The sequence below is a fragment of the Pongo abelii genome, chromosome 11 (genome assembly GCF_028885655.2).
Source record: "Pongo abelii isolate AG06213 chromosome 11, NHGRI_mPonAbe1-v2.0_pri, whole genome shotgun sequence".
Classification (NCBI taxonomy): Eukaryota; Metazoa; Chordata; class Mammalia; order Primates; family Hominidae; genus Pongo; species Pongo abelii.
In genome coordinates this window covers 112,403,310-112,475,398 of record NC_071996.2, presented here as the reverse complement: position 1 = coordinate 112,475,398, position 72,089 = coordinate 112,403,310, and the positions used below count along the sequence as shown (strand labels likewise).

At 36.8% G+C, this 72,089-nt stretch overlaps 1 pseudogene; it reads left to right on the top strand.

Annotated features, from left to right (window-relative positions):
• Positions 1-49,895: 49,895 nt before the first annotated feature.
• LOC100436402 (heat shock cognate 71 kDa protein-like) lies at positions 49,896-51,463 on the top strand (annotated as a pseudogene).
• The last annotated feature ends 20,626 nt before the right edge of the window (positions 51,464-72,089 follow it).

Below are 72,089 nucleotides of genomic sequence, written 5' to 3'. Positions count from 1 at the left end.
CATTTAATCATGATAATTCCCCATAATTTCCATCTCGATTGAGCTTGTGTGCTGTGTAACCAGTCTGTGTTCAAATCCCAGCTTCTATGCTTTCTAGCCATGGAACCTGGGACAGGTTACTTAACTTATCTGCAAGATGAAAATAATAATTTTTAACTCACAAAGTGGTTGATTATAAGGATTAAATGAGGTAAAATACATTTAATGCTTGGAAAACCTAGTACATAGTAAAAGTTAAAAGAGTTTTGTTATTTAAAGATAATATTATAATAGTATATATTATTATAACTAATAATAATATATAATATATATTATTGTATTAGTCTTTTTGTTGCATTCAGTGTTCTCATATCAGCTGATGGCACAGTTTTATGCCAATTGTTTTTTCAATGATGGCTCTCCTGTTTCTATGCTTCTTCTGACTTTGTTGTTGAGAAACCCTGCCAAAGTACAGTAAACTCCCAACTCCATATGCTTTCTTAAATGGCAGCAGAATGGAAAGATCAGGTTAAGTCAAAAGAGATTTGGATTCAAATTTCGGCTCTGTTGCTTACTAGCTTTATGTCCTTGAATAAGTTCCTTATCTTCTTAAGTGTCTCAGTTTCCTCACATACAAAATAGGGCTAATAATGCCTACTGCAAGGATTGCTGGAGTCGTTGGATGTGGCAGGTATTCAATACATGAGAGTTAGAATGGGCTATTTTTGCCTAAACCTTCTGGTGCTTTGTTTGTCATCTAAAATAGGCTCCCTTTCCCAGGTCCCCAGCTGGGCTCATTTCATCTGGGATTCACATATTCACCTTCCCTAATATGTCTTCTTAAATTCAAAAGTAAATGATTGTTCTAAACTCCCTGATTTCTATCCATTCCAGATCCACATGATCTTGCGTCTAAGAAAGTCTTTCTAAAACATCTTTTCATTTTATCAGTACACTATTCATTAACAAAACAACTCTGTTGCCTAGATACAGAAAAAAAGATTTTGAACTGTGTCTATTACAACATTTCACAAAAATGATTAGACAGATTTTCAGAAAATTTGGAAGGTGTATTGGGAATGATCTGATTTAAAATTTGTACATGTGGTTATACCCAAAATTCAATCAGGACACTTTAAGACAGCCAATTTTAGGACATCTATCACTGAGGACAGAGTGTCCTAAAAATAGGAGGATATGCTTGGTGTGATATGACTGAACAACTGAAATTGGGGAACAGTTAAATATCATTCAGAATTTACATTCTGTTGAGTGAAACCACACCCAACCCAAGCAAATAACAGTTTTTAAAAAAATGACCCACAATCAAAAGTCACAAGGACAGACTTGTGTTTATTCCTAATTAAACAGCTTCATGTGGTACACTCCAAAATGAATAAAAGCAGGAGTGACTTTTGCATGTCAGTCTGGTTAATGACTTTTCCAAGTGTTGCTAGATAAGGCAGTTGGTTGCATTATGAAACAATGATCTTCCTGAAAGAATGCTAAAACCAGAATTTAAGTTCCTAAAGTAGTTCTTAACCAGGAATGCCCAGAAAAATCACATGTGGGTGTTTTGAAATAAAGAACCCAACATAAAAAATATTGATTTGGCAAATCAGGGATGACACCTGTAATAGAACTTTTCAAGAAACAAAGAAAGTAAGACATTTGGAAAAGATCTAATTACCAACCTCCTCAAAATGATCAAGACTGCTGCTACATTTGAACTCATTCTTGGCTGAGGCAGTATTTGAGGGAATTCATCCCTCTGCCTCAGAGTAAGTTTGAACAGGCAACACTAAAATAATTCTGGCATTTATTCCTTTTAAACGCAAGAATGTCTTTTAAAAATAAATAGTTCATGTTAGAATTTTTAAAAATCAAGTGTGTTAAGATATATTTTTAAAAAGAAAAATATCAGGAGAGAAAAAGAGCCTATAACATCATACAAACTTTAGCAGAAACTCTAAAGACTGAGTAAGGAAGAAAAGGTTAGTTTTACTTTGAATTGGGTTGACTGGCTACATTCCCTAAGTTTAAACAAAGCCTCAGCCACTGGATAGGTAAAATCCTAAGGAACGTAACCTGCTGGACGATGGGAAGAAAAGCCAGGCTCAACTCCTAGGTAGATGCCAACAGAAGCCTAGCGATCGGTTTTCAGAAAAATTTATGTTAATAACTTAGCCAGAGGTTTGTTTCATTTGTTTGTTTATTTTTTTTTCTAGATTTAGCTTTCCCTTTTAGAGAAAAATACATAAGTTTCAGGACAGGTTTTTTTTTTTCTAAAAATTCAGATCCAGCAAATAAGTCTTAAGAAATAAAAATGACAAGGCCACAGGGTGCACCTGTTATTTGGGCTACAGGCTGAGATTTCTCAAGTTGAAAAGTTGTCAACCTGCCTTTCTGTGAGCCAGTCCAGAGAAACACATAAACATCTCAATGTCCAAATGCTGAGGGGGTTTTCTATCTTACAACCTTTTGATTCCTAGTATGCTTTCACAGATCATCCAAAGATCTACAAAAGGACAATGGTCTTTTAATCCAACTAGCAAATCGGTTAGCTCTTTGAAGGAATATTTCAATACGAATGAGCAAATCATACTTTTTTGGTATAAATCAAATATAATTTCAAGCCACTTTCATCTTTTACTTTATTAAACCTGTTTGGATGATATCTCACTAGATATTTTTATTTGGCATTAGCCATCAATGGAAACAAAATGCATTCCAGTAAATATTTGTTCTCTATCGCCAGTGGAATAAAGAATCAGTCTAAGCAATTTTGACTTTGGTATCTGGCTTGTATTCACATAAGGCCATTTGCTGCCTTTGTGGCTTATGCTGGTCTATGGTTCTGCAACAAATAGAAATTATTTATCCTCACATGTAAATAGACCTAATTATTCCAGACATGTCTTCACATGTAGAATGCTAGTTTTAAAACATGTCCATCAAAGTTTAGCATCAAAAGGTTAATTCAGAAAACATTCTTATTATTTAACTCATGTTAAAAAAATCAGAAGACAGTAAGATTTTTTTTTAAAGGGGAGAAAAGAGGAAGTAAACTTGAAAATGTGAAACAACAGTCCGTCACTTTAGTTACCAATTTTTTTTTCTCTCTCTGTCTTCCTAGAGGCTCAATCAGTTTTTTATTCTCGCAGTCTCTTGACATAAAATTGAACATATTTTCTGTTCAGAAGCCTCCTTAAAAATTCAATGATAGGAAAACATTTATCAAAGAATCATTTTTTTTCTTTTCTTATCAAACCCCTTCTCACCTCATCACTGATGGGTGATGAAAAAGGTGAGTAAAGGTCATGACAGCATCCATTGCTGGAGCATAGGCGCCTGATTTATGGGAGTAGAGTTCATCTGAGGTTATCTGAGGCCCACATATTCTTCTCAAATATCAGTATGATCATGAAACCCCAGTCTTGTTACTAGCCTAAAAGAAACTTTAATACCCTGAGTGGATATGATATGTTTTCTGAAATTCATGGATTGCCTGAAAAGAAATAATTTATTGCTTCTACTTTGCTCTTAAAGTATAACAGGCACAAAATAAAATGATGCAGAGAATAAAGTGACGCAGAGAGAAAAGCATTGGTCACTGTTTATTTTCAGCACTGTTTCGTGAACTGTGATTTCAAAAGCTGTGCCCTGGAAATCATGTTGTCTCAAGGCCCCTTTTTCAACTTTCTTTCCATCCTGCCCTCTCTCTAACACACTAACCTCACAGGTCGATAATGGCTGCCTTAAGGTTCTGTGATTTCCTAGAAGTGGGTTCTCTTTTGTTCTTTCAGCCTCTTAGTTATTCTCTGCTGGTCAGTCACTCATTTAAGAGATCATTTTATTTCTGTTTTCACAATTATAATATCTGTCTTCCTGATCAGTGGAAAAGAAGTCTTGTGGGTAAAAAAAGATTGATACAGTAAATGTTTTAAAACATGTTTTGCTTATTTCAAGAATATATGGATCTATAATACTAAGGCCCTCATAGGTCTATAATGTTAAGCTCTCCAAGGTAACTCACAGCCTTAATTCTCATCAACATAGGCTATGGCTTGACTATTAAAATATCAATATAAGTATTTTGCCAAATCACTAATCTGTGTTCTAGATCCTTTGCCTACTTTGAAATAAACATGGTGTGAACTCCTTTTAAAGTGATGTAAATCATATCAAATCTCTAAAAAAGAGAAACAGAATCACAGACACATATAACAGTTATACAGCTATTTCTTTGATTTATGTATTTGATAAGCCATTCTAAAAATGTGTCTAAAGTTCTGAATAATATTGCTTTAAGCTCATGGAAGATATATGTATTAAAGATTTTCACTTTTTCTACTTGAATGTAGGAACAAAGGTCAACAATTGAATTAAGATGCCACTGCCTAAGTTATGGCATCACAGAGTAAGGTCATTTTTCAGCATGAAAGAGGCAGTTCTAAAAAATTACTTAGTGTATCCCTTGACTGTTTTAGTTTTAGAAAGCCAAATATTTCTCTATTTATTTTATCAGAATAAAATAAATGTTTATAAGTTCCCTTAAGGAAAACATATGGTTTTGTTTGTTAAAATTACAGTACTTGGGGGTTATTACAACCAGAAGTACTGGGTGGCTACTCACAGCCAAGCTCACACTCCCCTTGTTCATCACCTTTATTTCTTTCCATACATATTTTCCCTGAAATAGAAAAAAGAGTGATCACAGTTTTTTCAAGTCGGCTGGATCTGAGAAACTCAGACAAACAGATCAATGGACAACAGCAGACGCAACCACAGCAGCTCATGCTGCAAGGCTGCTGTTATACATAGTCTTGCCTGGGCAGCTGCAGTAGACTCCCAACAGTTCTCTATGATCCTCTCTTGATTCCCCTCATGGCTATTCCCAGCACAGCAGCTTAGAGGAGCTCATCAAAATGTAAAGCTGTTCACAGCAGTGCCTAATGTAAAGCTCTCCAATAGTGTCTCAGTGCCTAAAGGATGAAAGTCAAGTTATTTTACAGAAGCTTGAGGTCTCTGCAGAGTAAGCCCTCTCCCTTCTCCACTTTCGCAGCCCTTCTCAACCCTTCGGTTTCTGGGTTCCAGTCACATGCCCGTTTTAACAGGTAGATATCACAGTCCCTCCACCACAGGACTATTGTACATGCATCTGTACAGGCCTTTGACATCCTCTATCTAGAATATTCCCCAATAAACTCTGTTTTTCGCTCTTCCTTTGTCCATCTTCCTGACCTACTTGGACACTTTCAGGAAAGCCCTCTGTGACATGCCAGTCTAGGTCAGAGTCTTCTGCAAAATGCTGTCAGAGACTGACAGTTCTCTCCTTTACAGCACTAACTTCAGGTTTTATAAACCTATTCTTTGGCACTGTTTGATAAATTCTCTCTTCCCTATGAGACGTATGAGTTCCATGAATTCTCATTATATAAGAGAGCGAATGACACATAAGTGGTACTAAATAAATATTTGCTAAAAGAAGATAGAAATTAATAATTGTCAAATACCATAGCAAGAGGGAGTTTTCTACATTTATTCTGAATTAACCAGTGCTGGTATTCCCTCCTGGTACAAAAGGCCTCTTGTCTGGGGGGAAGAAGACTTTCCTCAGGAAGTTTCCAGCAAGATCTCAGTTAGAAGAATAATGGAACTAACAGTTAAATGTCATACAGTCGTTAAATTATTAGCCCAGGCATCAGAGAAACTAAAAGAAAGATGAAACCTCTTATAATTTATTCATACTCACTATATGGGTAATATAAGTTCAAAAATTTTACACTTTCTCTACCCACAGAAGTTAACATTGCTTTTTAGATTATCTAGTTTAGAGTTAACCTAAACCAGATTTAGAAAGGTGTTAGTATGTTTGGGCTGCTGACAATTCTCTTTCTGAGTATTCTATTTTTTTAGTTTCCTGGGAAATTGTATAAGTGGATTTCAATCTCAACTATAAAATATCAAATGTCCTATACGTATTAACTGACACAGCCTAGTCAAATTTAGAAGTCTTGTTGGTTCCCATGAATTGATGGCAGAAGATGTACATAAAACTGACAGGAAACTTCCTTAGAATTCATGCAACATTCAGTATAGCATTTATAAAGCCTCATGTTTTACCTTAGATGAGAGAGAAATATAAGACAATCATCTTTTCTGCAAGTATGCAAATATTTTATACTGAATGAATCTTTGAATTTCCATTTCAGTGGTGGCTATGATGCTGTTCAAGACTGTTGCTTCTACAAATAAGTACTGATGTTTACCTTAATGCTAGCTATTGTGTTGAAACATAACACAACTTGTAATTAAAATGGATGCAAATTGAAATGTTTACTACTGTGCTCAAGGGTACAAAGACTACCAGTCTGTAAAAAAGAATACCATTTTCACGATTTTTGATCCAACTATTTGAACTGAGTTTCATTTAGAGGACACATTTTTAATATTAATATTGCACTCAGTGGGGTTTGCATGCTGATGCTGAATCACCATGTGAATCTTTTTTTTCGATATTTATTTATTTATTTATTTATTATTTTTTCTTTTATTATTATTATTATTATTATTATATTTTAGGTTTTATGGTACATGTGCGCAATGTGCAGGTAAGTTACATATGTATACATGTGCCATGCTGGTGCGCTGCACCCACTAACTCATCATCTAGCATTAGGTATATCACCCAATGCTATCCCTCCCCCCTCCCCCCACCCCACAACAGTCCCCAAAGTGTGATGTTCCCCTTCCTGTGTCCATGTGTTCTCATTGTTCAATTCCCACCTATGAGTGAGAATATGCGGTGTTTGGTTTTTTGTTCTTGCGACAGTTTACTGAGAATGATGATTTCCAATTTCATCCATGTCCCTACAAAGGACATGAACTCATCATTTTTTATGGCCGCATAGTATTCCACGGTGTATATGTGCCACATTTTCTTAATCCAGTCTATCATTGTTGGACATTTGGGTTGGTTCCAACTCTTTGCTATTGTGAATAATGCTGCAATAAACATACGTGTGCATGTGTCTTCATAGCAGCATGATTTATAGTCCTTTGGGTATATACCCAGTAATGGGATGGCTGGGTCGAATGGAATTTCTAGTTCTAGATCCCTGAGGAATCGCCACACTGACTTCCACAAGGGTTGAACTAGTTTACAGTCCCACCAACAGTGTAAAAGTGTTCCTATTTCTCCACATCCTCTCCAGCACCTGTTGTTTCCTGACTTTTTAATGATTGCCATTCTAACTGGTGTGAGATGGTATCTCATTGTGGTTTTGATTTGCATTTCTCTGATGGCCAGTGATGGTGAGCATTTTTTCATGTGTTTTTTGGCTGCATAAATGTCTTCTTTTGAGAAGTGTCTGTTCATGTCCTTCGCCCACTTTTTGATGGGGTTGTTTGTTTTTTTCTTGTAAATTTGTTGGAGTTCATTGTAGATTCTGGATATTAGCCCTTTGTCAGATGAGTAGGTTGCGAAAATTTTCTCCCATTTTGTAGGTTGCCTGTTCACTCTGATGGTAGTTTCCTTTGTTGTGCAGAAGCTCTTTAGTTTAATTAGATCCCATTTGTCAATTTTGGCTTTCGTTGCCATTGCTTTTGGTGTTTTAGACATGAAGTCCTTGCCCATGCCTATGTCCTGAATGGTAATGCCTAGGTTTTCTTCTAGGGTTTTTATGGTTTTAGGTCTAACATTTAAGTCTTTAATCCATCTTGAATTAATTTTTGTATAAGGTGTAAGGAAGGGATCCAGTTTCAGCTTTCTACATATGGCTAGCCAGTTTTCCCAGCACCATTTATTAAATAGGGAATCCTTTCCCCATTTCTTGTTTTTGTCAGGTTTGTCAAAGATCAGATACTTGTAGATATGTGGCATTATTTCTGATGGCTCTGTTCTGTTCCATTGATCTATATCTCTGTTTTGGTACCAGTACCATGCTGTTTTGGTTACTGTAGCCTTGTAGTATAGTTTGAAGTCAGGTAGTGTGATGCCTCCAGCTTTGTTCTTTTGGCTTAGGATTGACTTGGCGATGCGGGCTCTTTTTTGGTTCCATATGAACTTTAAAGTAGTTTTTTCCAATTCTGTGAAGAAAGTCATTGGTAGCTTGATGGGGATGGCATTGAATCTGTAAATTACCTTGGGAAGGATGGCCATTTTCATGATATTGATTCTTCCTACCCATGAGCATGGAATGTTCTTCCATTTGTTTGTATCCTCTTTTATTTCCTTGAGCAGTGGTTTGTAGTTCTCCTTGAAGAGGTCCTTCACATCCCTTGTAAGTTGGATTCCTAGGTATTTTATTCTCTTTGAAGCAATTGTGAATGGGAGTTCACTCATGATTTGGCTCTCTGTTTGTCTGTTATTGATGTATAAGAATGCTTGTGATTTTTGTACATTGATTTTGTATCCTGAGACTTTGCTGAAGTTGCTTATCAGCTTAAGGAGATTTTGGGCTGAGACAATGGGGTTTTCTAGATATACTATCATGTCATCTGCAAACAGGGACTATTTGACTTCCTCTTTTCCTAATTGAATACCCTTGATTTCCTTCTCCTGCCTAATTGCCCTGGCCAGAACTTCCAACACTATGTTGAATAGAAGTGGTGAGAGAGGGCATCCCTGTCTTGTGCCAGTTTTCAAAGGGAATGCTTCCAGTTTTTGCCCATTCAGTATGATATTGGCTGTGGGTTTGTCATAAATAGCTCTTATTATTTTGAGATACGTCCCATCAATACCTAATTTATTGAGAGTTTTTAGCATGAAGTGTTGTTGAATTTTGTCAAAGACCTTTTCTGCATCTATTGAGATAATCATGTGGTTTTTGTCTTTGGTTCTGTTTATATGCTGGATTACATTTATTGATTTGCGTATATTGAACCAGCCTTGCATCCCAGGGATGAAGCCCACTTGATCATGGTGGATAAGCTTTTTGATGTGCTGCTGGATTCTGTTGGCCAGTATTTTATTGAGGATTTTTGCATCAATGTTCATCAAGGATATTGGTCTAAAATTCTCTTTTTTTGTTGTGTCTCTGCCAGGCTTTGGTATCAGGATGATGCTGGCCTCATAAAATGAGTTGGGGAGGATTCTCTCTTTTTCTATTGATTGGAATAGTTTCAGAAGGAATGGTACCAGCTCCTCCTTGTACCTCTGGTAGAATTCGGCTGTGAACCCATCTGGTCCTGGACTTTTTTTAGTTGGTAAGCTATTGATTATTGCCACAATTTCAGCTCCTGTTATTGGTCTATTCAGAGACTCAACTTCTTCCTGGTTTAGTCTTGGGAGGGTGTATGTGTTGAGGAATTTATCCATTTCTTCTAGATTTTCTAGTTTATTTGTGTAGAGGTGTTTGTAATATTCTCTGATGGTAGTTTGTATTTCTCTGGGATCTGTGGTGATATCCCCTCTATCATTTTTTATGGCATCTATTTGATTCTTCTCTTTTTTTCTTTATTAATCTTGCTAGCGGTCTATCAATTTTGTTGATCCTTTCAAAAAACCAGCTCCTGGATTGATTTATTTTTTGAAGGGTTTTTTGTGTCTCTATTTCCTTCAGTTCTGCTCTGATTTTAGTTATTTCTTGCCTTCTGCTAGCTTTTGAATGTGTTTGCTCTTGCTTTTCTAGTTCTTTTAATTGTGACGTTAGGGTGTCAGTTTTGGATCTTTCCTGCTTTCTCTTGTGGGCATTTAGTGCTATAAATTTCCCTCTACACACTGCTTTGAATGCATCCCAGAGATTCTGGTATGTTGTGTCTTGGTTCTCGTTGGTTTCAAAGAACATCTTTATTTCTGCCTTCATTTCGTTATGTACCCAGTAGTCATTCAGGAGCAGGTTGTTCAGTTGCCACGTAGTTGAGCGGTTTTGAGTGAGATTCTTAATCCTGAGTTCTAGCTTGATTGCACTGTGATCTGAGAGATAGTTTGTTATAATTTCTGTTCTTTTACATTTATTAAGGAGAGCTTTACTTCCAAGAATATGGTCAATTTTGGAATAGGTGTGGTGTGGTGCTGAAAAAAATGTATATTCTGTTGATTTGGGGTGGAGAGTTCTGTAGATGTCTATTAGGTCTGCTTGGTGCAGAGCTGAGTTCAATTCCTGGGTATCCTTGTTGACTTTCTGTCTCGTTGAGCTGTCTAATGTTGACAGTGGGGTGTTAAAGTCTCACATTATTAATGTGTGGGAGTCTAAGTCTCTTTGTAGGTCACTCAGGACTTGCTTTATGAATCTGGGTGCTTCCGTATTGGGTGCATATATATTTAGGATAGTTAGCTCTTCTTGTTGAATTAATCCCTTTACCATTATGTAATGGCCTTCTTTGTCTCTTTTGATCTTTGTTGGTTTAAAGTCTGTTTTATCAGAGACTAGGATTGCAACCTCTGCCTTTTTTTGTTTTCCATTTGCTTGGTAGATCTTCCTCCATCCTTTTATTTTGAGCCTATGTGTGTCTCTGCACGTGAGATGGGTTTCCTGAATACAGCACACTGATGGGTCTTGAGTCTTTATCCAATTTGCCAGTCTGTGTCTTTTAATTGGAGCATTTAGTCCATTTACATTTAAAGTTAATATTGTTATGTGTGAATTTGATCCTGTCATTATGATGTTAGCTGGTTATTTTGCGTGTTAGTTGATGCAGTCTCTTCCTAGTCTCGATGGTCTTTACATTTCGGTATGATTTTGCAGTGGCTGGTACCGGTTGTGCCTTTCCATGTTTAGCGCTTCCTTCAGGAGCTCTTTTAGGGCAGGCCTGGTGGTGACAAAATCTCACAGCATTTGCTTGTCTGTAAAGTATTTTATTTCTCCTTCACTTATGAAGCTTAGTTTGGCAGGATATGAAATTCTGGGTTGAAAATTCTTTTCTTTAAGAATGTTGAATATTGGCCCCCACTCTCTTCTGGCTTGTAGGGTTTCTGCCGAGAGATCTGCTGTTAGTCTGATGGGCTTCCCTTTGATGGTAACCCGACCTTTCTCTCTGGCTGCCCTTAACATTTTTTCCTTCATTTCAACTTTGGTGAATCTGACAATTATGTGTCTTGGAGTTGCTCTTCTCGAGGAGTATCTTTGTGGCGTTCTCTGTATTTCCTGAATCTGAATGTTGGCCTGCCTTGCTAGATTGGGGAAGTTCTCCTGGATAATATCCTGCAGAGTGTTTTCCAACTTGTTTCCATTCTCCCCGTCACTTTCAGGTACACCAATCAGACACAGATTTGGTCTTTTCACATAGTCCCACATTTCTTGGAGGCTTTGCTCGTTTCTTTTTATTCTTTTTTCTCTAAATTTCCCTTCTCGCTTCATTTCATTCATTTCATCTTCCAGGGCTGATACCCTTTCTTCCATTTGATCGCATCGGCTCCTGAGGCTTCTGCATTCTTCACGTAGTTCTCGAGCTTTGGTTTTCAGCTCCATCAGCTCCTTTAAGCACTTCTCTGTATTGGTTATTCTAGTTATACATTCTTCTAAATTTTTTTCAAAGTTTTCAACTTCTTTGCCTTTGGTTTGAATATCCTCCCGTAGCTCGGAGTAGTTTGATCGTCTGAAGCCTTCTTCTCTCAGCTCGTCAAAGTCATTCTCCATCCAGCTTTGTTCTATTGCTGGTGAGGAACTGCATTCCTTTGGAGGAGGAGAGGTACTCTGCTTTTTAGAGTTTCCAGTTTTTCTGCTCTGTTTTTTCCCCATCTTTGTGGTTTTATCTACTTTTGGTCTTTGATGATGGTGATGTACAGATGGGTTTTTTGTGTGGATGTCCTTTCTGTTAGTTTTCCTTCTAAGAGACAGGACCCTCAGCTGCAGGTCTGTTGGAGTACCTGGTCGGCCGTGTGAGGTGTCAGTCTGCCCCTGCTGGGGGGTGCCTCCCAGTTAGGCTGCTCGGGGGTCAGGGGTCAGGGACCCACTTGAGGAGGCAGTCAGCCCGTTCTCAGATCTCCAGCTGCGTGCTGGGAGAACCACTGCTCTCCTCAAAGCTGTCAGACAGGGACATTTAAGTCTGCAGAGGTTACTGCTGTCTTTTTGTTTGTCTGTGCCCTGCCCCCAGAGGTGGAGCCTACAGAGGCAGGCAGGCCTCCTTGAGCTGTGGTGGGCTCCACCCAGTTCAAGCTTCCAGGCTGCTTTGTTTACCTAAGCGAGCCTGGGCAATGGCGGGCGCCCCTCCCCCAGCCTCGCTGCCGACTTGCTGTTTGATCTCAGACTGCTGTGCTAGCAATCAGCGAGACTGTGGGCGTAGGACCCTCTGAGCCAGGTGCGGGCTATACTCTCCTGGGGCACCGTTTCCTAAGCCCGTCGGAAAAGCACAGTATTCGGGTGGGAGTGGCCCGATTTTCCAGGTGCCGTCTGTCACCCCTTTCTTTGACTAGGAAAGGGAACTCCCTGACCCCTTGCGCTTCCCGAGTGAGGCAGTGCCTCGCCCCTGCTTCGGCTGGTGCATGGTGCACTCACCCACTGACCTGCGCCCACTGTCTGGCACTCCCTAGTGAGATGAACACGGTACCTCAGATAGAAATGCAGAAATCACCCGTCTTCTGCGTTGCTCGCACTGGGAGCTGTAGACTGGAGCTGTTCCTATTCGGCCATCTTGGCTCCTCCCCCCCGTGAATCTTTAATTAATTACTAGTTTGAAGTCTTGAAGGGAAACTAAAGCAGATATCTGAGCCCTTTGTATCATGTCAGAAGGGCATTCTCGTACTTCTCATCCACAATGCATCTGGTTGGGCTGCCCTGGGCTACAAGTACGTGGATTTAACATCTTTTTAGCTTCTCTTTGAGAAGCCAAAAAGTGAAAAGAGCACAAAATTTGCAATCAACTGACTGGAGTCAAACTTCAGTGCCCTTTGCCTGCCTTTTAGATGTAGAGGGATGAAAATAATAGTTTATTTCCATGGCTAAATGATTATATAGTACTTGTAAAACTCTAGTAGAAAGGGGCTAAAGCAGCTGGCTTATTAAAGCATTCATTCTCTGCAAGGGTGCAGATCCCTAGGAGAAAGGAAATATAGCAGATAATCTCACCTACTATCCCTGTTAATTAGACCTATGTGTAAACAAAATAATGTCATTTGGTATAGCAGAATGCCTGACACAATGATGACTTAGGTAATAATCTCAGAATCTATGAAGCATGGCTCCCTAGAGAATGTGATGGAAATGGGAATGTTTCAGAACTTAAATATTCCTTCTGACCATGTAGGATAATCCCGCAGACCTCATTTAGTGGCTTTATCTTTTATTTTGGGCCAAGGTGTGATTGTGATGGAGAAGAAAGGGAAGGACCCAGCAAACTCTTCTGTGTCCCAGACTTCTCTCTGCTCCATCTGAGCCTCTTCATTGCCTGACAGGGCACAAATGGAAGGTTATAAAGCAAACACACACACACACGCGCGCACACACACACACACACACACATTTAATACAGGAATAATACAAACAATAACACATCATGACCTGGTGATGGCGACTGGAATATAGTTCAACATTTTAAGATTTTCTGCTTTTGACATTTCAGAAATGGTGAACTATCTTGTTTAAGATCAACTTCCCTCTCAAGAACAATTAGAAAATTTAAGGAAGAAAATGTAAAAAAAATTGTTTGAAGTAAAAACAGGACTTGAGAGGCAAAGATCCTGGAACACAGGAAAACCCAGATTGGTGAGAACACAATTCACCAGGATTGATGCAGGTATTTTAAAAAAATATCATGTCTTTTTAAATTTTCTAAAATTTTTATTGGTACATGTAAGTGTATGTACCTATGGGGTACATGAGGTGTTTTGATACAGGCATGCAATGCATAACAATCACATCATGGAGAATAGGGTATCCATCCCTAAGCATTTATCCTTTGTATTACAAATAATCAAATTATACTCCTTTGATTATTTTAAAATCTACAATTAAGTAATTATTGACTATAGTTATCCTGTTGTGCTATCAAATATTAGGTCTTATTCTTTTTTTCTATTTTTAGTACCCATTAACCATCCCCACCTCCCCACCACTGCCTTTCCCAGCCTGTGGTAATTATTCTTCTACCTCTATTTGACACAAGTCTTGTACCTAAAAAGAAATTGAATTGGTACTTAAAATCTTCTTGCAAAGAAAAGTTCACACGAAGATTTTTTTTTTGGTGAATTCTCTAAAATTTTTAAAGTACAAATAATACTCAACTTACAACTCCTTCAGTATACAGAAGAGGAGAGGCATCTTCTGTTCATTTTATTCCTTTTTTGTTCTTTTTTTCAAGTTTTATGGACACATAATAGTTGTACATATTTTTGGGGTACATATGATACTTTGATACAAACATACAATGTGTAATGATTAAATCTGGGTAATTGGGATAATCACCTCATTTATCATTGCTTGTGCTGGGGACATTCTAAGTCTTCTAGCTATTTTGAAATATACACTAAGTGATTGTTAACAATAGCTACCCTATTGTGATATCAAAAACTAGATCATATTCCTTCTAGCTGTATTTTCTTTTAATTTTTAATTTTTGTAGCTACAAAGTAAGTATGTATATTAATGGTGTATATGGAATATATTGATACAGGCATACAGTGTACAATAATTACATCAGGGTAAATGAGGTATCCATCACCTCAAGTATTTATCCTTTGTGTTACAAACAATCCAGTTATACTCTGAGTTATTTAAAAATGTATAATTAAAAATATTGACAAGAATCACGCTGTTGTGCTAATAAATACTAGATTTTATTCATTCTTTCTATTTTTTATACCTATTAACCATTCTCCCTTTCGCTTCCACCACCAGCACTATCCATCTTCGCTTCTGGTAACCATCATTCTACTCTCTATCTCCATGAGTTCAATTGTTTTAATTTTTAGCCGCCACAAATAAGTGAGAGCATTCAAAGTTTGTCTTTATGTTCCTGGATTATTTCACTTAACCTAATGACCTCCTGTTTCATCCATGTTATTGCAAATAACAGGATCTTACTCTTTTTAGTGGCTGAATAGTACTCCATTTTGTATAGGTACTACACTTTTCTTTATCTATTTGCCTGTTGATGGGCATTTGGGTTAATTCCAAATCTTGGCTATTGTGAATAGTGCTGCAATAAACATGAGAGTATAGATTTTTTTGATATACTTATTTCTTTTATTTTGGGTATAAACCTAGCAGTGGGACTGCTGGATGATATAGTAGATCTATTTTTAATTTTTTGAGGAACCTTCAAACTGTTCTCCATAGTTGTGCTAATTTACATTCCTAAGTGTATGAGGGTCCCCTTTTCTCCACATTCTCACCAGCATTTGTTAATGCCTATCTTTTAGATATAAGCCATTTTAAATGGGGTGAGATTATATCTCATTATAGTTTTGATTTACATTTCTCTGATGATCAGTGATGTTGAGCACCTTTTCATATACCTGTTTGCCATTTGTATGTCTTCTTTTGATAAATGTCTCTTCAGGTTTTTTGTCAATTTTTAAATTGGATTATTAGATATTTTTCTTATGGAATTGTTTCATTCCCTTATATATTCTGCTTATTAATCCCTTGTCAAATGGGTAGTTTGCAAATATTTTCTCCTATTCTATGAGTTGTCTCTTCACTTTGTGGACTGTTCCTTTTTCTGTGCAGAAGCTTTTAAACTTGATGTGATCCCATTTGTCCATTTTTGCTCTGGTTGCCTATGCTGGTGGGCAAAGAAATCTTTGTCCAGTCCAACGTCCTGGAGAGTTTCCCTAATGTTTTCTTTTGGGGATTTCAGTTTGAAGAATGAGTTTTGTCGATACCCATTTTGATTTGACTTTTCTATATGGTTAGAGATAGGGTTCTAGTTTCATTCTTCTACATATGGATATCCAGTTTCCCAGCACCATTTATTGAATAAGTTGTCCTTTCTCCAATGTATATTCTTGGCACCTTTGTTGAAAATGAATTCACTGTAGATGTATGGATTTATTTCTGGGTTATATGTTATCTATTCTGTTCCACTGGTCTATGTGTCTGTTTTTATGCTAGTACTATGCTGTTTTGGTTAATATAGCTCTGTAGTATAATTTGATGAAAGTTAATGTGATTCCTCCAGTTTTGTTCTTTTTGCTTAGGATATCTTTGGCTATTCTGGGTCTTTTGTGGTTCCATGTAAATTTTATAATTTAAAAATCTATTTCTGTGAAGATTGTCATTGGCATTTTTATAGGAATTACACTGAATCTGTAGATTGCTTTGGATAGTATAAACATTTTAACTATATTGATTCTTCCAATCTATGAACACAGAATATCTTTGCATTTTCGTGTCCTTTTCTATTTCTTTCATCAATGTTTCATAGTTTTTATTGGAGAGATCTTTCACTTCTTTAATTAGGTTAATTCCTAGGTATTTAATTTATTTCTAGCTATTGTCCCTGGGATTACTTTCATGAATTCTTTTTCTGATTGTTTGCTGTTGGCCTAAATAAATATTACTGATTTTTGTCTGCTAATTTTGAAACTTTACAGAAATTTATTAATCAGTTCTAATAGTTGTCTTGTTGAATTTTATCAAATGCTTTCAACAGTTTTTTGTTGAATTTTATCAAATGTGTTGTAACAGTTTTTTGTTGATTTTTTTTAAATGCTTTTTCAGCACTAGTTGAAATGACCACATGGTTTTTGTCCTGCATTTTGTCGATATAATGTATCACATTGATTGATTTGCTTATGTTGAGCTATCTTGCATCCCAGCAATAAATCCCACTAGGTCATGATAAATGATCTTTTTAATCTGTTGTTAAATTCAATTTGCTAGTATTTTGTTGAAAATTTTTGCATCAGTGTTCATCAGAGGTATTATAATGCCTGTGGTTTTCTTTTTTGGATGTGTCTTTGTCTGGTTTTGGTATCAGGGTAATACTGGCCTCATTAAATGAGTTTGGAGGTATTCCTCTTCTTCTGTTTTTCAGAATAGCTTGAGTAGGATTCATAATAGTTCTTGAAATGTTTGGTAAAATTCAGCAGTGAAGCAATTGAGTTCCAAGTTTTTCTTTACTGGGAGACTTTTTATTACAGCTTTGATCTCATTGCTTGTTATTGGTATGTTCAGGTTTGGGATTTTATCGTTCGATCTTGGTAGGTTGTATGTGTCTAGGAATTTATCTGCTTTTTCCTAAGTTTTCAAATTTATTGGCATAAAGTTGCTTATAGTACCCTCTAATCATCCTTTGAATTTCTATAGGATCAGTTGTAATATCTTCTTTTTTATCTGTGATTTTATTTATTTGAGGCTTCTCCCTTTTTTTCTTAGTTAGTCTGGCAAAAAGTTTGCCAATTTTGCTTATCTTTTCAGAAAACCAACTTTTTAAATTGTTTTCAAGTTCATTTATTTATTCTGTCTTCTTTATTATTTATTTTCTGCTACTAACTTTGGGTTTGGTTTGCTCTTGCTTTTCTAATTCTTTAAGATGCATTATTAGTTTGTTTATTTGAAGTTTTTCTTCTTTTTTGATGCAGGCACTTAAGCTTATAAACTTCCCTCTTAGTACTGCTTTTGCTGTTTTCCATAGGCTTTGTTATGTTGGGTTTTCGTTATCATTTATTTCAAGAAATTTTCTCAATTTCATTCTTAATCTCTTCATTGACCAATTGGTCATTCAGGAGTATATTGTTTAATTTCCATGTATTTGTATAGTTTTGAAAATTCCTCGTTATTGATTTCTAGTTTTATTCCATTGTTGTCAGAGAAGGTGCTTGATATATTTAAAATTTCCTTGAATGTTTTAAGACTTGTTTTGTGATCTGACACATGTTCTATCCCTGAGAATAATCCATGTGCTGAGGAGAAGAATGTGTATTCCACAGCTGTTGGATAAAATGTTCTGTAAATATTAAGTCTGTTAGGTGCATAGTGCAGGTAATGTCCAGTGTTTCTTTGTTGATTTTTTGTCTGTTCAATGTTGAAAGTTGGTTGTTAAAGTCTCCAGCTATTATTATATGGAGATTTGTCTCTCTTGTTAGCTCTAATAATATTTGCTTTATATATCTGGGTGCTCCAGTGTTTGGTGCATATATATTTACAATTGTTATATCCTCTTTCTGAATTGACTCCTTTATCATTATATAATAAACTTCTTGATCCCTTTTTATAGTTTTTGCCTTGAAATCTATTTTGTCTGCTAGAAGTATATGACTCCTGCTCTTTTTTGGTTTTCATTAATGTGGAATGTCTTCTTCCATCCTGTTATTTTCAGCCTATGTGTATCTTTATAGGTGAAGTGTGTTCCTTGCAGGCAAGAAACTTTAGGTCTTTTTTTTTCCCCATTCGGCCACTCTATGTATTCTGATTGGAGAGCTTAGTCAATTTATATTTAATGTTATTATTGATAAATAGGGACTTGTGCCATTTTGTTATTTGTTTTATAGTTTCACTTTCTTCTGTCTATTCTGACTTTTTTTTTTAATGTGAAGGTGTTTTTTTTCTGGTAGTATGTTTTAATTTCTTGCTTCTTTTTTTGTGTATCTGTCATATGTTTTTGATTTGAAGTTACCATGAGGCTTGCAATAATGTCTTATTACCCATTATTTTAAACTGATGACAACACTGGTTACATAAGCAAGCATACAGACAAGAAAAAAAAACTAGTAAAAACTTTATACTTTAACTTCATCCCCTTACTTTGAAACTTTTTTTTGTTTTTACCTTATTGTACTGTCTATGTCTTAAAAAGATTTTATTATTTTTGATGGGTTCATTTTTTTTCTTTCTATTTAATACATAAGAATTTTATACACCACAATTACAGTGTTATAATATTCTGTGTTTTTCTGTGTATTTACTATTACCATTGAGTTTTGTACCTTCAGAAAAAAAATTTTAATTAGTCTTTGTTATTATTTTTTGAAAAATTTTCTTGTTTTTTAAAATTTATTATTTTTTACATGAATAAGTTCTTTAGTGGTGATTTCTGAGATTTTGGTGCACCCATCACCCAAGCAGTGTACCCAATGTGTAGTCTTTTATCCCTCATCTTCTTCACTCCCTTTCCTCCAAGTCCCCAAAGTCCATTGTATCATTTTTATGCCTTTGTGTCCTCATAGCTTAGCTCCCACTTATGAATGAGAACATTCAATGTCTGGTTTTCTATTCCTGAGTTACTTCACTTAGAGTAATGGTCTCCAATTCCATCCAGATTGCTACAAATGCCATTATTTCAATCCTTTTTATAGCTGAGTAGTATCCATGGTATATATAACATATTTTCTATATCCACTCATTGATTGATGGGCATTTGGGCTGGTTCCATATTTTTACAATTACAAATTGTGCTGCTATTATATAAATATGCATGTGCAAGTATCTTTTTTGTATAATTACTTCTTTTCCTCTGGGTAGATACCCAGTAGTGGGATTGCTGGATCAAATGGCAGATCTACTTTTAGTTCTTTATGGAATCTCTACACTGTTTTCCATAGTGGTTGCACTAGTTTACATTCCTACCAGCAGTGTAAAAGTGTTCCTTTTTTACTACATCCATGGCAACATTTTTTTTTTATTATGGCCATTCTTGCAGTAGTGAGGTGGTACCGCATTGTGGTTTTGATTTGCATTTCTGTGATCATTAGTGATGTTGAGCATTTTTTCATGTTTGTTGGCCATTTGTATATCTTCTTTTGATAATTGTTTATTCATGTCCTTAGCCTCCTTTTTGATGGGATTTTTTTTTCTTGCTGATTTGTTTGAGTTTTTTTGTAGATTCTGGATATTAGTTTATTGTCAAATGTATAGATTGTGAAGATTTTTTCCCACTTTGTGGGTTGTCTATTTACTCTGCTGATTGTTTCTTTTGCTGTGCAGTAGCTTTATAGTTTAATTAAGTCCCATTTATTTATCTTTGTTTTTGTTGTATTTGCGTTTGGGTTCTTGGTCATGAAGTCTTTGCCTAAGCGAATGTCTAGAAGGGTTTTTCCAATGTTATCTTCTAGAATTTTTATGGTTGCAGGTTTTAGATTTCAGTCCTTGATCCATGTTGAGTTCATGTAAGGTGAGAGATGAAGATTCAGTTTCATTCTTCTACATATGGCTTGCCAATCATCCCAGCTCCATTTGTTAAATAGGGTATCCTTTCCCGACTTTATGTTTTTGTTTGCCTTGTCAAAGATCAGTTGGCTGTAAGTATTTGACTTCATTTCTGGGTTGTCTATTCTGTTCCATTGATCTATATGCCTATTTTGATACCAGTACCATGCTTTTTTGGTGACTATTACCTTATAGTATAGTTTGAAGTCAGGTAATATGATGTCTCCAGATTTGTTCTTTTTTACTTAGTCTTGCTTTGAATATGCAGGCTCTTTTTTGGTTCCATCCAAATTTTAGGATTGCTTTTCCTAGTTCTGTGAAGAATGATGGTGGTATTTGGATGGGAATTGCATTGAACTTTTAGATTGCTTAAAATTTTTAATTTTGTCATCCATCTCCCATTTCTCCCATTTCATTTGCTTTTGCTTTTTCCCCTTTGCACTTTAATCTGATTCGCTTCCCTTCTATATCATTTTTCCCATTTACCTAGAGATTATCCTCCTCTTTATTTTTCTCCAAATCTGAAAAGTCATGTGCTGTTTTGAAGATGCTAAACAATTATGTGATCTGTCTTCTGGTTTTAAAATTTTCAGTTATTTTTTTTGGTCTAATTTCTTCCTCATTTCTTTATGTATTTCTCTCTCTTTTTTTCTTTACACTTCTTTTTCTTCCTTTTTCTCATTCTCCAACATATTTGCTTAATCCTGGTATTGACGAAAAGATAAGGTAAACAAGTAGAACTCTATTTTTTTTTTTTTGCATGAGGCTTAAATAGCTTTTTAGATATAAGAGAGTGGAGGTTGTGATTCACAGCTTCCAGCAAAATTCTCAATTTTTAACAGTCTACTTAGGGTATTTCTCCCAACTTCATTTTATAATACTTGAGACTCTGTTCCTAAAATCTAATTCCTAGCTAAATTCATATGTGTTTTTCTTCTCAACAATATTGTAACATTGATATATTGTACTCAATCAACACTATTTCTTGATCTTTGAGGCATATAGAAATCAAAATATTCTTCACCTCTACTCTTCTTGAATCTTAGGGTTAGTTTGAATTCTGAGTCCAGTGCAAGTCAGTCCTTGTTGGTTCTAAATTGATTCACACATTTGTATTGCTTAAATTTTTTCTTTATTTCCCCATGGAGTTGCCCTTTATATAATTATTCTTCTCAGAATAAATTCTGGAAAGTAATTGTCAGAGCACTGCACTTGAACCTGACAACACTCAGCAGAATTCAAGGAAAAGGTAATTTATTTTATGGATAAATTATACTACTTATTTTTCTAACACCGTTATTTGTCTCATTTTTAATAGTTTTTTACATTTTAGAGTAGTTTTAGGTTTGCAGAAAAGTTTTGAGGCTAGTACAGAGTTCCGCTATACACCACACCCAGTTACTTTTACATTATTAATATCTTACATTCATATAGCATGCTTGTCACAATTAATGAAATAATATTGATAAATTATTATTAACAAAAGCCCATGCTTTATTCAGGTTTCCTTAGTTTATACCTGTTCTTTTTCTATTTCAGGATCCCATCCAGGATGCCACATTACAATTAGTCTTTACATCTTCTTGGATTCCTCTTAGCTGTGATAGCTTCATCAGACTTTCCTTGTTTTTGATGACCTTGACAATATTGATGAGTACTGGTCAGGTGTTTTGTAGAATGTCTTTCAACTGGGTATTGTTTGTTGCTTTTTTCACAATTATGTTTGTTTTATAGTTTTGGAAAGAAAAATCACAGAGATAAGGTGTTATTTGCATATCATATCAAGGGGACATAGTATCAACGTGACTTCTCACTGTTTATGTTAATCTCGATCCTCTGGCTAAGGCAGTGCTTGTGAGGATTCTCCACTGCAATTTTGCTCTTTTTATTTCTCCCTTTCCAGACTGTGGAAGTAACTATGTGCAGCTTACATTGAAGAAGAAGGAAGTTATGCTTTACCTTCTTGAGGGTGGAGAGGCTCCATAAATTAAGAATTCCTGTGTATAGGAGATTTGTCTCTTCTCTTCCATTTATTTATTTATTTAATCATTTATATCAGTCTAAACTCACAGATACTTATTTTATACTCTCGGTTATAATTCAATACAATTTTATTTTATTTTATTTTTTTTGCTTGAATTGTTCTAGCATTGGCCACCTGAAGCTATTTCAGTTGGCTCCTGAGTCTCTATGGCACACCACCAGTGGTGTGGATGTGTGTGTGTGTGTCTGTATGTGTCTTAAAGCACCTTGTTTTTTTCTGGCTAGAAGATGTTTCAGGTTCATCTTTTATATTCCTTACCGTGCCCTAAATTCATCTGTTTCTACAAGGAGGGTTAGTTCATTTGATTGGAAAATGCTATTAAAAAACAGCATTTTCCAGTCTGTTTGGATACTAGGTGCGATTGTTGTTACATGAGTGTTGTTGTTTGACCTCAAAGAAAGTTGGCAAAGTAAGTATATGTTTTTATACTAATCCATGTATAAGCACACACACTCACACCCACCCCCAGCCCCACATATGTACACACATATATATACATATATCTCCATATCTGTATCTATATTAAACTGAACATGAATTCATACCCATTTCTCCAACCCTAATCCATAACGTTTCATTCTAACCTTCTCCCCTTGCCTTTCTGTAGCTTTCCACTCCAACGATGAGAAACCTAGCTTCCAAACAACCACCATTCATGTACTAGTTGTTCTGTTGCAGTATGCATGTTATAAATTATCAATATTATTAACCCGGATCCCATGTGAAACTTTTCTCAACTAGAGCCCAGTGCTTTTGTACAGCGTGTTTTGCTTTTTGTCTTATAGACTTCACTCATTTCTGAAGTTACTTGGGTTAGTGTCTTCTTCCCTTCTTCTCTTCAGTGAGATTACTTTATACAGTTTTTAATAAGATAGGTTCTTTGGTCACAATCTGCATTCAATGCCGGAATTCCCCCAACTTCCTAAACATTTTTTAAAATTTGCATATATTAAGGCTTACTTGTGCTGTAAAATTATATGGGATTTGACGTATGCATACTGTTGTATATCCACTATTGCAGTATAATGCAGAATAGTTTCGCTGCCCTATACCACCCTCTTTGCTTCACCTGTTCAACCCTTACTCCTCTGAAAATCCTGGCAAACATTTGTCTCCTTCACATCTGTATAGTTTTGGCTTTTCTAAAATGGCATATAAATTGAATCATGTAGTATGTAAACTTTCCAGGCTGGCTTATTTCGCTTAACAATATGCATTTAAGATTATTCTATATCTTTGTATGGCTTGATACCTCATCCTGTTTTATAACTTAATAGTATGCAATTGTATGGCTGTACCACAGTTGTTTGTCTACTCCTCTATTTAAGGATAACTTGGTTGCTTACAGTTTTTGATCATTACAAATAAAGTTCCCATAAGTATTCACTTGTAGGTTTTTATGTGAACATATGTTTTTTGAGCAGTTGGGTAAAGACCTAGGAGAGCAACTGCTGGATTGTATGGTGAAACTGGGTTTAGGTTTGTAAGAAACTTCCAGTTGTCTTCTAAAGTGGCTGTATCACCTTGTATCCCACCCCCAGCAATTACTGATGGTTATTATACCTCCACATTCTCACTAGCAATTGGTGTTTTCTTTTTTGCTTGTTTTATAGCCATTCTGATAGGTCTGCAGTTATATGTAATTATTTTCTTTCTCTCCTTTTTAAATTTTTTTTAATTTTAATTTTTATGTTTTTTGAGACAGGGTCTCACTTTTTTGCCAGGCTGGCGTGCAATGGTGTGACCACAGTTCAGTGCAGCTTTGACCTTCCTGGCTCAAGCGGTCCTCCCACCTCAGCCTCCCTAGTAGCTGGGACTAGGTATATGCTATCAAACCCGGCTAATTTTTGTATTTTTTTGTTGAAATAGGGTTTCATCATGTTGCCCAGGCTGGTCTTACACTCCTGTGCTCTAGCGATCTGCCCATTTCAGCCTTCTAAAGTGCTGGAATTACATGAGTGAGCCACCATGCTCTGCCTAATTATTTTCTTAAATTGCATTTCCCTAATGACAAATGATATTGAGTATCTCACAGTATACTTATATGTCATCTGTATATCTTCATTGATGAGTATCTGTCTAGAACTTTTGCCCATTTTAATGAGTTGTTTATTTTCTTATTGTTGGGTTTTGAGAATTTTTTGTATTTTTTTGGATCAACTTCTTTATCAGAAGCGTGTTTAGCTAATATTCTCTCTCAATCCATAATCTATCTTGATTCCTTTTATAGTATAATTTGCAGAAAACATTTCAGTTTTTAAAAAAGTCCAACTATTCTATTTTTTTCTTTCATAGATCATGCTTTAGTGTTGTATCAAGAAATGCATCACCAAACCTGTGATGGTTAATATTGAGTGTCAACTTGATTGGATTAAAGGATGCAAAGTATTGTTCCTGGGTGTGTCTGTGAGGATGTTGCCCAAGGATATTAACATTTGAGTCAGTGGAATGGGAAAGGCAGACCCACCCTCAATCTGGGTGGGTACCATCTAATCAGTTGCCTGTGCAGCTAGGATAAAAGCAGACAGAGGAACATGGAAGAGCTAGACTGGCCTAAGTCTTCTGGCCTTCATTTTTCTCCCATGCTGGATGCTTCCTGCCCTTGAACATCAGACTCTGAGTTCGTCAGCTTTTGGACTCTTGGGCTTACACTAGTGATTTACCAGGGGTTCTCGGACCTTTGACCACAGACTAAAGGCTGCGCTGTTGGCTTCCCTACTTTTGGGGTTTTGGGAATCCTTGCTCCTCAGCTAGCAGATGGCCTATTATGGGACTTCACCTTATGATTGTGTGAGCCAATACTCCTTAATAAACTCCCCTTTATATATATACCTATCCTATTAGTTCTGTCCCTCTAGAGAATCGTGACTAATACCAAAACTTCGAATGAATCTGTGTCATACAGATATTTCATCTGTAATCCACTGTTTTTGTACTGGAGTTCTGTTGATGTGGTGGTAAGGTGGGGGAAGAGGTAGTACTCTATAATGTTCTTAATAAATCTCAGTCTTTTAGTGGGCTTAGATGTTACAGTTGAACCCTTCGCAATTGTTTCTCCCTGATATAACTTTTTCCCCCACATGCTTCTTGGCTGCAGTTGATCCCTGTTGACTCTTTTTGTTTTCATTTAAGTGAGATAGAAGGGCTGCGGGTCAGAGTGGTAGGTATTTCTTTCCTCCAGCTGGGATAAGGCTCTGACAAAGTGCTTTTCCCTGTAGAGTTGACCTTTGTTATAGAGAAGGCTCTGGATATATTTCTCAATAATTACTCTCCTCTCCTCATTGACTTTTCAATGAGGACTCTTCACTGTAAGAACTACATGTGGTTCCCAGATGTAAAGTCCACAAAGTGTTTGGTTCCTATTAGACTAGTCTTCAGGAGCTTCTAACACTAGTCCATACTCAGCCTCTGGCATATTGGCAAAATGGTCACTTGTGTTCTTAAGTAGTTTATGTTTTTATTAGCTTTAGCTCCAGGTGAACAGGTATTCGTTGTGTCTCTCTGGATGGCAGCTGCTTCTCTAGAATTTCGATCAGTGATGTGCCCTGTGACCTTAACTTCTCTGTTATGTTCAAGGAAAGTCAATAATTTTCAGTTTGTCTAGCTTTTTTTTTTATTATAGGAATGGGAGGAATGTTGAAGCTGAAATCAAAATGCCTCATACTGTTAGTTTTTTATTAATGAGTACTTAAGTATTTTTATTGTTTCCATCTTCATAACAATTATTTTATTTTATATCTTCCATAAAGATCACCTGTCAGAATTTATATTAACACTGATAGGATAACCTATACAATTTTAGTGTACATAGTTGTGCCTTAAGTATTTTGTACCTGAAAATGTAGCATTTAGTTTACAATTTCTACAAACAATAATAATCTGCTGATAAATATTATCCTGATTACCTACGTATTTCATAGCATGTATCTAATTCTCTATGAAAGTCATTTTATTACCAAAAAAAAAAACATGATTCTAAATGTAATGAGAACAGAATGACTATGGTACATAGTCCTAACTTTTTGGAGTCCTAACTCTTAAAGGATTTGAAATTTAATATTCCTCCAAATTATACAGAGTGCATTCACATGCTTCTAGTCATAAGGTAATTATGCTGCAATCAGATTTTTATGATCCTTGTCATCCCTTAAACCCCATCTGAGTTTTGAATATTTCTATATGTCTTGTGAGCATCAAATGTCCAATAAAAGGAGTAATCAAGTAATTAAGATGAAGTGGGACTGAATAGAAGATGAGACAAACTTAGCATCATCCTGATAACAAAAACTGGCAGAGAGAGAACAAAAAAAGAAAACTTCAAGCCAATATTTTTGATGAATATCTGAGAAAAAATCCTCAAGAAAATCTAGCAAACTGAATCCAGCAGCACATCAATAAGCTTATCCACTATGATCACGTAGGGTTTATCCCTAGGATGCAAGGTTGGTTCAACATGCAAATCAGAAGTGTGATTCATCACATAAACAGAACTCAAAACAAATCCACATAACTATCTAAATAGATGCAGAAAATGCTTTTGTTAAAATTCAACACCCATTCTTGTTAAAAACTCTCAATAAACTAGGTATGAAGGAACTAAAAAGTAAAAAAATAACAGGTCCTGGTGAAACAGGAGAGTTCCCTCATCCTCCTTGCAGGACCTGTGACGGGATGTGGCTCGCCTGTTCAATCAGTCACCACTGCTGCTGCTGCTGCTCAAATCCCTGGAAGGAGGGGGAGCACAGAGACAGGCAGATGCAGGAGCCAGGGCGAGAGTTTTGGGCTCCAGGGCTGCAGTAGTGTCTAGGGGTGGTTGCCTGTGGCCCCAGCATTACAATGCTCTCTTAGCCTTGCCGTCCTCAGACAGCTTAAGTGTTAACCAGCTCAATGGACCCTCTGCCTTTTCACAAGGGCAGAGGGCCAGTGTGACAGCTTTCTGTATCCCAAGCTCTTGCCCAGCCTCCTGGAAGAATTGGATCACACACAGGCTTGAAGGGTGAATGTGAGGTTTTATTGAGTGATGGAAGTGGCTCTCAGCAGGATGGATGGGGAGCCGGAAGAGGGAATGGAGTGGGAAGATGATCTTCCCCTGGAGCCTGGCTATCCAGCAGCTGAACTCCTCTCCTGCCACCCCCAGCTGAACTCCTCTCAGCATTCAGACGTTCCTCCTCTCCTCTCTTTCTCTGCTGTGTTGTTCTTCCATTTGTCTGCTTGTCTTGTCTCCTTGCCTGCTTGTCTGTTTCTGGAGCCTGGGGTTTGGGATTTATATGGGTGCAGGATAGCAAGGCATGGCAGGCCAAAAGGTAATTTTTGGGGCATGAAAACAGAAATGCTGGCTCCACTTAGGGCTGTGGGTCTCCAGGCTTGAGGATGGGGCCTTTGCCGGGGAACTGCCTTCTTCTAACCAGTATTTCCCTGTCTCCTGTCCATATCACTTGTGAGGTTGTGGAGAAAAAGCAATGCTTATACACTGTTGGTAGGAGTGTAAATTAGTTCAACCATTGTGGAAAACAGTGTGGCGATTCCTTAAAGACCTAAAAATTGAAATGCTATTTGACTCAGAAATTCTGTTATTGGGTATATACCCAAATACCATAAAGACACATGTACATGTATGTGTATTGCAGTACTATTCACAATAGCAAATACATGGAATCAACCTAAATGTCCATCAGTGGTAGACTGCATAAAGAAAATGTGGTACATATACAACTTGGAATACTATGTAGCCATAAAAAGAATGAGATCATGCTCTTTGCGGAACATGGATGGAGCTGGAGGCCATTATCCCTGGTAAACTAAGACAGGAACAGAAAATCAAATACCACATGTTCTCACTTATTAGTGGGAGCTAAATGATGAGAACACATGGACACATAGAGGGGAACAAGGAAACAACTGACACGGGCCTATTGGAGTGTAGAGCATTGAAGGAAAAAGAGGATCAGGAAAAATAACTAATGAGCACTAAGCTTAATACCTGAGTGATGAAATAATCTGTATGAGAGACCTCCATGACACAAGTTTACCTAAATAACAAACATGCACACATGCCATGAACTTAAAATAAAAGTTAGAGAAACAATTACTCTAATCGGGCTTGAGAACTTCTAGGTGAATAAAATTTGCTAACTTAAAAAAAAAGAAAATGTGGCAAAGTATTCTAAACTGGGTGAAATGAATTTTAAACTTTCCGTGTTTAATACATCTGCATATGCTGTATTACCTCTGTAAAGAAGAATGTGCCCTGGGCCATCATCTTCATTCCCAGCTCCAATCTTGTAATAAAACAAAACAAAATAAAACAAAAACAAAAAGAAAGAAAAATAGAAAGAGGGGAAATATGCTTAAAAACTAGAGCACAAGCATTACTATTTTTGTGAGGCCATCTCTGATTGGCTTGTACAGGTGCAGATGTGTTCTGTTTTCCATGTTCCCAATGACACACTTTCAATTTTACCACATTCTATGAAACCCACTGTTTGTGTTTGTCTTTCTGCTTATGAGGCACTGTTTGAGAGCAATGAACATGTCTTTTCTCTGGGACCTGTGATTAATATGATGTTGACATTTGGTTAATATAAAAGGAATATCTTTGACATAAAAGGATATACTTAGACCAAAAACTATCAAGGAATATGATTAAACTTTGATTATCTTTAATTTAGATAAATACATTTAAACTCAGCTTAAATTCTTTTCTTTATCTCCTAACATTGATTTTGACAGAATTAAATTGTATGTCAAGTTACTTCGACATTAAATTGGCATGGAAGGGTAAATGTTTGCCTTTGTTTTTGGAATACTCAGATTTCCAATATAGACTTAAGCTGTCAAAATGACTTGGGGAATTGCAAATTTGTTTTTATACCTCTCATCTCTTCAGCTATAAAATTGAACTAAATGTCCTGTCCTAACTTTTAATACAATAAAGTTACACAGTTTTGATAAAACCTTAGTAGCTCATAGCCTTTACATACTCATCTTTCTTTCTATGATGTCCTTTACCTATCTTGTCTATTCTCCATCTGGTCATACGCAGTGTCCTCAAATCATATCATTTTCTGCTTCTCTTTGAAAGCTAACCCTTTGGTTCCATTTATTTTTATAGAATATGTAAAATATTATATGACACGGGATCAAACTAAAGTGGCAGAAGAAAACAGATTTTTTCACAATACTTTATTTTACTGTAGACACTGAATTAATTCTACACTATGTAACTATAAGATCAACTACTCAAGGAAAGAGAGAGAGAAACACTGCACTGAAACTGTGTTCCCAGCACACAGTAATTAAAGACAGGTTGTCATGGGTATGACAACTAGTGTCTAAACATTGGCTGGAAAGGGCCTAAGAAAGAAGAACTTAATGTGTTTGGAATTTTATTACTGGTAAATGTAAAAGAAAAAGAAAACTAGTGGTTTGGCTGATAGGATTAAAGATAGCAAAAAGAAGGCAGGACTAGCTTATAGCTCTTGCTAGGACAGACAGAGCAGTGAGTGGAGACTCCTCATTGTGAACTTTTGCTCCAAGAAGTACTGCAGGAACATACCAAGAAAGCTGAGAGAATCCACAGACCCTTTGAAGGAACTGGATCACTGCTCTAGGCTCCCTAAGATGCCAAAAACTGTGAGTCACTTGCTTTCTCAGGAGGGAGGCTAGTGGTCTGGGGCAAGTTCTCAGCCCTGGTCACTGGCTGCCTGGAAATAGATTTAGTGCTGTTGCAGGGGGCACAGTGGGAGTGAGACCAGCCTTTAGAACTGCAGGCTGCATGGGAATGGGGTGAGACCTGTGACTACTGGCTTTCCCCCACTTCTCTGGTGACCTGTATAACTCAGCAGAGGCAGCCATAATCCTAAGAACATAATTCCATTGGCCTGGGAACCACACCCCCATTACCCACAGCAGCCTCAGAAAGCCCCATCCAAAGAGAGTCTGAGCTCAGACACACTTAACCCTGCCCCCGCCTGATGGGACAAAAGAATCTGAACAGTAACCCTTGAGTCCCAGATCTTCCCTCTGACCATAGTCTCACCAAATGGGAAGGAACCAGAAAAATAATTCTGGTAATATGACAAAACAGTGTTCTTTAACACCTTCAGAAGATCACATCACCTCACCAGCAATGTATGTAAACCAAGATGAAATCTCTGAATTGCCAGAAAAATAATTCAGAAGGTCGATTATTAAGCTAATCAAGGAGGCACCAGAGAAAGGGGTAAAGTCCAACTTGAAGAAATCAGAAACATGATACAGGATATGAAAGGAAAAATCATCAGTGAAAGAGATAGCATAAATAAAAAACTATCACAACTTCTGGAAATCAAGGAAACACTTAGAGAAATGCAAAATGTACTCGAAAGTCTCAGGAATAGAATCGAACAAACAGAAGAAAGAACTTCAGAGCTTGAAGACAGGGCTTTAAAATTAACCCAATCCATCAAAGACAAAGAAAAAAAATTTTAAAAATGAACACCTCCAAGAAGTTTGGGACAATGTTAAGTGTCAAAACATAAGAATAAGTGGTGTTCCAGAAGAAGAAGAGAAATCCAAATATTTGGAAAACATATTTGAGAGAATAATGGAGGAAAACATCCCCAGCCTTGCTACAGATCTAGACATCCAAATACAAGAAGACGAAAAAACATCTGGGAAATTTATCACAAAAAGATCGTTGCCTAGGCACGTCGTCATCAGGATATCTAAAGTCAAGAGGAAGGAAAGAATCTGAGGGCTTGTGAGGTAAAAGGATCAGGTAACCTATAAAGGAAAACCTCATCAGAGTAACAGCAGACTTCTCAGCAGAAACCCTGCAAGCTAAAAGTGATTAGGGCCCTATCTTTAGCCTTCTTAAACAAAACAATTATCAGCCAAGAATTTTGTATCTAGTGAAATTAAGCTTCATAAATGAAGGAAAGATAGTCTTTTCCAGACAAACAAATGCTGAGAGAATTCATCACTACCAAGCCAGCAATACAAGAACTGCTAAAAGGACCTCTAAATCTTGAAACAAATTCTCAAAATACACTAAAATAGAATCTCCTTAAAGCAGGACCTATATAACAATAACACAATAAAAAAGGGTATTCAGGGAACAAATAGCATGATGAATAGAATAGTACCTCACATCTCAATACTAACATTAAATGTCAGTGACCTAAATGCTTCACTTAAAAGATCCAGAATGGCAGAATGTCTAAGAATTCACCAACCAAATTTCTGCTGTATTCAGGAGATTCATCTAATACATAAAGACTCACGTAAACTTAAGGTAAAGGAGAGGAAAAAGATATTCCATGAAAATGGACACCAAAAGCAAGCAGGAGTAGCTATTCTTAGACAAAACAAACTTTAAAACAACAGCAGTTAAAAAAAGACTAAGAGGGACATTATATAATGATAAAAGGACTAGTCCAATAAGAAAATGTCAAAATCCTATATGTTAGGTCAGGGCAAAGGTAATTGTGGTTTTTGCCATTGAAAGTAATGGCAAACCGGCAATTACTTTTGCACGCACCTCCTATATATGCACCTAACATTGGAGCTCACAAATTTATAATTACTACTAGACCTAAGAAACTGAGAGAGAGCAACACAAAAATAGTGTGGGACTTTAATACTCTGCTGACAGCACTGAACAAGTCTTCAAGATAGAAAGTCAACAAAGAAACAATGGAAACTATACCCTACAACAAATGGACTTAACAGATATTTACAGAACATTCTCCAAGATAGACCATATAATAGGCCAGAAAACAAGTCTCAGTAAATTTAAGAAAATTGAAATCTTATCAAGTACTGTCTCAGGCCACAGTGGAATAAAACTAGAAATAACTCCAAAAGGAACCCTCAAAACCATGCAAATACATGGAAATTAAATAACCTACTCTTGAAGGCTCATTGGACCAACAATGAAATCAAGATGGAAATTATGAGTGAGGACACACAATGTTTAGTTTTCCATTCCTGAGTTACTTCACTTAGAATGATGGTCTCCAATTCCATCCAGGTTGCTGCAAATGCCATTATTGTATCCTTTTTTTACGGATGAGTAGTATTCATTATATATATATCTCTCACAACATTTTCTTGATTCACTCATTGATTGATGGGCATTTGGGCTGGTTTCATATTTTTGCAATTGTGAGTTATATATATATGAATGGGAGCTAAGCTATGAGGATGCAAAGGCATAATAATGATACAATGGACTTTGGGGACTCAAGGGGAAGGGTGAGTGGTGGTGAGGGATAAAAGACTACACATTGGATACAGTGTACCCTGCTTGGGTGATGAATGCACCAACATTTAAGAAATCACCACTAAAGAACTGATTCATGTAACCAAACACCACCTGTTCTCCCAAAAGCTATTGAAATAAAGAATAAATTTTAAAAAAAGAAGACTAGTGGTTTTCTGATTATGGGATTTTGAGAAAAAGTGAAAATTTGTGAAGTTAATAATTGGAAAACTTTGTTCATCCCCTTACATTTGAAAAATTCACTTATAAATTCCAACTAATTAAAAACTGAGTCACTTCTAATATGGTGGAAACAGATGTCTCTGGAGTGAAAATAAATTCTGTACTTCCAAGTGACATTCATATCTGTGGCAGCACTGGCAACAGGAAATGTGTGAAGGATGATATTTGGAGGTAGAAGGTTAATATGACAAATCATGAGAAAGTATGTGGAGTAATAAATGTGGTTACACATTTTTTAGACAGCGATATGCTCTCCAGAAATCTGAGAATAAATTAACCATTAAGGCCAGGTATATAAAGAGCTTCACACATAGATCCTAATGCTTTTGAGGTACTATGAATCATGAAATTCTTTTAACCTGACATAGACTTGTATCACTTGCTGCTGAACTGCCTAATGGTATAAGCAGGTGGGGATTATGCTAATAAGTCACACTAAGAACTCTTGTGAACATTTCTTTGAAAAATATGTTAATGCTTCATTTTGGAATTAAATTACCTCTTAAAATCAAACTGGATTTCTAAATGTGTGAGTAAAAGATAAAGTCTGGATGATTATTCTTTTCAGAGAAAAATAAGGATAAATTGATGGGTATTAGCCCAAAAACCTATTTAAGAGAAAAGAATCTGATTTAAGAAAAATAATTTAAGTAATTTATCTTCATAATTACTTCTTTCTTTACCTTTGTGTTTGAGGTATGACCATTTTGTATTTCCCTAATTTATTTAGCAACCAAAAAGCAAATTGAAAGCTGTTTTTAGTTTTTAATTGTTGGGATTAATTCTCTTAAAATAAACCTGTCTTTTTAAAGCTTAAACTTGTTAAAGTGAAATAAGAAATGGATATATTTAGGAGAAATTGGAATTTGCAAATTTAAATACAAGTACTTGAGAATTTAATTTTAGAGATGAATGCAAAGTTCATTTAATCAGTAATTCAGTTAAATCTAACCATAGTATGTGGATAGTATGATATCACAGAAATTAAACAGATGACCTTAGTTATCTCATTTTGAGAACACCTGCAACTTGATATTATAGGTTAATAGATAACAAAATTTTTATTACATTTATGATTGCTTAATTTCAATTTAAGAGGAAATATAAGATGAAATGTTTGATGCTCAGTACCTACAAAGGCTCTGTGAAATACTTTGGTGTCTTTTTGTAGTGATTTATTCAAGACAATTTTGCTAAATGCCAATGAGGGTGGAAATAAAATTACCTCTTAAAATAAAATTGTTTGTTTTTATCTCATTGAGTGATTGCTTCTACAGCATTTTCATTAACTCAATAAAGGAGAACTGGATCATCTATACGTATAACTATTATAAAACTAATTTGGCAAGTTCTCAAGAAACAAGAAAACCTGGCCTTTTAATTTGTGATTTTAGGTTGTATTTTTGTGAAATTACAAAAAGATTTAGGAGTTAGAAGCTAGAAAGAAATAGCAGTGTTTCATCTTGAAAATGTTTTACTCTAAAGTAATAAATGTCAAATTGAGTTAATAGATTAAAATTTAGTTACTTTGCAAAGTAACACAATTGATCATGAACAATAGTTATTAAAGTAGCAACAAAATTTATATAGAGAAGAAAAAAGAGAAAAGACTCATGTTACCTGACAAAAAAATGTACCTTATAAATGAAAGTCACAAAATACAAAGTGGTGAAAGAACACCATTTTATATTAGAATATTTTTTACCTCAAAAATGTACCATAAAATGTACCATAAAATGTGCCATAAAATGGCAGCAAGGAGATCAATTCTGGATCAAGTTCTGGAATGTAGCTGTCTTTTTTCGCTGATTCATTCATAAAATCTTTACTGCTTATCATGTGCCAGGCTGATGTAGACGACCAAGATGGTTTCTCCATTCGATGAGTTTACAGTGAAATTTGCAGCAACTCAGGAGGCCTGATGTGGATGTGAGAAATGTGTAGAGGGCCAAATAGCAGTGCATTTTTTTTGTTTGTTTGTTTGAAAGGATGTGTTTAGTACTGAAAGAATGGATCAAAGAAAGAACAGTAATTATAATAAAATGACCTTGAAATAATGGAGCTTGGGCTGGTTTATGTCTGAACCCTTGACACTTCTGGTTTAGCCCACCTCCTTGTTTCTCTTAGCATACACCTCTATTAGACTTTCTTTAAACACCCCATTGTTACTCTTGTTTTTTAATTGTATTTTATATGTATGTGTGTGTGTATGTGTGTGTATGTACTTATTTGTCTTCTGAATTTATATGTATATTTACATACACGGATTTTATATATATATATATATATATATATATATAAACTCAGAAGATACACAAATATGAGAAAAGGAAAGTATTCTTGTCACCTCTTTCTTTCAATCACCCAAGTCCCTTTCTGCCAGCAACCAGTTTTAATTTTTACTGGCAAAAATTTTTACTGACAAATTTACTGACAAATATATATACACACAAAATGTTTTCTTTCCATTTTTATATAACTGATAGGATACTAAATATACTCTCTTGAACCCTGCATTTTTCACATAATAGTGTATCCTAGAGATTGCTGTATACTAGTATGTAAAAAAAAATTCTTATTTATTTTTAAGCCTGCATTTTATTCCAGTGTTGGAACGTACTATAATTTTTTTAACCAGATGAACATTGATTATTAGGCTATTGTTTTTACAAAAAAGCTGCTCTAATTTGGTGACTAAACATAAATTTAATTTTATTCAAACATAATTTTTAAACTAAATTTGTTTTTAATCTAACTTTGAAAATACTAAATTGTTCTCAAGATCAAAATTATAAAATCTCAGAGTTATTACTAAATACTAGGGTATAATTTTTGATAGGCTCTTTCTAGAATCACTTGTTTTAAAGTTTATCATAGAAGTGATGTGACTATGTTCTCCTTGAAGACATTAGTAATTACACTAATTGCTAACACTGTATAATGTGTACTGTTCACTGTGTTTAAATGTTATATAGTTTTATTCTAACAATAATACTTTGAGATGTTATTATTTTTAACTTTAATTTATAAATGAAAAAAATTAATCCTAGTGAATTGAAGTAAGTTTCCTATGGTTACACCACTAATAAGTGATGAAGCAACATTGGGAATCAGAGAGTGTAATTCTAGAGCCAACACTTTTAAATACCAAACTCTATTGTCTCACCAAATACGATACATAAAAAGAGTCAGGCAGAGGTAGAGCTGCATTCTTCTCTATGATGATGAAGATTCACATACTATGACCTACTGACTTAAAGTAATCACAGAGAAATAACTTGGTACATTTTTTGACAAGCTAGTAGGAAGTCACATGTCAATAAATTAAAAAAAAAAAAAAACAGCCTAGGCAACATGGTGAAACCCCGTCTGTACTAAAAATAACAACAACAACAACAAAAATTAGCCAAGCGTGGTGGCACGCACCTGTAATCCAACTACTCAGGATGCTGAGGCAGGAGAATCACTTGAACCCAGGAGGTGGAGGTTGCAGTGAGCCAGGATCACACCACTGCACTCCAGCCTGGGCGACAGATCGAGACTCTTGTCTCAAAAAAAAAAAAAAAAAAAGTCTTATATCAATATTTATTTATAAAAATCAGATCAGAGATAGAGTGTTAACATTTTTGTTGATTCTTTTCTAGCTGTCTTATTGCTACTAAACATTTCTAATATAAAAGGTCTCATATATTAATATGTGCTGCAGTTTATGTCTAACCATATGTTCAATAGACATGTTAGCATATGAAAAATTTACACTTTATACTAATGACCATGTGTCCAGAAAATATTATATATACATCTATCTATCTCTCTCTCTATCTATCCAACTCCATTTTTACATGACCTAGTTTGAATGGGTAGTTTTACACTCCATCACACACAAGTTGGCCTAAAACAGTAAGCATCAAGGATTACCTGCTGTTGAATCCCTGTATATAACCCCAACTCTCTGCAGAATTGTCAAGTAGGAGAAATGTGTCTTTTGAAGTTAGTCTCTATTTACACTATCATTGCTTCTCCAATGGACATGACTGCTCCCTGATCCTCCACATCCTAGTAATTTCACCTTATTTTTGTTAATGCAGTATTTGTTTTCAGAAATAATTTAATAAATTATATATTTCTCAGAATATACTGAATTTTATTAGTGCTAAGTCATTTTGCCATTTGTGGGCTTCGCTAATATGTAACTTCCACTTCTGTGTCAGGAAATTCTCAATTATGTGTTTTGACAGTTTGAAAGTGTGCCACATTGCCATTTGCACTCAAGTATACCTTCTTCCTCCTCTAAAGTCCCCCATTTATCACAAGAGCTGGAAATTTGGGAACTATATTTTCCAGAATCCTTTCCTAGATGATTTTTCCCTATAGTCAAACAATGAGACATTACACAAAATTGGGAAAGTTGAAAGCAATCAGAAGCTCTTTTCCTCTTCCAGCAATGGCAGGTCAATAACGGGCTTCAGCAGAGATTGCTTTAGGAACATCATCTAAGAATTCCACCGCAAATTACCTATCCCAATACTACAGGCAACTGTAACTCCTGACTAATGTCAGGTACATCCTGAGAGCCTCAGGGATGGAAGTAAATCTGAAAGCTGGAGGCAGTTTCCCCATGACCTTGTCATTTCATGCTGTCCTGTGGTTTTCTAAGCACCTAAATTCCTGTCTTAAATAGTATTTTATCTGAAATGTCTAGGGTCAATCCTCTTTTGCTCACTATTCACTGACTGATACAAAGGAATTTCTACTTTTTGCTACCAGTGTAGACAAATCCCACTTCTCTCTTGGGTCTTAGAGATGGGGCTTAAGCACATGAGTTAGCCTTGTCTAATGCTCCTTTCTGGGAGGCCACGATAAAGACTAGTTAGAATTCACTGGTGGAGTCTCAGTGGTAGTGTTCAGAAGCAGAAGCTGCAGTATACAATCATTGATGTGATATCCAGGCTAAAAAATTACTGATTTTTTTCCTAAATAAAAAGTTTTGTGCTCTTTAAACATTTTACAACTACCTTAATGTTGGCCAATTTTCCATGTCTGGTTATCTCCTATATTATCAATTGTACATATTTCCAATAGATTTTAGTTTTCCTTATGAAAATCAGAGGCAGTTCTGTTGCTTGCACACAAGTTTTGTTGCTGATACAAAGGGAGACAGATAAGTCATGTCATCGGATCTATTGCTAATTATAGAATTTCATATAGCAATCTTTAGTGTGGAAGTATCATGTTCGAGAAAACTGAAATATGAAGGTGAGTGGGTTCTAAAAATGACCTCCTGAAATTACACCATATGCATGTGGGCTTACTACCTATCCTGTTTTATATAAGAAGTGGTCTCTGTTTTAAGATATTAAGGTCATAGCATCAGTGTCACTTTTTCCCCTAGAGAGGTAGAAACTGCAGGTCCTTAGAATTTGGCCTGGGGATATTCTTGAGGAATAATTGATAAGCTTATTTTGGACAGCAATAGTAAAACTTGTGCAATTGACTTATTTTAAAGGAAGTTTTCAAAGCACTAGAAGATAGACAATGAACTATGTCATTTAAAAATTCACTAATTTTAACTCTGCGATATGTTTGCCTTAGACTTAATTCAGAGCCCATCTGTATTTAATAATAAAATTGTCAGAATGATTTTTTAAAAATTTACAATTAATTGGCTATATTTTCACTTGTTACTAAAACATGCTATTTATTTTTTCTGATGCTCCTTTAAAGAAAACAAATCTAATCAATTTATTTTCCGTACTTATTTTAAACTACACGGTTGAAAAAAAATGTTGCATTTCTTTCAAAAGTTTCAAACTCTTGTTCCCAAACTGAATTCTCTGTAACTCTAATATAATGCCTCAGAAAATTTTGTCCTACTTCAGAGCAGGACAGTAGAATCCTTAATAAAGTCTGCATTGTGCTAACATGTATTTTCCTTTAACTTTGTTAGACTTTTATTTTTCCAATTATCAATGTAATGATTTATTTTATTTTTATTGAGTTTCTTCTCAGGTTTTAACATTTTTTAGTTTGTATTTTATCTTAATATCAGATTCATTTAGTATGCAACCTCAAAATCAGACATTTTTAATATTTTGGCTACATACACACCTTTAAGAATCTAGTAAATTTTCAGGATATTCTGCTCATCACAAAATGTTCATTAGTTGAAGCATTCAAATAGACATTTAAATATCATTAAAGTAGATCAACCTAGTGAAATAAATATAGCTGGCTCTATAGACTCCAGCTTAAAACTCTTGCTCTAAAATAATATCCTAATTGCAGATGTTATGCCAAGTGAAATAAGCCAGTTACATAAGGACAAATATTCTATGATTCTTCTTACATAAGATTCCCTGAATCAAATCTTAGAGATGAAAAGCAGAATGGTGGTTGTCAGGAACTGGGCAGGGAGTGGGGAAGGTGGGATAGAGAGTTAATATTTAAGGGATAACAGAGTTTCAGTTAGGGAAGATGATAAATTTCTGGAGATGGATAATAATGATTGTACAATAATGTAAATGCATACAGTCTTAGAACTTTGTACTTAAAAAATAATAAAATGGTAAAATTTTAAAAAATTGCTGGCTCTTTCACTATATATTTTTTATCTATTAGGAAAGTTTCCTCTAAATTTAACAGTTCCAAAGTAGTTCTGAAAAATAATTTTTAAATGTCATACATATTTAATTTTGTTAGGTTTCCAATTAGTAGAAAATCTATAGTGTGTGGATTTATTAAAACTCATTAATTCAGTCATATTTAACCAACTTGTTCCAATGACAACCTGTATTTTTTTTCACTTTTATGCTTTGTTAGTCAATTTATTTCACTTAGTTGCCTGTCAATTTGGATACCAGAATTTCTCATAAATACTTAATTGCCACCTGGAAGATAAACATTTTCTTTTCATCCTTTTAACTATATTGACATACTGTGAAAGTGCTCTAGATTTATTAATATCTTTAAACTTATTTCTCTCCCTGACCAGGCGATTATTATTCACAGATTCCATTTTCATGTTCAAGCAGTGACAATACTTGATATTTTATAGGTTTGCTCCTTATAGACAATCAGTAGGCCATCCATTTCACCTTATTTGTATTAATTCAGGTTAAAATGAATCTAATGTTACTTCACTTATTTATCTTTAGTAACTAATAAGTTTCATGTGCATCTGTGTGAAGAGACCACCAAACAGGCTTTGTGTGAGCAACATGGCTGTTTATTTCACCTGGGTGTAGGAGGGCCGAGTCTGAAAAGAGAGTCAGCGAAGGGAGATAAGGGTGGGGCTGTTTTATAAGATTTGGGTAGGTAAAGGAAAATTACAGTCAAAGTGGGGTTGTTCTCTGGTGGGCAGGAGTGGGGGTCACAAGGTGCTAGTGGGGGTGCTTTTTGAGCCAGGATGAGCCAGGAAAAAGACTTTCACAAGGTAATGTCATCACTTAAGGCAAGGACTGGCCATTTACACTTCTTTTATGGTGGAATGTCATCAGTTAAGGCAGGGCAGGGCATTTTCACTTCTTTTGTGATTCTTCAGTTGCTTCAGGCCATCTGGGCACATACCTGCAAGTCACAGGGGATGTGATGGCTTGGCTTGGGCTCAGAGGCCTGACATTCCTGCCTTCTTATATTAATAAGAAAAATAAAATAGTGTTGAAGTGTGAGGGCGGCGAAAATTTTTGGGGGGTGGTATGGAGAGAGAGAATGGGCGATGTTTCTCAGGGCTGCTTCGAGCAGGATTAGGGGCAGCGTGGGAACCTAGAGTGGGAGAGATTAACCTGAAGGAAGATTTTATGGTAAGGGATGATATTGTGGGGTTGTTAGAAGAAACATTTGTCATGTAGAATTATTGGTGATGGCCTGGATACGGTTTTGTATGAATTGAAAAACTAAATGGAATAAGAGAAGGAGAAAAACAGGTATAAAAGGTCTAAGAATTGGGAGGACCCAGAACATCTGATTAGAGAGTGCCTAAGGAGATTCAACATAGTCCTGCCAGCAAAGATTATGTATTTACTTCAAGAGTTTAGAGTGGCGGTTTGGGGATAGCACCAGGAGATATCAGCTGTGATGACTTGGAGAAACAGTGTAAACTGGCAGTGTAAACAAGAGCAGGGCATGTATGAGTAGTTGAGAATGGTGAATAGGAGTATGACTAGACAGAAGATAGTAGGGATGACAAGTTTTTTGGGGCACAGTCCAAGTTGGTCTGGTGTCTGGAATGAGACTGGGGCCTAATAAAAAGGAGCGTCTATACAGGAGCTTAAATGGGCTGTACCTTGTAGCATTCCGAGGACAGGCCTGAATTCTGAGAAGCGAAAGTGGTAAAAGTATTGTCCAGTCCTTTTTAAGTTGGTGGCTGAGCTTGGTGAGGTATGTTTTTAAAAGACCATTAGTCTGTTCTACTTTTCCTGAAGACTGAGGACTGTGAGGGGTATAAAGGTTTCACTGAATACTAAGAGCCTGAAAAAATGCTTGGCTGATTTGACTAATAAAGGATGCTCTGTTATCAGACTGTATAGAGGTGGGAAGGCTAAACTGAGGAATTATGTCTGACAGAAGGGAAGAAATGACTGCGGTGGCCTTCTCAGACCCTGTAGGAAAGGCCTCTACCTATCCAGTGAAAGTGTCTACTTAGACTAAGAGATATTTTAGTTTTCTGACTCGAGGCATGTGAGTAAAGTCAATTTTCCAGTCCTGGGCAGGGACAAATCCCCGAGCTTGATGTGTAGGAAAGAGAGGAGGCCTGAACAATCCCTGAGGGGTAGTAGAATAGCAGATGGAACACTGAGAAGTGATCTCCTTGAGGATAGATTTCCATGATGGAAAGGAAATGAGAGGTTCTAAGAGATGGGCTAGCGGCTTGTAACCTACATGGAAGAGGTTATGAAATGACGACAGAATAGAATGGGCCTGTGAGGCTGGAAGGAGATATTTTCCTTGGTCTAAGAACCATTTGCCTTGTGTGGGAAGAGATTGATAGGTGGAAGTTTCAGCGGGGGAGTAGGTGGGAGGGACCGATGTGAAGGAGAAAAACTGGCCATGAGGGACAGAAGTTGGAGAGCTAGCTGCTTGTCTAGCCACCTTATCAGTATAAGCATTGCCTAGAGCAATGGGATCTGACGCCTTTTGATGCCCCTTGCAGTGAATGACCCCAGCTTCCTTTGGAAGTAAAGCGGCCTTGAGTAGAGTTTTTATTAAAGAGGCATTAATGATGGAGGACCCTTGTGTAGTGAGAAAACCTCTTTCAGCCCGTATGACTGCATGGTGGTGCAGAATATGAAAGGCATATTTAGAATCAGTATAGATATTGATGCGTAGTCCTTTTGCAAGAGTGAGGGCTTGAGTTAAGGCAACTAGTTCGGCTTGCTGAGAGGTAGTGGAGGGGGGCAGAGTGGTAGCCTCAATGATAGATGTGAAAGATGCTATAGCATAGCCTGCCTTTGCTGGTGAGTGGCAATTAGGCCTGGTGGAACTGCCATCAATAAACCAAGTGTGATCAGGGTGAGAAACAGGGAAGAAGGAAATGTGGGGAAATGGGATGAATGTCAGGTGGATCAGAGAGATGCAGTCATGAGGATCAGGTGTGGTATCTGGAATAATGTAAGAGGCCAGATTGAAGTCCGGGCCAGGAACAACGGTAATTGTGGGAGACTCAACAAAGAATGAGTATAGCTGAAGGAGCCGGGAAGCAGAAAGTATATGCATCAGGTATGAGAGAAAATAGATTTTGGAAGTTATGAGAACTATAGAGAGTGAGTTGAGCATAGTTTGTGATTTTGAGGGACTCTGAAAGTATTAAAGCAGCGGCAGCGGCTGCACGCAGACATGAGGGCTAGGCTAAAACGATAAGGTCAAGTTGTTTGGACAGTAAGGCTACCGGGTGTGGTCCTGGCTCTTGTGTAAGAATTCTGACCATGCTAACCATGCCTAGGAAGGAAAGGAGTTGTTGTTTTGTAGAAGGTGCTGGGGTTTGAGAGATCAGTCAGACACGATTGGCAGGGAGAACACGTGTGTTTTTATGATAATTATGCTGAGATAGGTAACAGATGAGGAAGAAATTTGGGCTTGACTGAGGTAGTGGGGGCTGTCTGTGAAGCTTTGTGGCAGTACAGCCTAGGTAGTTTGCTGAGTTTGATGGGTGTCAGGGTCAGTCCAAGTGAAAGCAAAGAGAGGCTGGGATGATGGGTGCGAAGGAATAGTAAAGAAAGCATGTTTGAGATCTAGAAGAGAATAATGGGTTGTAGAGGGAGGTATTGAGGATAGGAGAGTATATGGGTTTGGCACCACAGGGTGGATAGGCAAAACAATTTGGTTAATGAGGCGCAGATGCTGAACTAACTTGTAAGGCTTGTCTGGTTTTAGGACAGGTAAAATGGGGGAATTGTAAGGAGAGTTTATAGGCTTTAAAAGGCCATGCTGTAGCAGGCGAGTGATAACAGGCTTTAATCTTTTTAAAGCGTGCTGCAGGATGGGATATTGGTGTTGAGTGGGGTAAGGGTGATTAGGTTTTAATGAGATGGTAAGGGGTGGATGATCGGTCACCAAGGAGGGAGTAGAGGTATCCTATACTTGTGGGTTAAGGTGGGGGGATACAAGAGGAGGATGTGAAGGAGGCTTTGAACTGGGGAAAAAGGTGGCAATGAGGTGTGGCTGTAGCCCAGGAATAGTCAGGGAAGCAGATAATTTAGTTAAAGTGTCTCGGCCTAATAAGGGAACTGGGCAGGTGGAGATAACTAAAAAGGAGTGCTTAAAAGAGTATTGTCTAAGTTGGCACCAGAGTTGGGGAGTTTTAAGAGGTTTAGAAGCCTGGCCGTCAATACCTACAACAGTTATGGAGGCAAGGGAAACAGGCCCTTGAAAAGAAGGTAATGTGGAGTGGGTAGCCTCCGTATTGATTAAGAAGGGGACGGACTTACCCTCCACTGTGAGAGTTACCCAGAGCATCTGTGATGGTCTTGTAGGCTTCCGAGGCGATTGAGCGGTGTCAGTCTTCAGCTGCTCAGCTGAGAAGATCTGGGAAGGAGTCAGAGAGCCTTGGGCCAGAGTCCCAGGGGCTCTGGGAGTGGCTGCCGGGTGAGTTGAACAGTTCGATTTTCAGTGGGGTCCCACACAGATGGGACGCGGGTTAGGAGGAATCCCGGGCTGCGGGCATTCCTTGGCCTGGTGGCCAGATTTCTCAAGCTCCTTGGGGAGGCAGGCCTGGAGGAACGCCTGGCCGCTGCAGTTCAGGCATTTGGAAGTTTTTGTGTGCTGGAGATATGGCTGGGGTTTGTCTCACAGTGGAGGCAAGGAATTGCAACTTTTTTTTTTTATTACTGTACACCTTGAAGGTGAGGTTAATTAAGTCCTGTTGTGGGGTTTAAGGGCCGGAATTTAATTTTTGGAGTTTTATTTAATGTCGGGAGCAGATTGGGTTATAAAATGTATATCGAGAATAAGATGGCCTTTTGACTTTTCAGGGTCTAGGGCTGTAAAGTGTCTCAGGGTTGCTGCCGAACGAGCCATGAACTGGGCTGGGTTTTTTATATTTGATGAAAAAGAGTCTAAACGCTAACTGATTTGGGAGAGGTCGGATAAAGAAAAAGGAGTATTAACCTTGACTATGCCTTTAGCTCCAGCCACCTTTTTAAGAGGAAATTGCTGGGCAGGTCGGGGAGGGCTAGTCGTGGAACGAAACTGTAAGCCAGACCAGGTGTGAGGAGGGGAGGTGATAAAAGGATTATAGGGTGGAGGAGCGGAGGCTGAGGAAGAATTGGGACCTAGCTCAGCCTGGCGAGGAAGGGAGAGGTCAGATGGGTCTGTAGAAAAGGAAGATTAGAAAGACTCAGTGACGCTTGGGGTTGGGACTGAGGGGACAGGCGGGACGGAAAGGAGGAAGATTTGGGATGAGTTGCATTGGGCACAGAGACTAGGAAGGGACGGATGTGTAAAAGAATGCCTGGACGTCAGGCACCTCAGACCGTTTGCCTATTTTATGACAAGAATTATTTAGATCTTGCAGGATGGAAAAATTGAAAGTGCCGTTTTCTGGCTATTTGGAACTACTGTCGAGTTTGTATTGAGGTCAAGCGGCATTGCAGAAGAAAATAAGGCATTTAGGTTTTAGGTCAGGTGTCAGTTGAAGAAGTTTTAAGTTTTTGAGAACACAGGCTAAGGGAGAAGAAGAAGGAATGGAGGGTGAAAAGTTGCCTATAGTGAAGGAGGCAAGTTTAAAGAAAAGGAAGAGTAGAGACACGGAGGGAAGCGGTTAGGGGGTTCTTACCCTCCAGAAAAGCGGGAAAGGGGTCGGGGCACAGAGATATGAGGTCGGGGCATGGAAATAAGGGATCGGGGCGCAGAGATATAAGAGGTTGGGGCGCAGAAATAAGGGATTGGGGCACAGAGATATAAGAGGTCGGGGCGTGGAAATAAGGGATTGGGGCACAGAGATATAAGGGGTTGGGATACTTGCCCCTCCCCCAGAAAAGCAGGACTTGCCGCTAAGGGTGAAGGAGAAGGGGTTGGGGATTTCTTGCCCCCCAGAAAGGCAGAGAAGGGGTAGAGACATGGAGAGAAGGGGTTGGGGTACTTGCCCCTTCCCCAGAAAAGCGGGACTTGCCGCTAAGGGTGAAGGACCAAGGCAGGTGTCCCTGCGTGGTCTGACACCTCTGAAACGTGGGTGAATAATCAGAGAGGTGTCCCTTCAACGATTAAACACCAAGGGAAGGCTGCCTTCCCTAGTCCGTGACCGGCGCCAGAGTTTGGGGTCCACGGATAAAATGTGTCTGCTTTGTCTCTACCAGAAAATGAAAGGAATTAAAATTAAGAGAAGGGAGAGATTGAAGTGTGGCACCAAGATTGAAACGAGAAAGAGGTTGAGGGATAGTGAGGGAGGTTGGAGAAGAGAGTAAAAAGAGGCTGCTTACCAGATTTGAAATTGGTGAGATGTTTCTTGGGCTGGTTGGTCTGAGGACCTGAGGTCGTAGGTGGATCTTTCTCATGGAGTAAAGAGCAGGAGAACAGGGGATTGATCTCCCAAGGGAGGTCCCCCAATCCGAGTCATGGCACCAAATTTCATGCGCGTCCATGTGAAGAGACCACCAAACAGGCTTTGTGTGAGCAACATGGCTGTTTATTTCACCTGGGTGCAGGTGGGCTGAGTCCGAAAAGAGAGTCAGTGAAGGGAGATGGGGTGGGGCCGTTGTATAAGATTTGGGCAGGTAAAGGAAAATTACAGTCAAAGGGGGTTTGTTCTCTGGTGGGCAGGAGTGGGGATCGGAAGGTGCTCAGTGGGGGTGACTTTTGAGCCAGGATGAGCCAGGAAAAAGACTTTCACAAGGTAATGTCATCACTTAAGGCAAGGACCGGCCATTTACACTTCTTTTGTGGTGGAATGTCATCAGTTAAGGCGGGGCAGGGCATTTTCACTTCTTTTGTGATTCTTCAGTTACTTCAGGCCATCTGGGCATATACGTGCAAGTCACAGGGGATGCGATGGCTTGGCTTGGGCTCAGAGGCCTGACAAGTATAGTTTATATCTTTAAAATTATTTATTTTATTATTATTACAATCAGCTAACATACGTAGATGGTTAGTACATCATGGCTAATATCACAGTACTCTGCTACGTGAGCTCTTTCATCTATAACTTCACAATGATATCACCATTAAAAACAAGGTGGACTGAATGTGCAATTGTGTGTGTATGTCTGTGTGTGTCTTGTGTAGTGTGTATATGTATTTGACCCGAGATCACTATTGCTTTATGGATTTCATAAAACAAGTGCAAATATTGTAATTTTTTGTTCTTAACAATGACAATGTAAGGGACATACATTTTTTCCCCCAGGAATATTCCATTCTTGGCATATTTTTATGACTTTTTTTTTGTAATTTGCCTCTAAGCTTAGATAATAAATGACACAGAAATTTAGCCTCTTTATTTTGAATCCACATCTCATTCTTTACTTACACCTATAATACCAGTGAGCTCACCTAGTTATTCCATAATCAACATCCGTAAAATTTCAGTCTTTTACAGAATCACACTCACCTTCAAATGAACACACCTTGCCCTTTATGAAGTTACTTATGATGCTTTGAAGAATATTTTGGGAATGTGAAACTTTATGCAACTTTTAATTAGAAAGGAAGCCTCTCATAGAAGCTAAGAATACAAACCAGGGGGTCAGACAGACTTGAGTACTAGTCCCAGCTGCACCCTCAGACAAGTCAATAACTTCTGTGGCCCTTGGTTTCCTCATTTAAGATATGGAGATATTCCCAAGTTATAATGTTCTTATGAGAATTAAATGACCTCATCCCTTTACATAGGTCCCACTGAACTTAGAATGCAATAATAAGCCTTGAATAAATTGCAGCCCCTCTTTCTCATACATATGCTTGATGGCATGAAAACACTGGCACAGGCATCACCTGAATGCCTTCCTCTCTCAGACACCACATAAGAATTTTGTCCTTGATGGATCCATTCCTGTGCTTTTGTGATTGAACAAGAGGAGGAAAAGAAAACAGAAGCTCATAAGGAGATGGAGTGAAGAGGGCTGACAATATTCTGGGGGTGAGGGTGGTGTTGAGAGAAACCCAAGACAAACAGCTGTGAAGGGCAATAGGTTTGAAAGAAGGAAAAGGGGAGAGTACAACAGTACTAATGAGGACATGTGTACATTGTATGGAGTTTATGAGATATATTTATATATTATTAAAAAAAAATACTTTTGTTGCTCCAAGTCTTTGCTATTGTGAGTAGTGCCGCAATAAACATATGTGTGCATGTGTCTTTATAGCAGCATGATTTATATTCCTTTGAGTATATACCCAGTAATGGGATGGCTGGGTCAAATGGTATTTCTAGTTCTAGATCCCTGAGGAATTGCCATACTGTCTTCCACAATAGTCGAAGTAGTTTACAGTCCCACCAACAGTGTAAAAGTGTTCCTATTTCTCCACATCCTCTCCAGCACCATACGTAACAAACCTGCACATTATGCACATGTACCCTAGAACTTAAAGTATAATAAAAAAAATTAAAAAAAAACTTTTGTTGTATCCTTTGATCAACATCTCCCTACCTACTGCCCCCAACCCCCGACACAGCCAGAACCACCATTCTACTCCTTGCTTCTATGTATTCAACGTTTTTTAGATTCTACATAAGTGAGATCATGTGGTATTTGTATTTCTGTGCCTGGCTTGTTTCACTTAACATAGTGCCCTGCGGGTTCACCTGTATTGTCACAAAGGAACGGATTTCCCTCTTTTTGTTAAAGCTGAAAAGTACTCCATTGTGTATAGACACTACATTTTTTTTTCTCCATTCATTCTTTGATGGATATGTAGACTGATTCCATATCTTGTCTACTGGGAATGATGCTGCAAGAACATAGGACTGCAGATGAGATTTTTCTTGTTTGAAAAGCAGTATTATGATGCTCATATAATATTTTAAGAACACCAGAGCATAAAATTGAGAGAACTCTGAAAAAACAAAAAGGCTTTTTGAAAATGTTTCTCTTCTGAAAAGGATAAAATACAAAAATGGAGTGATCAGTGAGCACATAAATTATTTTTGGACTAGGTTTCAGAGGCAAGTGGAAAGTATAAGCCAAGATACAGAAAGAAAAAAGGAAAATAAAATTATTTGAAATAGGTTAAAGAAATGTTTCACTTACATCATGGCTAGAGGTAGACAGGTGTTTTTCAGGCCTCAATTTTACCTGATTTAAAGTACCATCTTTAAGAAAAAGAATCAAAGTTAGGAAAAACAAAACAGAATATTTACTGTGAATGAGAAAAAAATCACAATAAACTAAAACATGAGAAATGTCATAATTATAAAATATCTTTATGGCCGGGTATGATGGCTCATGCCTGTAATCCCAGTACTTTGGGAGACAGAGGTGGGCAGATTGCTTGAGCTCAGGAGTTTAAGACCAATACGGGCAACATGGTGAAACCCCACCTCTACAAAAATTACAAATATTAGCCAAGCCTGGTGGTGCACCTGTAGTCCCAGCTACTTGGGGGGCTGAGGCAGAAGGATCGCACCACTGCACTCCAACCTGGGTGACAAAGTCTCAAAAAAAAAAATAAAATTACAATATATTTTCCCATATATTTTGGCTTGATACTATTGATCACTGCTTTAAATGGAAGAAAATTGTATCATAATTTTTAAAGATAGAAGAAAAAGGTCCTAGCATGGTAGATTAAATTTGTTTAATTGATATCTGTGATTCATAAAACCTGCAACTTCAGATATGTAGATATTTGCTGTTGGTTCTAATTTTGCAAGTTTATGTTCTACAAATTAATGAGTTATGGTAAATTTTGTTTTGGGAAATTCCCATTAACAATGTGAAAAAGAGGAGATTTTATATATAATTATGTAGGCTTCACTATCAAGTATATTACTAACAGGAAATGTCATTGTGCATGGGTATTGACCAAAATGAAAACAATCCTACACTTAAATTATTTTCATATTTGATTAGAAGGATTGTCCACAGACAGCTTTGTGACTTCATTCATGTCAAATTGTGTTTCTCCTCTAGTGCTAACTTCTCCTTAGCTAGATACTATATATATGCGCCCATGGACACTCTAACACTACCAAACTACAAAGGGTCTTGGGAGGAAGGAGAAGTCATCTCTTAAACAATTGTTGTTATATGCTCAATTTTGTTTCTCCCTGATTAGGACCATGGAAGAGACTCCTACAAGTAAGAGGCCTTAAAATTTAGAGTTTTGATATCTTAGGGACATGTCCACTCCTGAATGTAAATCTTGAATTTTAGAAGGCAATGAAAAACAACTATTATTTTTAGAAATGCAGTTCCTAAACTGGCTCTAAGGCACTCTGGACACCACAGTAAACTCACAAGGGTGCTACCAAATATTTTAAATTTTCTTTGGCCCTAGAAATACAATGAAAAAATTCCCGAGATATTAAAATCATTATGAACTGAGGAAGTTAGAGATATTTCTTTTTCTCAGTTTAGAGAGGCTTGATTGGTAGGGGAAGACCCTGGTGTTGGTAGATGTGTTTTGGGTGAGCTTTGCAGTTTGCTGTTGCCATTTTGGAGGATCATGCCTGTCCATACTTTCCACTTCAACTGGATGCTGTGTTACAGTGGATTAAAGTACATTAAAGGTGATCTCATATGAAACGAATCATCTTCAGCTGGGCCAGTTGCTCATGACCAGATAACTGAGAAAAATAGGAAGATCATTGAGGATGTCAAGCACCTGTCCAGAGTTTGCAAAAATGTTCACTAGCATTGCTCATGGCTGTAATGGCTTATCTAGATTTTCATCTATATAAGTGCTGAGTAGGTGATCTCTTAGAATAATGAAATTATTATTTCATCTTGGGAAGACTATTTCCAGTGTTATGGTCATAGGGCCTAATGACTCTAATGTCAAGCTAACAAAGATCCTGAAACCATTGCTGGTCTCAATGTACTTAGAATTATCAATGAGCCAACTGCTGCTTCTATTGCTATGGCACAGACAAAAAGGTTGAAGCTGAAAGACGTGTGCTCATCTATGACTTAAGATATGAAATTTTTGATGTGTCTGTCCTCACTCTTGAGGATGAAATCTTTGAGATCAAATTTACAGCTGGAGACACCCACTTAGGTGAAGAAGATTTTGACAACCAAATGATCAACCATTTTATTGCTGAGTTCAAATACAAGCATAAGGACAGTAGTGAGAACAACAGGGCTGTCTGATGCTTCTGTACTGCTTGTGATGGGCTAATTGCACTCTCCCTTCCAGCACCCAGGCCAGTAGTGAGATTAATTCCCTCTGTGATGGAACAGATATTTATACCTCCATTACCCATGCCCAATTTGAAGAACTGAATGCTGTCCTGTTCCGTGGCACCCAGGACCCCATAGAGATAGCCCTTCAGGACACCAAACTAGGCAAGTTGCAGATCCATGTTATTGTCCTGGTAGGTGGTTCTATCTTTATCTCCTAGATCCAAAAGCTCCCTCAATAATTATTTAGTGGAAAAGAACTGAGCAAGAGCATTGACCCTGATAAAGCTGTTGTTTATGCTGCAGCAGTCCAGGCAGCCATCCTATCTTAAGACAAATCTTAAACTGTTCAAGATTTGCTACTTTTGGATTCACTCCTCTTCTCTTTGGTAATGATGCTGCTGTGGAGTCATGACTGTTCCCATGAAATGCAATATACTTTTCTTACCAAGCAGATCCAGACCTTCACTACCTACCCTGACAACCAACCTGATGTCCTCATTCAAGTTTATGAAGGTGAGAGTGCCATAACCAAGGATAACAATTTGCTTGCTATCCAGGGCAAGTTTGAGCTCACAGGCATACTTCCTGCTCCCTTTGCTGTTCCTCAAATTAAAGTCACTTGTGATAGTGATGTTAATAGCAGCCTCAATATCTCTGCTATAGGTAAGAGTACAGAAAAAGAGAACAAATTATCATCACTAATGACCAGGGGCATTTGAGCATGGAAGACATTGAGAATATGGTCCAGGAAGCTGAGTACAAAGCTGAAGATGAGAAGCAGAAGGACAAGGTGGCATCAAAGAATTCACCTGACTCTTATGCATTCAACATGAAAGCAACTGAGAAACTTCAAGGCAAGATCAACAATAAGGATAAACAGAAGATTCTTGACAAGTGTAATAAAATCATCAACTGACTTGGTAAGAATCGGACTATAATGAAGGAAGAATTTGAACATCAGCAGAAAGAGCTAGTTTGCAGTCCATCATTATTAAGCTGTACCACGGTGCAGGGACATACTAGGAGGAATTATCAAGCTATACTAGGGTACAGGGACATGCTGGGAGGAATGCCTGAGGGCTTCTCTGGTGGAAGAGCTCCTTTCTCCGGTAGTGCTTCCTCAAGGCCCATCATTGAAGAAGTTGATTAAGCCAACTCAAATATAGATGTAACATTGTTCCACACAGTAAAATGTTGAGGGACCCAAATTTGTAGCAAACTATGTGGCAGTTTTATAGTTGAACTGCTGGAGAAAATTAATGGGCATTCTGTATACTTGAACATGTGTGCAGGGAAAGGAGTAGAATACAGTGCACTTCATGACCAACGTATTACAAGTAGAAAATGCATTATCTAAAATAAAACTGTATTTGGAAATCTCTCCAAGAGTTAGAAATTTGTATGCAATCAAGATATAAAATTATACATACATTTGTAGCTGTACATAAAAGAAAGGCTAGAATAAGGATATCAGTAAGTAATTAGCAGTTGTGTTTGAATGTTGAGAATATGGATAATATATAGCCACTTCTTTTTCATTTCTTATTTTATTTTTCCAAATTGTTAATCTGTTTTACCTTATAAAGAAACCAGGAAAAGAGGAAGAAAGGAAAGAAAAAATGCATAATTTTCAGAATTCTGGTGGTGGAGACAGTATTATTGTTGAACCCAAGCAAAGTTTGCAGAAACAGACAAGTATAAGAGGTCAGATATAAACAAGAAAGCAGGAATTAAAAGAAGAAAGATTTGGAGAAGTGGGAAATCTTTCCAAACTGACTATTGAATTAAGGCCACTAAATCAGGGCTATTTGCCCCAAAGTATAATTCCTGTCTATTTAGAAACTGTATCAGGACCCGAATGGGCCAGTGCCTAAGCTGGAGTGTGGCTGCACTGTTTTGCAGAGGGATAAAATTATGATAAGAAAGTGAGTATTTTGAGTATTGTAACAGAGGATACATGATTGAACCTTAAAGTCTGAACTTCAGAGGGCAAAGGTGACCAAAATGCAGGAATAAGTCAGTACAAAGAGATCATCTCTCCTGGAAAATTATATGTAAGCATACACTGGGATCCCTGACAAAATGCCAAGGAGATTTAATTTGGGGTCATAGACTGTAATTTTACAAATAACGTCTAAAACTTGTTTCCTTCAGGATCTTGCTCTGATAATACCTTTAAAAAATCTTTTTAACTCGTCAGTTAATTCCTTATCTTTCTTTTACATTGCATATGCTGTTTGATTTTTCTCTTAATTTATTGTTATCTGAATCCTCCATATAACTGTCCAAATCTTGCTTCCCCATCCCCACTTGAGCAGGAACTCCTGCCTAACACCTCTGTTACCCTATATTTGCAGCCCTGTCTTTCTTCAGTCCAGTCTTTCCAGAAATTAGGGTCTGCCTTTGAATGCATATCTAGTGGCTGGACAATGACCACCTCCCAGCAGATGTCCCTGATTTTGCCTGCCTGCTTGAATTTTGTTCTGGCCTTCTCCTCAGTCCCCACCTACTGCCCACCTGCTTACCTAACCTATTATTGTTCCTGTTGTGGCCCGTCTCAGTCATCCATCCTTCCTTGTAAAGACTTTCATGCTGACTGGTCCCAAATTGTCCCAAACCAAGTTCTGTCACACCACTTAGCATATGAGGGCTGCAGAGAAGCTACATTACAAATCCCAACTATAGCCTGAAATTTAAGTCATGCAGCAGGCAGCATGATATAGTGAGTATGGCATGAAAAATCTCTACTTCATTTCAGGTCCCAACCTAGACATCTCCCCTTCCAAAGGGCCCCTATAACTGTCTGCATTGAGTTAGATGCCTCGCCTAAATATTCTTATGCTAGTTAGTGCTGACGTTGATCCCAGTTCCTTATCATATAATTGTGTAATCTATTTGTCTGTTTCTCCACTATAATCTAAAATCCCTGAGGGAGGAAATTATGTCTGCTCACTGTTTTATTCCTAGTGTCTAGCAACATGCCTGACACGTTAGACAAAATAAACAGACTCTCTCTCTTTCTCTCTCTTCCTTTCTATCTTTCTTCCTTTCTTCTTTTTCTTTGCATATTAATTGTGGGAATCAGGGCAAATTGTTCTATCTTCCTGAGCCTTAGTTATCTTAGTTATAACATCCACCGCATGATGTTTTTGCCATTGTTAAGTGAGATCAACAATAAAAGTGGCATACCTAGAATGTCACAGTAGGCATTTAATAATATTTAATACATTTAATACTAAACAATACATTTAATATTAAATAATACTAAATTAATAATACAGTTAATGCTAATAATACTAATAATACTCTCTTTCTCTCTCTTCCTTTCTTCTTTTTCTTTGCATATTAATTGTGGGAATCAGGGCAAATTGTTCTATCTTCCTGATCCTTAGTTATCTTAGTTATAACATCCACTGCATGATGTTTTTGCCATTATTAAGTGAGATCAACAATAAAAGTGGCATACCTAGAATGTCACAGTAGGCATTTAATGATATTTAATACATTTAATTAATACTAAACAATACATTTAATAATAAATAATACTAAATTAATAATACAGTTAATGCTAATAATACTAAATACTAATAATACCAAATAATACATTTAACAATAACAAATACATTATTTAATACTAAATGTATTCTTTATAAAAGAAATAAATACTAGTTTATTTTATTTCTTTCAAATACTAGTTTATTTCTCTCATTAAGAATGGTGATGACCCTCCTTGGTAGGAGGGGCAATAATGCCACGTTAACTACAAACTTCAGATACATTATTTAATTTATACCTTAGGAAATTTTGAGGTTAGGCATTAGAATAATCCCATTTAAAAAATAAGTAAATCAAGGCTTTTAGGGTAGGTAAACTCTATGGCCTCAGAGTCAGCCATAGGATCTAGGACTCATACAGAGGAGGTTTCAATCAGTGCCTACACTAACCATGCCTCCTCCTGCCCATTTCCATTCCCTCTTCTGTTGCACCTTTTCCACTGTTTGAAGTGCCCAAACACTGCCACATCCGGAAAGCAATTTCTATCATAGTAAATGTTAAGGAGGCTCTGATGAAAAATTTTACAGCATCAGAATCCTATCTTTGTGATTGATGATGTCGCTGCTTAATTATCTCATTTTCCCAAGTCCTTGATATTGTCAGGCTTTCTCTAAAGGAATCTGCCAAAAGGCTTGACAAAAGTCTTGAGAGCTATGCCTTAACATGAAACTGAAAAAGCATATGAAATTTTAGAGTTTTCACTTTTAAATCTTTATATTACCAGCTTGACATATAAGAGTTATAATTGGACATATTCCTTATAACTTTCAGTAAGAACAAATAATTACATTCTGAAAGATCAACCACATAACTTTGAAAGGACCAACTTGTCATGGTGAAAATCACTTCTTTCATTCTCTTGAAGTTATTTTTAAATATTATATAAATGCACTTAGCTCTTCCTGGTAATACTTTTACTTCCTTCTACGGTAATTCATATATATTACTTAATTTTCCACATGACATTTTTATGAGAGTTGCAGATCTTATTCCTGTATAAAAATAAAACATTATTATGTGAAAAAAAAGATATAAGCAGATTAAAAGAAAAACTAAGTTTTTAAACTCAGTTTCTGAGAAGATGTACTAGACATACTTTCTTTTTTAAATTAAAAAATTTTATTTGTAGATATTTATGGGATGTATGTGCAATTTTGTTACATGTTTACGTTACATGGTGGTCATGTCAGGGCTTTTAGGGTATCCATCACCTGAATAATGTACATTGTACCCATTAAATAATTTTTCATTATTATGCTAAGCATAGCTTAAAAACCCTAGATGTTATCCATAAAATAAATAGGTTCTGACAAGTGAAGAGAAGAGAAGACAGACTGTCTAGGGACCTCAGAACTCAAAGAATAACATGGTGGTGAATTTCTTGGATACCCCAGTGTAAGTACTGGAGAAGGTGGCAACAAGGAATTTCTAATGGACTCAGACAAAAAACAAAAAACAAAAAAAAAAGAAAAAAGGAAAAAGACAGCTATGACTAGTCAAAAAACCACTAAGAGGGCAGCCTAGAAAGACAGGAAACTTTTAGATGATTTTATTGATACATAGTGTTTTTACATATTATGGGGTACAAGTGATATTTTGTTACATGCATAGAATATGTCATGATCAAGGCAGGGCATTTAGGATTTCCATCACCTCAAACATTTATCATTTCAATATATTGAGAATATTTCACATCCTCTCTTCTAGCTATTTTGAAATATACGGTACATTGTTGTTAACTACAATCACCCTACTTTACTATCAAACATTAGGACTTCTTTTTTTTTCTTTTTCTTTCTTTTTGTGGGGGCAGTGGACAGGGTTTTACTCCTGTCTCCCAGGCTGGAGTGCAGTGGTGTGCTCTTGGCTCACTACAAACTGCAACCTAGACCTCCCAGGATCAAGTGATCCTCCCTCCTCAGCCTCCTGAGTAACTGAGACTACAGGCACGCACCACCATGCCTGGCTACTTTTTGTATTTTTAGTAGAGACAGGGTTTTGCCATGTTGGCCAGGCTGGTCTCAAACTCCTGACATCAAGTGATCCACCCACCCGGCCTCCCAAAGTGCTTGGATTACAGGCGTGAGCCAACATGCCTGGCCTGGACTTATTTTTTTTCTATCTCACTGTATGTTAGTACTCATTTGCCAACCTCTCTTCATCCTTCCCTTCACACCTGCATCCTTCCCAGCCTCTGGTATCCAGAGTAGAATGATAATTCTGTTCTCCACGTCCATGAGATCAGCTTTCTTAGATCCCACATGTAAGTAAGTACACGTGCTAATTGTCTTTTTGTGTCTGGATTATTTCACTTAACACAATGACCTCTAGTTCCATCCATGTTGTTGCAAGTGACATGATTTTATTCTTGATGATTGCTCTACTCTGCCTAATACAACAGTATGAACTATGGCCCCACCCCCACCTCCACCAGCAAAGGCTGAGGGGAAAGAGGCTCCCCTTGCCAGTCTATAATGAAGTGTCTCAATCTCCTACCAAAGTAGGGCCAGAGAAGGTCAAGTAAGAAGCCAGGATTTTTGGTCCCACCAGGTGGTAAGCAGGCCTCCCCAGTCAGTGAACTTATACCACCCTGCCCTGCACTGTCAGAGGAGGCCTCGTCGGGGGTTAAGACTTCCTCTGACACTCAGCTGGGTAACAAGGCCACCCCCCTGCAGTGTCAGTGGAGACTACCGTGAGAGAGCAATAATGAGCTGGCCCTCCCCATCCCAGTCAGGGTGGCATCCGCAAAAGCCTAGTGGAAAGCCTCAACTCCCAGCCCCACCCAGCAGTGACAAGGAGCCTTTTCTACCCCCAGGTGTCAATGAAGGCCAAGAGGAAAACCTGGGAGTCTACACTTACCTGGCAACAACGAGAAGGTGTCTCTCTTTTCCCCACAGGCATGCTATCAGAGGAGGCTTTGGCTGTGAACCTTAAGATATAAATAAGATCCAGATAATTATAATATAATCCCCTAAATGTCTAATTTTCAATAAGTAACTCATTCAAACAACCAGAAAAAAATATATTGAATTTCATCAAAATTAAAAATTATGCATCATCGCAAGAGGAGGAAAAGACAAGCAACAAACTGAAAATATTTACAAACCACATATCTTACAAAATACTCATCTATAGAGTATGTAAATAACTTTCAAGATTCAACATTAAACACCAAACCATATAATTGCAAAATGGGGAAAATATAAAGAGACCCTTCACCAAAGAAGACACATAGATGGTAAATTGCCATATGAAAAGATGTTCATGACTAGCCATTAGGGAAATGCAAATGAAGACCACAATGAGATATCATTATATATCTCTTAGAAAAGTGGAAACAAATGCATGGTGATACTAAATGCTGCCATGAATGTGGAGAAACTGGATACACATGCATTGCTGATGAGAATAAGACAATTTAGCCACTCTAGAAAATAGTTCGGTAGTTTCCTTAAAAACTAAACATAAACTTACCTTGCAACCCGGAAATTTCAGTTCTCAGCATTTATCCCTCCAGAATAAAAACTTAGTTCCACACAAAAACCCATGCATGATTGCTTATGGCAACTTTATTTGCAATAAACCCCAAACTGGAAACAACCAAAATGTTCCTCGTAGGTAAATGGTTACATAAAATGCGATAGAAACAAACATACCCTGAAATGTTTACTCAGGATATATAACACTCAGCAATATAAAGGAATGAACTCTTCACAGATACACCAAATTGGATGGATCTTGTATTAGTTTGCTAGGGCTGCCATGACAAAATACCAATCTGTGTGACTTAAACAACAGAAATTTATTTTCTTCCAGTTTTGGAGGCTAGAAGTCCAAGATCAAGGTGTGGGCAGGTTTGGATTGTTTCACAGCCTCTCTCCTTGGCTTGCTAATAGCTGCCCTTTCAGTGTATCCTCACAAGATCTCTCCTGAGTGCCTATCCATCCATATCTCTTTAGATGTCCAAAGTTCTTCTTTAATGATACTAGTCAGATTGGGTCAGTGCCCACCCTAATAGCCACATTTTAACTTAATCACTTCTTTAAAAGCCCTGTCTCCAAATACAGTCACACTCTGAAGTACTGAGACTTAGGGCTTCAACATATGTTTTGAGGGAGCACAATTCAGCCCATAAAAGATCTCACGGGTGGTAAGCCAAGTGAGTAAAACCAATTTTAAAGGTCACATACCGTGTGAATCCATATAATATTCTGCAAATGACAAAATTAAAGAGATAGAAAACAGAATAGTGTGTGCCAGTGATTATGGATGGTGGATGCAGGTAGATAGGACTATAAAGGACTAGAATAAGAGAGATCTTTCTGATGATAATTCTATATCTTGATTTTGATAGTAGATACACAAATCTACTGGAATAGAATGACATAAAACTATACACATGCCTTGTACTGATACCAAATTCCTAGCTTTGATATTATTTTATCAAATAATTGGTCTCAGTTATTGAATGATGTAAGCAATGGTGGAAACTGGCTTAAAAGTGCACAGGACCTCTGTACAACCTTTGTAACTTCCTGTATAATTATTTAAAACAAACAACAAAGAAGCCTCGGTTGGGCGCAGTGGCTCACGCCTATAATCCAAGCACTTTGGAAGGCTGAGGCGGGTGGATCACCTGAGGTCAGGAGTTCGAGACCAGCCTGCCCAACATGGCAAAACCCCGTCTCTACTGAAAATACAAAAAATTAGCCGGGCATGGTGGTGGGTGCCTGTAATCCCAGCTACTTGGGAGGCTGAGGCAGGAGAATTGCTTGAACCTAGGAGGTGGAGGTTGCAGTGAGCGGAGATCACGCCACTGCACTCCAGCCTGGGCAACAGAGTGAGACTCCATCTCAAAAAAAAAAAAAAAAAAAAAAAAGAAATGTCAAGTCTAGTCTTCAACTATCAGAGGAAATCTTGAAGTTACTGCCTTTACAGATGTTACCGTATTAACTTTGGTTTTGCAAGTGCAAAGAATTCTGGTATTTTGGTTTTAAAAAAGATCTCAATTTTAATTGAATAGGATTTGGAATGATATTAGTGACTATTAACACATGGACCTTTTTTCTTCATTTTTTGTTAATTTTTGAAAACGCCATACAGATGTTTTTATTTTTAGCAGGCAGAAATCAAAGCCCTCAGTGACATTGCTTGACTTACTTCCTCCCTTAGCAAAGGTGGACATTTAGCACAAGATGGACATTCAAACATTTTGTTTGTGCTAACAAAAGGTGATGAGCATGCCCAAGGTTAGCTATACCTTGTGTCTGCCATTTGGGCAACACTTATGATATTTTGGCATTTATCTTTAGTAATTTGGTCAATATTTTCAATTAACAAAATAAGAAAGTTTGGTGTTTAGTATTTCTTAAAGAATACCACATATTATTCCACTATTCAATCACCATTACCATCATCTTCACCAACATTGTTAAATAAAAAAATTAATGAAACAATGCTAATAATAAAAGTTCCCAATTTAGTCATAATTGTATAGTTATTCATGGAGGTAGCATTGATATTTGCAATTATACATATTTTATAATCAGCAAATCCTAGGGTTGAGTAAAGTATTATCTCATGTCTCCAGTGCAGTTCCTTCTGTGATGTTTTTTAAACACATAGTTTTGTTTAAGAAATGTTGCCAGATTTAGTCATTTTTATATAATAATTTTATTTATAAAAATAAATAATTTCATAACAAAGCAGCATCTCAATAAAAATTCCCTTTGTACAGATGAGTGCAACTTCACTCCTCCTCTTAGTATATGTTTCTTTACAAAATCAGAATAGGATGCAACTTTGCAGGAAATAAGATTAGAAAATAACTTTGGGACTCTTATGGGATTTTGATTTATGAGTTTTTTATTCTGATTATTCTGATTTGACTCTGATTTATGAGTTTTTTATTCTGATTTGATTTATGAGTTTATTTTATTCTATTAGGTACATAGTGTGCTAAGTCTCTAACAGCTGTTTAATATCACTCCTGCAACAGTTGAATTTATTGAAAAAATTGATATGTTAGATCATGCTTTTCTTCTAAATACTTCAATTTCTTCTAGCAAAACTCAGATTAATATTTATTGTGCCCTGTATTATTTAGGGGCAAATTAAAGAACTGGATTTATTTTATTTTGGCTTTTGCATATAAATATAAATTTGCTGCCAAATATATGGCTATATTTCAAATTTTACTGATTTAATATCTCACAAAATTCAATCTTCTGTAGTTGGAAACTGTTGATAGCTTTGGTAGATGTAATCTGACTTACAGGTTTGCCTTATAAAAGCTAAGAGGGAGGGAGTTAGCATTCAGAATTTCTAAGTGATGATATTACCATATATGTCTTACAAGTAAACTCAGCTTCTTCTGACCTGAATTTCTGGTTAATATTAAGATTTTCTCTGTATCTTGGTGCTTTAGAAACAGGCAGGCTGGAACCAATTAGGGAAGATAATTTAAACCCTATTGAAAATACAAATGAAGTGCTTCCAACTCTCAAATCCTTTCAGGAATGTTATCCGATCACAGTAGGTTTACGTTAGATGAATAAGCTTCAAAAATTGGTAATTTTGGATTTTTTTCCTTTTTTTCCTTACAAAAGCAGAAGCATAAACTATCTTATTATCATCCCCATACTATCTTTTAAACAGGATCTATTATGGAGAATCTGATGAATGCAGGGGAGAAAAGCTCCATAAATTTTGCACTACACTTTTTTTTTTTTTCCAGCAAAAAGCAGGAATGATGAGCCTGCAATTGTAAAAGAAAGTAATAAAAACTCAAGCTCTAAAATTCCTGGAGCATGTCTGCATGGAAGTCAGGGCCATGTCCTCCTCGTGTGCCACATACTTCTATCTGCCGGTGATTTGAGACAACACAGTGTGTTGTCTCCCTTGGGGAAGCTCCATGAGCCCACTCAAAAAGAATGCATCTTTTCTTCTGTCTTGTAGTGGGAACATCTGTGTTCTAGTGAGACTACTGTGCCATATGTGCACCACCATCCTGGTTTAAACCTTTATTGACATTCTGACTTTTTTTTTTTTTTTTTTGAGACGGTGTCTCACTCTGTTACCCAGGCTGGAGTGCAGTGGCATGATCTCAGCTCACTGCAACCTCCTCTTCCTGGGTTCAAGTGCTTCTCCTGCCTCAGCCTCCAGAGTAGCTGGGATCACAGGTATCCTCCACCAAGCCCGACTAATTTTTTTGTATTTTTAATAGAGACAGGGTTTTGCCATGTTGGCCAGGCTGGTTTCAAACTCCTCACCTCAAGTGATCCACCTACCTCGGCCTCCCAAAGTACTGGGATTACAGACGTGAGCCACCATGCCTGACCATGACATTCACATCTGCACTTCTTATAGTGGATCAAATAGTCTTTTGTGAAAATGTGAATGCAGGTATATTCTGGACTGCATTGTTAAATGCAGTGTTCGTCAAAATAGCTTCAGCCAGGGTGGCTGAAGAATTAAAGAAAAGCAAGAATCGGTAGTGTTTTCTTAAAAACTCTAAAATCTTAATTGTCTCTCTTCTACCAAAGGAAAGTTTGAAACTTTGCCAAGTAACACACAGAAAATCAATTTTCCCATGTTTTAAGGTATAGCTAGTTTTAACTGTCTTCTGAAAACAATTGTTTTGGAATGATAGAATTGTGTAATTGAACCCCAGTAATTTTAAAGATACTGTTAGCATGTTAAAATGTCAATAGAGTAATTTTTACTTCTGTTCTATTTCCCCTAAACAATGTAACCAAGATGGTACAAAAATTTCAAAAACTGAGAAGGAAAAATATGAAAGCCAAGAGCTTTAATAACTAGAAGATCAATGTTCAATTTATAATCACCACAATAAAAGTCTCCTTACTTAGAACAGAAACCTTCCCAGGAAAGTGTAATACATGTTTTGCATAGCTGTCACACTTATTTTACTTGTATAGTCTTGAATAATGCAAAAACTACATATAACTCGATACATAACCCTAGGAAAAAATGTATGATAATGAGTAAGTTTCTGATTTCCATGATTTTTGCTTTTGTGTTCATTGACTTGACAGTCAAAATCAGTCACTTAAAGGGTGAATGGTATTTTGCCTTGACAGGAACTGCACTTCAGTATAGCAGACTGTTTAATATACCTGTGGTATAGTCTGCATGATATATTATGCAGTTAAGGTATTTTAAGTACTAATATACAGAAATTCAGAATATATTGTTTAATGAGAAAAACGTGTTGCAAAACACTGTATATGTAAAAAGGAACAATTAAGAATCTATTTTTTATTTGCATATAAATGGTGTGAAGAAATATTAGAAGATATATAAGAAACAAATAAATTTATAAATAGTGTAAAATATATAGAGGTGACTGGAACATGAAGGGGTTGAGTTGAGACTTATCAAATTATGGCTTTGTTTATAGTTTTGATTTTTAAAACATAAAGTACTACTGACTTAAAAATTAAAGTATATTTAGAAATAGTTATTAGTTATTTAAAATTCCCTTTTGTCATCATTAATGGCCATCATTCTTGATAGATATATCAATAAGAATTTAAACGATTTTAAAAATTCACTAATTATGTCTCTAAAACTTGTCATAAAGTACATAAAGTTCTTCTTTGCTTTTACCACTAACACTGGGTTGATTTGCCTAAATAGAAAGAATATATATATACACACTCTGTATATATACAGTTATATATAACATTTATGTCAATACTTACACATCATTCATATACACATGCATATTAGAGATAATATATTTTCAGGGCAAACCAGGGTTTACCAACTTTGTGCTATTTATTATGGTTGCAATCTTTTCACTTGCAGCCTAGAATGAGATTAAGTCAAGCTTACTTTGAATTTCATTCAATCTAACAAATATTTTGGGGGCTCTCATATGTACCAGTGAATAAAACTCATGGGTCTCCCTACCCTTGTGGATATAACATTTGAAGTGGCTGGAAAGGACAGGGAGACAGGCTATAAACAAGAAATGTAATAAATTAGTAATTTTGCATTCTTTTTGTTAAGTCCTATGAGAAAGTAGAGCCATGTTAGAGGGATCAGAGTACCAGGGAGGCTGAGAATTTAATTTTAAATAAAATAGTCAGGGTGTATCTAATAGAGAAGATAGCATTTGAATGAAGACTTGAAGAATGTGTGAGTGTTAGCCATGTGGATGTCTGAGGGAACAGTACTCTAGGAAGACGTAGTAGCTAAGGCAAAGGAGTGAAGGTAGGGGCATGCCTTAGTTACTTAAAGAACAGCAAGGAGGCTATTGCAAAATAGATACCAGGGAGAACAGAAGGGATTAGGTCACAGAAAATGGACTAGAACGCATATGTCATGTATACTTGGTTTTCATTCTTGGTGAAACTGGAAATCATTGTAGAGTTCTAAACAAATAAATGATATGATCTGACTTATGTTTAAAAAGAATAGGTTGTTGGGGGCCAAGGTAGAAATGAGAAGAACATTCATGAACGTTATCACAGTAATCCAGGCAAGAGAGATAGTGGCTTGGGCCAAAGTGGTAGGGGGTAGGTTGCGGGAAGTGTTCAGATTCTGGATATATTTTGAAGGTACAGCCAAAATGATTTGATGACAGAGTGGGTGTAGGCTGTGAGAGAAAAAGAAGTCGAGCATGATTTCATGTCTTTGGCCTCAGACACTGAATGAAGTTGTTGAAACCAACCTTATAAACTTCATAAAATTTATCAAGAAGAAGAGAGTTGTAGAAATGAAAATAAACCAAGCCTGAAGCACATGTAGCAGTAATCACGGGGTCAGCTTGCTCTCTGACCTGCCTACTCATAGTTGTTTGGCACCTATTGCCCCAGAATCATGCAGATCCTGTTAAAAGATTAAAGTTTCCTGGCCGGTGCAGTGGCTCACACCTGTAATCCCAGCACTTTGGGAGGCCCAGGCGGGCAGATGACGAGGTCAGGAGTTTGAGACCAGCCTGCCCAACAAGTGAAATCCCACCTCTATTAAAAATACAAAAATTAGCTGGGCATGATGGTGTGCGCCTGCAATCCCAGCTACTCAAGAGGCTGAGGCAGGAGAATCACTTGAACCCAGGAGGCAGAGGTTGCAGTGAGCTGAGATTGCGCCACTGCACTCCAGCCTGGGAGACAGAGCAATACTCTGTCACCAAAAAAAAAAAAAAAAAAAAAATTATAGTTCCTTTTAACTACTCTATAAATGACAACTTTAACATTATAAAATGTTTTCCATTTTAACTATTCTTTGTGGTCCTGCATACCAGTAAAACTTCTGGCATAAACTGATCTGAAGAAACCCATGAGAAGCTGAATGCAGTTTCCTCATCCTGATGATATCTTCCTTACCCTGACTAATCAATGACCCCAATTTTCCAGCTGTCACCCTGCACCATCCCCTTAAAATCCCTATCCCAGAGCTCTTTAGGGAGATAGATTTGAGAATCCCTCCAATCTCCTTTCTCAGCTGCCCTGTGATCATTAAACTCTTTCTCTGCTTCAAACCCTGCTGCCTTGGTATGTTGGTATGTTACTGCACAGCAGGGATATGAACCTGGTGGTCCTATAACATTGCCTTCAACCAGGACTGGAAAGTACTGTACATGATAGTCAGTAGGACCATAAAGGAAGAGAAAACCTGGAGTGAACTAGGTAAGACTTCCTAGGAAAGAAATAGTAGGATACAAATCAGAGTAAATTGATTTTCCAACTGTCTTGTGCAATACTATAAGCTATAAGTGACAATCTTTTTGCTTCCATGCCACTCACCAAATCTCTTGTGAGACAATGAATTCTGCCGCTGTGTACCTTGGAGACTGCGGATTCTAAGCACAGCTTTGTCCCAACCAGGAGTCAGGACTGTAGCACTATTCCACCAACCTAAAATTACATTAATAAATTCTAAGTTTACCTGACTATAATGTAAGCTCATAATGCAGCTAATCCTCCAGTGTTGATAATAAAGATGATAATAAAAGGTAATGAATGGCTCAAAAGTCTTGTATGCTGACTTTGTCGTACCATGTATAATTTTGTTAAGCAAATTTGCTTCCCTAGCTATTTTTGAAAATTAATGTTTAAATTAACCAATGTTTGGGATGAAAACTGAATTAACTGAACTAAATTAAATTCTGCTATTAGGTCTATAATTGTAAAACTTGAGAATAAAGTATTTTGAATACCAAAAGTATTAAAGTACAAAAGACAGAGAAAATCTTGTTATGGAAGAAATTATCCAGAAACAAGCTATTTATTATGTTTTTCTTATTTTGGTAAAATACATGTCTTAGTTGAGAATCTGTGATCAGTATACAAGTATAAGAATGATGACACAATTTTAATTAAGCATGGCAATATAATAAAGAAATGTTAAGAAGGCATTTCAAATTTGTTTCATTAAAAGTAGTTTATTGATTTTTTTCAAAAAGAGAGAGAAAAAAAAACTATCACATCCAAAAGAGTGCCATCTGGGTGTCTCCTGTGGTATACTAGTGTTCACAACTAATTGTATGACATTGCCCCATTGGGATGGGTTAAGAATATGCTTTATCAACAAAAGGAGAACTCATAAGACCAAGGTCAGCATAAGAGATGTGAAGGCATAGGTTCCCATCTTCTCTCATTACTCCACAGAGACCCATGTGAGAGCCAGGCCACTGCTGGGTCCCATTTCGGCTTGAGGGACCCCTCCCCTCTGTGGGTTTTCATCTATAAGAAACATCCATGGGAAAGCACCCTTGTCAGTGAGAGAATTTATAACCTATTTGTTGCCAGGCTGTTTTGATTTGGAGTGCTAGCTTTTCAACTGAGCTGTCTAGCTCCCCTGCTCCTGCAGATACTGAGGATAGCTCTCCACAAGTCCCTAGTCTTTTATACTACTTACAGCTTCTCTTGGTTCAGTCTACTCAGAGTAAGCTCCTTACATCACTTCTAGACAACTCTGCCTGTTGCACCACAGATATTTCTCAGGTATGTCTATATGTGGGTTAAATAAAATATTTTGTATTACAAAATGTAGGACATTTTCATAAATTTCTGTGATGGAAGATATGGAAATAGTTTCAGGCCAATAATATAACTTTAATTTTATTCATGACTGAGTTTATGACATTTCATATAAGCTTCTGAGGAAAAAAACTAAGCTTCTGAGTGTAGGAGCATTTTCCATTATCAAATTTTTAAAATGATACTGTTCTTTGCAGCAATTGTAGATAGCTTTGCAACTGCACTTGGTTTAGAAGGCTCCATAATGTCCCCTGTGTCTCCGAAAACCTTCTTTTAACTCTTATCAATATAAAAATCAGTCATAAATAATTAAAATAGAACATTTATCCCCATGAGCTAACTAAAAGAATAAAAACTGGGCCGCATTACAACTTTTTAAATAGATGAAGTATTTTAAGCCAGTTTTTCCCATTATTTGTTTCTAAAGCACAATAAATTGTTTCCACCTCAGAGACTTTGAACAAGCTATCCTGGATTTCCCTGGGACATGGCTACTGAGGGCTATTGAGGATTCTCATGGACTACTGAGGATTCTAGTTATCAACTGCCTGGGAGAGGAATGAGACTCATCACTGAACAGAGGGGCTAGGTTGTCAATAAATATTGTTCTAGGGAAGAGGTACTAGTAATATATCAAATGGAACGTTCCAAACATGAATTCCAAATATTAACATTCCAAATTTAAGGACATCTTGAGATAGTATACTTGAGGCAGCTTCCCCTTATCATCAACCAGCTAACTTCTTTTCTTTCAGGTTCAAGGAAACATTGTCAGGCAGACTATCCATGACTACCCTATCAACACAATACCACAGATCAGAGTACTATTTATTTTCTTCATATCACTTAAACACAATCATTGTTTTAGTACTTTCTGTAGATAAAAACCTGTTTTCCTAGCTGAATTTTAACTAAACTTCATTCATAGATATTGTTGTTAAAGTCCTTTTGGTATCTTTACTTTGTGGTGATAGTTGAATTGTTAGGGATACATGGAGATTCCAGTGTAACAAAAATGTTTTGCATTGCTTCTGACAAAATATAATACAAAGTAAAATATTTTAAAGTGCTACTCAAGATGAATGTTCAGAAGGAAATATTGCAATACTGTGGATAGAGAAGAAAACAGACAAAGCCAGAAAATAAAACAACTTTTTTTTTCAGTGAACCTATTAACAATCTACTAGAGAAGTGTTTATAAGATTTTAATTTGTGGACCACTATTAGATGATAGCTCCTTCTCCACATTATCTACCTGGCTGACTTTCCTTCAGGATGAAGCTTGGGCAGCACCTTCTCCTGGGAAACTCCTCCCAGCACCTTCTCCCAGTACACGTGCAGAAGAGAAAAGACAAAATTTAACTCTTAAAAGCAGCCATAGAGGAAAAACTATAAGGAAGAAATGGCAGACTTAAAGCTGACTTCCCAACATTATGGAAGACAGGATACAGTGGAACAGCGTCCTCTGAGTTAAGAGAGAAAATAATTGGCAACCTAAAGTAGATTGCTCAGAAAAAATGAATCTTTTAATAATTGGAATAAAATTTTCTACTATCCTTTAGATAAGATATCACAGAGAAAGTTTACCTTCAACAGATGTATGCATTTACCTTGCATCCATACATTGACTATCATTCAAGAATTTTTTTTTTTTTTGCCAAGTTAAAGAAGACAAAATCTTTATTCCAGGTTATCCAGGTCAACTCCTAAAAGCAACAGCAGAAATACAAATGTAATTTTAATAGTTGTTAGCATTTACAGTATCAATAGACTTCTTGTAATATGTAAATATATGTATTCATATATTATAAGAAGCATTAATAAAAATTGCTTTTGAAGCATAATTATTATTTATTTAAATATTTGCCCAATAGCTTTCATCCAAACTTTTGAAAAATTGTATTGTAAATGGCCAAATTTAAATATTAATTGAATTAGTATTATAAGCCAATTTGCATTATGACAAAACTAGCCTATGCCTTTCTGGAATTGTGTGAGGTATAGGCTATTGTGTTAAACAAGCAGCAAAGAATGAAAGCTGGACAAGTAAGAGATCTGGGCCATGATGCAAGTAGTCAGTAGTACCAAAGGACAAATTAGCTATCTTCTAATAAAAATTTTATATTTGGGGATTTATTGAACTGACAGTCTGAAGTACCTACTCCATGCTTCAGCACAAGTTGCTTTGCAAAGTGGAAGATTTCAAGTGGCCACTGCAGCTGCTCTATCTCACTTTTCATGGTGGGACATGGCTACTGAGGGTTACTGAGAATTCTCAGTTATCCACTACCTGGGGTAGGATTGAGACTCATCACTGAACAGAAGGGCTAGGTTGTCAATAAATATTTTTCTAGGGAAGAGGTACTAGTAATATACCAAATGAACATTCCAAACATGAATTCCAAATATTAATATTCCAAATTTAAGGACATCTTGAGATAGTATACTTCCATTGTACAACTGCACACAGTTTATATACAATTTCATATAAGTTTGGGGGTATAAGTATTTTTGGTTACACAGATGAATTTTATAGTAGTGAAGCCTGAGATTTTAGTGCACCCATCAACTGAGTAGTGTACATTGTACTCAATATGTAGGGGTTTTTTAAATCTCTCACTTACCTCCCATCTTCCCCTTTTCTGAATCTCCAATATCTGTATATCATTTTATACGCTTTTGAGTAACCATAGCTTAGCTCCCACTCATAAATGAAAACATAGGGTATTTGGTTTTCAATTCCTGAGTAACATCATTTAGAATAATGGCCTCCAGCTCCAACCAAGTTGCTGCAAAAGTCATTATTTCATTCTTTCTTATGGCTGCGTAGCCTTCTGAAATGCACCACATTTTCTTTATCCACTCATTGGTTGATGGGCACTTAGGTGAGTCCCCTATGTTTGCACTGTGAATTTTGCTGTGACAAACATATGTGTGCAGATGTCTTTTTGACATAATGACTTCTTTTCCCTTGGGCAGATATCCAGTAGTAGGTTTGGCTGGATCATATGGTAGGTCTACTTTTAGTTCTTTGAGAAATCTCCATACTGTTTTCCATAGAGGTTGTACTAGTTTACATTCCCACCAGCAGTGTAAAAGTGTTCCCTTTTCACCACATCCATGCCAACATCTATTGATTTTTGATTTTTTAATAATGGCCATTCTTGCTGGGATAAGCTGATATCTCATTGTGGTTTTAATTTGTATTTCCCTGATGATTAGTAATGTTGAGTAATGAGCAATATTGATTAGCATTTTTTCATGTGTTTACTGGCCATTTTTATATCTTCTTTTGAGAAGTGTCTGTTTATGGAATTTGCTCACTTTCAATAGGATGATTTGGTTTTTTTTCTTGCTGATTTGTTTGAGTTTCTTGTAGACTCTGGATGTTAGTCCTTCTTCAGATGCATAGTTTACAAATATTTTCTTTCATTCTGTGGGTTGTCTGTTTACTCTGATGATTTTTTTTTTTGCTGTGCAGAAGCATTTTAGTTTAATTGGGTCCCATTTATTTATTTTTGTTTTCTTTGCATTTGCTTTTGGAGTCTTAGTCATAAATTCTTTGCCTAGGCCAATGTCCATAAGTTTTTCCTAAGTTTTCATCTAGATCATTTATGGCTTCAAATTTAAGTCTTTAATCTATCTGGAGTTGATTTTTATATATGATAAGAGAGAGATCAGTTTCACTCTCCTACATGTGGCTATTGTTTACCCAGCACCATTTATTGAATAAGGCATCCTTTCCAAAATATTTTTTGTATGCTTTGTCAAAGATCAGTTGGTTGTAAATATTTGGCTTTATTTCTGGGTTCTCTATTCTGTTCCAGTGGTCTATGTATCTATTTTTCTCCCAGGACCATGCTGTTTTGGTTACTTATTTAATTGTAATATAATTTGAAGTTATGTAACGTGATGTCTCCAGGTCTGTTCTTTTTTGGTTAGAATTGCTTTAGCTAGTCAGGCTCTTTTTTGGATCCTTATGAATTTTAGGATTTTTTTCTAATTCTTTGAAAAATGATATTGGTATTTTGATAGGAACTGCATTGAATCTGTAAATTACTTTGGGCAGTATGACCATTTTCATAATATTGAATTTTCCAATCCATGAGTATGGGATGTATTTCCATTATTTGATGTGAAGTCATCTATGATTTTTTTTTTTTTTTTAGCAGTGCTTTGTAGTTCTCTTTGTAGATATCTTTATATCTTTAACTTCCTTGGTTCTTGGTTAAGTATATTCCTAGGTTTATTTATTGTTTTTTGTTGTTGTGTTTTTTGTTTGTTTGTTTTGCAGCTTTTGTAAAAGGGATTGAATTCTTGATTTGTTGCTCAGCTTGGTCATTGTAGGTATATAGCAGTGCTACTGGTTTGTGTACATTGATTTTGCAACCTAAGATTTTACTGAATTCGTTTATCAAATCTAGGAGTCTTTTAAAGGAGTCTTTAGAGTTTTCTAGGCATATTATTATATCAGTGGCAAACAGAAAGAGTATGACTCCTTCTTTTCCAATTTGAATGCCCATTATTTCTTTCTCTTGCCTGATTGTTCTGGCTAGGACTTCCAATACTATGTTGAATAGAAGTGGTGAAAGTGGGCATCCTTGTCTTGTTCTAGTTCTTAGCAGATATGCTTTCAACTTTCCCCCATTCAGTATGATGTTACCTGTGGGCTTGTCATAAATGGCTTTTCTTATTTTAAGGTATGTTACTTCCATGCCTTGTTTGTTGAGAGTTTTTATCATAAGGGATGCTAGATTTCATCAAACGCTTTTGCTGTATCTATTGAGATGATCATATGGAGTTTGCTTTTAATTCTGTTTATGTGGCGAATCACATTTATTGCCTTGCATATGTTGAACCATCCCTGAATCCCTGGGATAAAATCCACTTCATCATGGTGAATTCTCTTTTTCATATGCTGTTGGATTCAGTTTGATAGTATTTTGTTGAAATTTTGCATCTAAGTTCATCAGGGATATTGGCCTGTGGTTTTCTTTTTGTTGTTGTTGTATCTTTTTCTGGTTTTGGTATCAGGGTGATACTAGCTTCATAGCATGAGTTAGAGAGAATTCCTTCTTTCTCAGTCTTTTGGAAATGTTTCAGTAGGATTGGTACCAATTCTTTAAAAGTCTGGCAGAATTTTGCTATAAATTCATCTGGCCCTGAGCTTTTCTTTTTGCTCACAATTTTTGTTATTACTGATTCAATCTCATTACTTGTTATTGCTCTGTTCAGGGTTTCTATTTATTGAGCTAGGAGGGTTGTGTGTTTCCAGGAATTTATCCATTTCTTCTAGATTTTCTAGTTCATGTGCATCTATGTGTCCATAGTAGTCCTATGAACTTTTGTATTTCTGTAGTGTCAGTTGTAATGTATCCATTTCCATTTCTAGTTGAGTTTATTTGAATCTTCTCTCCTTTCTTGGTTAATCTAGCTAATGGTCTATTGACTTTGTTTATCTTCTTAAGTAACCAACTTTTCATTTCATTGATCTTTTGTAATTATTTTGTTTCAATTTCACTTAGTTCTGCTCTGATCTTTGTTATTTTTTTCTTTTGAGAACTTTGGGTTCTGTTTGTTCTTGTTTTCTAGTTCTTGAGTTGTGATGTCAGGTTATCCATTTTTGATCTTCCAGACTTTTTGATGTAGGCATTTAGTGCCATAAACCTTTCTCTTGCCATTGCTTTATCTCTGTCCCAGAATTTTTGATAACTTGTGTTACTGTTATTCATTTTGAAAAATTTTAAATTTCCATCTTAATTTCATTGTTAACCCAAAAATCATCTAGAAGCAGATTCTTTTATTTCCATGTATTTGTACAGTTTTGAGGGTTCCTTTTGGAGTTGCTTAGTTTTGAAGTTGACAAGTTTTATTCCTCTGCACTCTGAGAAGATACTTGATGTGATTTCAATTTTTAAAAACATATTGAGACTGTTTTGTGACTTATCTATGATGTATCTTGAAGAATGTTCTGTGTACTAATGAGAAGAATATACATTCTACAGCTTTTGGGTAGAATGTTCTGTAAATCTCCGTTAGGTCCATTTGTTGTAGAGTGCAGTTTAAGTCCAATGTTTCTTTTGTTGACTTTCTGCCTCGGGCTGTCAGTGGAGTGTTGAAGTTCCCCACTATTGTGTTGCTATCTATTCTTTTAGGTACAGTAGTAATTGTTTTATGAATCTGGAAGCCCCAGAGTTAGGTGCATTTACA